Source organism: Rattus norvegicus, chromosome 18 (genome assembly GCF_021556685.1).
Source record: "Rattus norvegicus strain SHRSP/BbbUtx chromosome 18, alternate assembly SHRSP_T2T, whole genome shotgun sequence".
NCBI lineage: Eukaryota > Metazoa > Chordata > Mammalia > Rodentia > Muridae > Rattus > Rattus norvegicus.
The window spans coordinates 47493325-47565413 of record NC_141551.1 but is presented as its reverse complement, the minus strand read 5'-3'; the positions used below and the strand labels follow the sequence as shown (position 1 = coordinate 47565413).

Below are 72089 nucleotides of genomic sequence, written 5' to 3'. Positions count from 1 at the left end.
AGATCTGACCCATAATTCTTCCTGTCTGGAAGAAATGCAGGTTTGGAAATGGAGAAGAACCTGAGGAAAGGAAGGTCCAGCGAAAGGCACAAAGTAGGATTCAGCTCAAGGGGAGGCTCCAAGACCTGACACCATTACTGAGGCTATGGGGCATTCACAAAGAAGGACCCATTGTGACTGCCCTCCGAAAGACCCAACAAGCAGCTGAAAGAGTCAGATGCAGATATGTGCAGTCAACCAATGAACAGAAGCTGCTGATCCCTCTGGTTGAATTAGGAAAAAGCTGTAGGAAGCTGAGGAGGAAGGTGACTCTGTAGGAGGACCAGTATTCTCAATTGACCTGGAACCCTGAGATCTCTTAGATGCTGAATCACCAATCAGGCAGCATACAACAGCTGTTATGAAGCCCCCAACACATATACAGCAGAGGACTCTGGGGTCTGGGTTCAGTTAGAGAAGGTATGCCTCACCTTCAAGAGACTGGAGGCCCCAGGGAATTTAGAGGTCTGGTGGGGTGGGTGGGGTAGGGACAATGTAATGGAGACTGTGGGTGTGGGGGAAAGTTTTGGGATGCGGAACAGGGGGAGGTGGCCCAGGAGGGGAATAAAATCTGGAGTGTAGGGGAAAAGGCAACGCAGACCCTCCTGGTTGCCGCCCTCATGGAGAGCTCAAATGCAGCCCCCCAAGAGCAACTTGAGCCTCGGGACCACAGGTAAGACCAACTTTTCTGCTCCAAGCGACCTGCCTGGTAGACTCAGGACACACAGGGGCAAAATTCCTCTGGGACTGGACACTTCCAGTTTTTAGCTGGAGCCCCAACCTTGGTGATCCCGGCCCACAGCTCACTGTTCCCAAACCCCTTGGGAGAGAGAACTCACCGCCTGGACAGGTGGGCATGCCTGAGACTGCAGAGCAGAAGAGACCACCGATACTGCCCACCCCCACATCCCTGGCCCAAGAGGAAATTGTATACAGCCTCTGGAAACTGGAAGATAGGGGCACTTGAACAGCAGATTCCCCCCACAGTCCAGACACCGACCGGACCTCAAGGGAACCGGTCAACCTTTCTCTGTGCCCAAATCCCGTGGGAGGGAGAGCTAAACCTTCAGAGGGGCAGACACGCCTGGGAAGCCAGAGGAGACTCTCCCCTCATTTCTGAGTCCAGAGGAAAACACATAATGCCATCAGGGACCCTGGTGCAAGGGGGCCCCAGGAAAAGGCAGCCCAGGCCCTCCTGGTTGCCGTCATCACGGAGAGCTCACAAGTAGTTCCCATGAGCAACTTGAGCCGCAGGACCACAGGTAAGACCAACTTTTCTGCTCAAAGCCACCTGCCTGGTGGACACAAGACACAGGCCCACAGGAACAGCTGAAGACCAGTACACAGGAAAAACTACACGCCTGAAAGCAGAACACTCTGTTCCCATAACTGGCTGAAAGAAAACAGGAAAAAGGGTCTACAGCACTCCTGACACACAAGCCTATAGTACGGTCTAGCCACTGTCAGAAATAGCAGAACAAGGTAACACCAGAGACAACCTGATGGCGAGTAACAAGGGCAGGAACCCAAACAACAGAAACCAAGACTACATGACATCATCGGAGCCCAATTCTCCCACCAAAGCAAACACTGAATATCCAAACTCACCAGAAAAGTAAGATCTAGATTTAAAATCACATTTGATCATGATGCTGGAGGACTTCAAGAAACACATGAAGAACTCCCTTAGAGAAACGCAGGAAAACATAAACAAGAAGAAGTCTATAGAGAGGAATCACAAAAATCCCTGAAAGAATTACAGGAAAACACAATCAAACAGGTGAAAGAATTAAAAATGAAAATAGAACAATAAAGAAAGGACACAGGGAAACAACACTGGATATAGAAAACCAAAGGAAGAGACAAGGAGCCATAGACACAAGCATCACAAACAGAATACAAGAGATAGAAGAGAGAATCTCAGAAGCAGAAGATTCCATAGAAATCATCCACACAACGGTCAAAGAAAATGTAAAATTGAAAAAGCTACTAGTCCAAAACATACAGGAATCCAGGACTCAATGAGAAGATCAAACCTAAGGATAATAGGTATAGAAGAGAGTGAAGACTCCCAGCTCAAAGGACCAGCAAATATCTTCAACAAAATCATAGAAGAAAACTTCCCTAACCTAAAGAAAGAGATGCCCCTAAACATACAAGAAGCCTACAGAACTGCAAATAGATTGGACCAGAAAAGAAACACCTCCTGTCACATAACAGTCAAAACACCAAATGCACAAAATAAAGAAAGAATATTAAAAGCAGTAAGGGAAAAAGGTCAAGTAACATATAAAGGCAGACCTATCAGAATCACACCAGACTTTTCGCCAGAGACTATGAAAGCCAGAAGATCCTGGACTGATGTCATACAGACCCTAAGAGAACACAAATGCCAGCCCAGGTTACTTTATCTTGCAAAACTCTCAATTAACATAGATGGAGAAACCAAGATATTCCATGACAAAACCAAATTTACACAATATCTTTCTACAAATCCAGGGCTACAAAGGATAATAAATGGTAAAGGCCAACATAAGGAGGCAAGCTACAACCTAGAAAAAGCAAGAAACTAATCGTCTTGGCAACAAAACAAAGAGAACAAAAGCACAAAAACATAATCTGACATACAAATATGAATATAACAGGAAGCAATAATCACTATTTCTTAATATCTCTCAACATCAATGGTCTCAACTCTCCAATAAAAAGACATAGATTAACAAACTGGATAAGCAAGGAGGACCCTACATTCTGCTGCCTACAGGAAACACACCTCAGAGACAAAGACAAACACTACCTCAGAGTGAAAAGCTGGAAAACAACTTTCCAAGCAAATGGTCTGAAGAAGCAAGGTGGAGTAGCCATTCGAATACTGAATAAAATTGATTTTCAACTAAAACTCATCAAATAAATAAGGAAGGACACTTCATATTCATCAAAGGAAAAATCCACAAGGATAAACTCTCAATCCTAAATGTCTGTGCTCCAAATATAAGGGCACCTACATACATAAAAGAAACCTTACTAAAGCTCAAAGCACATATTGCACCTCACACAATAATAGTAGGAGATTACAACACCCCATTCTCATCAATGGACAGATCATGAAAACAGAAATTAAACAGAGACATAGACAGACTAAGAGAAGTCATGAACCAAATGGACTTAACAGATATTTATAGAACATTCTATCCTAAAACAAAAGGATATATATTCTTCTCACCACCTCATGGTACTTTCTCCAAAATTGACCTTATAATCAGTCCTCAAAAAGGCCTCAACAGATACAGAAAGATAGAAAAAAATCCCATGCGTCCTATCAGAACACCATGGGCTAAAGCTGGTCTTCAATAACAATAAGGGAAGAACGCCCACACATACATGGAAGTTGAACAATGCTCTACTCAATGATAGCCTGGTCAAGGAAGAAATAAAGAAAGAAATTAAAGACTTCTTAGAATTTAATTAAAATGAAGGTACAACATACCAAAACTTATGGGACACAATGAAAGTTGTGCTAAGAGGAAAACTCATAGCTCTGAGTGCCTGCAGAAAGAAAAAGGAGAGAGCATATGTCACCAGCTTTTCAGCACACCTAAAAGCTCTAGAACAAAAAGAAGCAAATACACCCAGGGGGAGTAGAAAACAGGAAATAATCAAAGTGAGAGCTGAAATTAACCAAGTAGAAACAAAAAGGACCATAGAAAGAATCACCAGAACCAAAAGTTGGTTCTTTGAGAAAGTCAACAAGATAGATAAACCATTAGCCAGACTAACGAGAGGACACAGAGAGTGTGTCCAAATTAACAAAGTCAGAAATGAAAAGGGATACATAACTACAGCACCAGAGGAAATTCAAAAAATCATCAGAACCTACTACTAAAGCCTATATTCAACAAAACTTGAAAATCTGCAGGAAATGGACAGTTTCCTAGACAGATACCAGGTACTGAAGTTAAATCAGGAACAGATAAACCATTTAAACAACCCCATAACTCCCAACGAAATTGAAGCAGTCATTAAATGTCTCCCAACCAAAAAGAGTCCAGGTCCAGACAGGTTCAATGCAGAATTCTATCAGACCTTCATAGAAGACCTCATACCAATACTATCCAAACTATTCCACAAAATTTAAACAGGTGAAGTGCTACCCAATTCCTTCTTTGAAGCCACAATTACTCTTATACCTAAACTACACAAAGACCCAACAAAGAAAGAGAACTTAGACCAATTTCTCTTATGAATATCGATGCAAAAATATTCAATAAAATTCTGGCAAACCGAATCTAAGAGCACATCAAAACTATCATCCACCATGATCAAGCAGGCTTCAACCCAGGCATGCAGGGATGGTTTAATATATGGAAAACCATCAACGTAATCCATTATATAAACAAACTGAAAGATCAAAACCACATGATCATTTCATTAGATGCTGAGAAAACATTTGACAAAATTCAACATCCCTTCATAATAAAAGTTCTGGAAAGAATAGGAATTCAAGGCCCATACCTAAACATAGTAAAAGTCATGTACAGAAACCAGTAGATATTATTGAACTAAATGGAGAGAAACTTGAAGCAATCCCACTAAAATCAGGGACTAGACAAGGCTACCCACTCTCTCCCTACTTATTCAATATAGTTCTTGAAGTTCTAGCCAGAGCTATGAGACAACAAAGGAGATCAATGGGATACAGATTGGAAAAGAAGTCAAAACATCACTATTTGCAGATGATATGATAGTATATTTAAGTTCCACCAGAGAACTACTAAACCTGGTAAACACCTTCAGCAAAGTGCCTGGACATATAATTAACTCAAATAAATCAGTAGCCTTCCTCTACACAAAAGAGAAACAAGCCAAGAAAAAATTAGGGAAATGACACCCTTCATAATAGTCCCAAATAATATAAAATACCTTGGTGTGACTTTAACCAAGCAAGTAAAAGATCTATATGATAAGAACTTCAAGCCTCTGAAGAAAGAAATTGAAGAAGTACTCAGAAGATGGAAAGATCTCCCATGCTCATGGATTGGCAGGATTAACACAGTAAAAATGGTCATTTTACCAAACGCAATCTACACATTCAATGCAATCCTCATCAAAATACCAATCCAATTCTTCAAAGAGTTAGACAGAACAATTTGCAAATTCATCTGGAATAACAAAAAACCCAGGATAGCTAAAACTATCCTCAACAATAAAAGGACTTCAGGGGGAATCACTATCCCTGAACTCAAGCAGTATTACAGAGCAATAGTGATAAAAACTGCATGGTATTGGTACAGAGACAGACAGATAGACCAATGGAATAGAATTGAAGACCCAGAAATGAACCCACACACCTATGGTCACTTGATTTTTGACAAAGGAGCCAAAACCATCCAATGGAAAAAAGGATAGCATTTTCAGTAAATGGTGCTGGTTTAACTGGAGGTCAACATGTAGAAGAATGCAGATCAATCCATGCTTATCACCCTGTACAAAGCTTAAGTCATGTCGATCAAGGACCTCCACATCAAACCACATACACTCAAACTAATAGAAGAAAATGTGGGGAAGCATCTTGAACACATGGGCACTGGAGAAAATTTCCTGAACAAAACACCAATGGATCATGCTCTAAGATCAAGAATCGACAAATGGGATCTCATAAAACTGCAAAGCTTCTGTAAGGCAAAGGAAACTGTGGTTAGGACAAAACGGCAACAGATTGGGAAAATTTCTTTACCAATCCTACAACAGATAGAGGCCTTATATCCAAAATATACAAAGAACTCAAGAAGGTAGACTGCAGGGAGACAAATAACCCTATTAAAAATGGGGTTCAGAGCTAAACAAAGAATTCACAGCTGAGGAATGCCGAATGGCTGAGAAACACCTAAAGAAATGTTCAACATCTTTAGTCATAAGGGAAATGCAAATCAAAACAATCCTGAAATTTCACCTCACACCAGTGAGAATGGCTAAGATCAAAAACTCAGTTGACAGCAAATGCTGGCGTGGGTGTGGAGAAAGAGGAACACTCCTCCATTGTTGATGGGATTGCAGACTGGTACAACCATTCTGGAAATCAGTCTGTAGGTTCTTCAGAAAATTGGACATTGAACTACCTGAGGACCCAGGTATACCTCTCTTGGGCATATACCCAAAAGATGCCCCAACCTATAACAAAAACAGCTGCTTCACTATGTTCATAGCAGCCTTATTTATAATAGCCAGAAGCAGGAAAGAACCCAGATGCCCTTCAACAGAGGAATGGATACAGAAAATGTGGTACATCTACACAATGGAATATTACTCAGCTATCAAATCAATGACTTTATGAAATTCTTAGGCAAATGGAGGGAACTGGAAAACAGCATCCTGAGTGAGGTAACCCAATCACAGTAAAACACACATGGTATGCATTCATTGATAAGTGGCTATTAGCCCAAATGTTTGAATTACCCTAGATGCATAGAACACTTGAAATTCAAGAAGGATGACCAAAATGCTAATGCTTCACTCCTTTTTTAAAAGAGGAACATGAATACCCTTGGCAGGGAATAGGGAGACAAAGTTTAGAACAGAGGCAGAAGGAACACCCATTCAGAGCCTGCCCGACATGTGGCCCATACATATACAACCACCCAATTAGATAAGATGGATGAAGCAAAGAAGTGCAGACCGACAGGAGCCGGATGTAGATCGCTCCTGAGAGACACAGCCAGAATACAGCAAATACAGAGGCGAATGCCAGCAGCAAACCACTGAACTGAGAACAGGACCCCCGTTGAAGGAATCACAGAAAGGACTGGAAGAGCTTGAAGGGGCTCGAGACCCCATATGAACAACAATGCCAAGCAACCAGAGCGTCCAGGGACTAAGCCACTACCTAAAGACTATACATGGACTGACCCTGGACTCTGACCTCATAGGTAGCAATGAATATCCTAGTAAGAGCACCAGTGGAAGGGGAAGCCCTTGTTCCTGCCAAGACTGAACCCCCAGTGAATGTGATTGTTGGGGGGAGGGTGGAAATGTGGGGAGGATGGGGAAGGGAAATTCATATAGAAGGGGAGAGGAAGGGGTTAGAGGGATGTTGGCCCGGAAACCGGGAAGGGGAATAACAATTGACATGTAAATAAGAAATATTCAAGTTAATAAAGATAAAAAAGAAAAAGAACACAAAAAAATCTGGAGTGTAAAAATAAATAAATGATAAATAAATAATATTAAAAAAGTAAATTGGTGTGTAAATCAGAGTAAGGGTCAGCAAGCCAGTGGAGCTTGTCTATAGGCCCAAGATACTATCTAGTGACAATCTTACCTTTGGGTTGGTAGAATCTAGTGGTCTTTGTAGGTAATAGAGTTTAAAGGCTTTTATCTATTATCACAAGATTTTAGAACCAGCACAGAGGCAGATAAGTAATTATCCTCTGGATCTTCAACATTCCAATCTCTCTCAAGTACTTACATTTTAATTAGCCAGACAATCAGATTGATTGTCTCTGCAGACACTGCTTCTTTAAGGAGTTTTTATTCCCAGGTCTAAGTACAATATAATGATATTGAACAGAGTATTTTAGGAAAGGATCACATACACATTATACATTATACATTTGTATAATATATGTAAACACTAATTTATAATATGTATTAAAATATGTAATATAATATGTATATATAATAACATAAACTTACTCTTGTGTGGATCAATTATGGACATGCATGTATATATAAACATACAGACAAACACATATACATATATATATATCCATATATATATATACACACATATATATATGTAAAAGAGGTCATGAGTTTGAGGGAGAGAAAGAGAGGAAAGGTTCATTTGAAGGGTTAGAAAGAGGAATGGAAAAGGAAAATTTGCATAATTATATTTTAGCTTCAATAAAATAATTAATGAAACTACACTCTATTGTATAGGTTATTGATTTTAGGGAGCTGATAGTGGAAAGGTTAGTTGTGAACTATTGTATTTAGTAGCTAGGAATACTGCTTCTTTCCTCAATTGATGAGGCAGAGATTGTGATAGACACAATAAGGGATCTTAGATTTCTGTGTCCCTAGTTCATCATTGCCAAGTGTCATTTAAATGTGCTTGCGGGCATTGTAGAGGAGGAATAATTTAGTAACAAATATTAATAATTTAGTTTTGGAAAATTTCAGACTGAAGTACATATAAGATATTATAGGAGATATCTCAATGAGTCATCTCATTAAAAATAAGTAACTAGAACTCAGGCATTGTGTATACATTGGAATTTAGTGGTTGGAAGTAACTGGCTTACTTGTGGTGTGAGAACTATGAGAAACCTTGCTATCAATTTCAAATAGATAAGCATAATCCTAATCTGAGGGGGTTGGGGGAGAGACAAAGAGAGAGAGAGAGAGAGAGAGAGAGAGAGAGAGAGAGAGGAAGAGAGAGAATGTTTTACTTTTTAATTTTATAAAATGGCTTTCTATATGACTTTTCCAAACGTAATTAATGCTAATTATCCTTTCCCACACATCCTCTACTTCTGTCTGACCCATCTATCCTTCACTTTGCCACAATCTGCACAGAGAGAGATCCTGGAAACCTAACTAGGAATGGGGAGAGAATGAAGTAATAACAGACACACAGACACAGGTACAGCATAACTGGTCATTCTGATGGAGTATTATTCAATTCTCCTCTCCCTGGAACCTCAAGGCATTTACCATATATGGCACAGGGAAGATGACTTAGGTAGTCTCTATACGTAGTTTTGGTAGGCGAACAGTCTCAGGCTGTAAACATCTGGGAAGAGGAACCTGAGGTTGGTAATTTCTTTACACACCTGTCAATCTTTTCTAAAAGCTCCTACTTGTATTCACTGTCAACATTTTCACTTGGACTACAGAATGGTTTTTCCACTCATCTGAAACGTTCATAAGTGCCGAGTGGAGGGTATGCTGTTCCCATTGGCCTGACATATTGGTACAGGACATAACAATGCCCATGTTACAAAATACACATTCACTCAGGGGATCCTCAGCTACTTTCTCGTTCCATATCATCTTTATTCTACCATTCCTTCCCTTGATCTCTTTTCTCCCTTCTAGGTGGCCATTTTCTAGCCTCCTGGCTTCTGTAGGTGCTCTAAGTTAAGGACTCAAATTTAAAGATTCAGACATAGGATTCCCATATGGGAGAACATATGTGGCTTTTCCTTTGGGTATATGCCAAATTGCAGTATAACTAGATCATATGGTAGATCTATTTTAATTTTTGAGGTCATTAAAAGAAAAAGGAAAGACATAAAGTAAGGAGAAGTTTAGGGGACCAGGATCTGGAAAGAATTGGTGGAGGGAGTATAGGGTGAATACAATCTAAATTCATTGTACACTTGTATAAAATTTTAAAATAATTCTTTTAGTTTTATTTTTATAATTTAAAGCAATTTTAAATTTAAATATATTTTGATCCTAATATTTCCCTCCTCTAAGCCCCTCCTAAACTCTTCCCCATCCCCACCTGTTCAATTTAATTTTGTCAATAAAAAAAAAAAGCTGGATCCAATTTTCTGAGAAATAGCTAGACTGCTTTCCAGAGTGGTTGTACCAGCTTGCAATTCGACCAGCAATGGAGGAGTGTTCCTTTTCCTCCCCATCCTCACCAGCATCTGTTGTCACCTCAGTTTTTCATCTGAGCCATTCAACAGGTATGAGATGGAATCTCAGGGTTGTTTTGATTTGCATTTCCCTGATGACCAAGAATGTTGAACATTTCTTTAGGTGCTCCTCAGCCATTTGGTATTCCTCAGTTGAGAATTTTTGTTTAGCTCTGTATCACATTTTTAATTAATAGATTTATTTATTTTTACACTCCAGATTTTATTCCCCTCCTGGTGCACCCTCCCACTGTTTCAAATCCCATACCTCTTCCCTGTCCCTGTCCCTGACCCGCACAGTCTCCATGAGGATGTCCCCACCCCACCAGACCTCTAAGCTTCCTGGAGCTTCCAGTCTCTTCAGAATTAGGTGCATCTACACTGACTGAACCCAGACCTACTGTATATGTGTTAGGGGCCTCATATCAGCTGATGTATGCTGCCTGGTTGGTGATCCAGTGTCTGAGAGATCTCAGGGGTCCAGGTTTATTGAGACTGCTGGTCCTCCTACAGGGTTGCCCTCTTCAGCTTCCTACAGTCTTTCCCCAATTCAACCAGAAGTGTTAGCAGATTCTCTTCATTGGTTGGGTGCACATATCTGCATCTGCATCTGACTCTTTCAGCTGCTTGTTGGCTCTTTCAGAGGGCAGTCACAATAGGTCCCTCCTTGTGAATGCCCCATAGCCTCAGTAATGGTGTCAGGTCTTGGGTCCTCCCCTAGTGCTGAATCCCACTTTGGGCTTGTCACTGGACCTTCTTTTCCCTAGGCTCTTCTCCATTTCTATTCCTGCATTTCTTTTTAAAAAAAAATGCCCTGTCTTTCTGCTGGAGGTGGATTCAGTAAGTTCCTTTTCCCAACTGTAGGGCCTTTCATCTAGCCAATCACACCCCTTTTGAGTCCTGGGAGTCTCTCACTTCCCAGGTCTTTGGTACATTCAAGAGGGTCTTCCCCACCTCCTTCCTCCCAAGGTCACCTGTTTCCATTTTTTTTCTGCTGGTCTTCAGGGTTTCAGTCCTTTTCTCCCACCCAATCCCAGATCATGTTCCCCCTTTCCCCTAGCTCCATCCCTTCCCCACCTTGTGGCCCCTCACTCCCCCCTTGTGGTTGCTTTCTTCTCCCTCTCAAGTGGGACTGAAGTGTCCTCACTTGGGTCCTTCAGCTTGTTGACCTTTTTGAGTTCTGTGGACTTTATCTTGAGTATTCTGTACTTTTTATCCACTTATTACTGAGTACATACCATGCATGCTCTTTTGGGTCTGAGTTACCTCACTCAGGATGACATTTGCCTGAAAAATTCCGGATGTCCTTGTACTTAAGAGCTGAGTAGTATGCCATTGTGTAAATGAAATAGATTTTCTGTCTCCATTCTTCTGTGGTGGGACATCTGGGCTGTTTCCAGCTTCTGGTTATCACAAATAAAGCTACTATACATAGTGGAATGTATGCCCCTGTGACTGGGGGTCATCATTGGGGTATATTACCAAGAGTGGTACTTCTGGACCTTTAATAGCTCTATTTCTAATTTTCTGAAGAACCTCCAAATTGATTTTCAGAGTGGTTGTATCAGTTTGCGATCCCACCAGCAATGGAGGAGTGTTCATCTTTCTATACGTCTTTGCCAACATGTGTTGTCACCTGAGGTTTTGGTCTTAGCCATTCTGATTGGTGTAAGGTGGAATCTCAGGAATCTCAGGGTCGTTTTGATTTGTATTTCTCTGATCACGAGGGACTCTGAACATTTCTTTAGGTGCTTCTCAGCCATTCGAGATTCCTCTGTTGTGAATTGTCTATTTAGTTCCCCCATTTTTTTTTGATTGGGTTGTTTGGTTTTGGCAGTTAACTTCTTGAGTTCTTTGTATATTTGGATATTAGCCCTCTATTGGATGTGGGGTTAGTGAAGTTTTTCCCAATCTGTAGGTTGCCAATTTGTCTTATTGACTACGTCCTTTGCCTTACAGAAGCTTTCCAGTTTCAAGAGGTCCTATTTATCAATTCTTGATCTTAGAGTCTGAGCCATTGGAGTTCTGTTTATGAAGTTTGCCCTGTGCTGATGAGTTTAATGCTCTTTCCCACTTTCTCTTCTATTAGATTGAGTGTATCTGGTTTTATGTTGAGGTTCTTAATCTATTTGGACTTGAGCTTTGTGCATGGTGACAAATATGGATCTATTTTTTCTATATATAGGCATCCAGTTCAATCAGCACCATTTATTGAAAATACTTTCTTTTTTTCTTGTATATTTTTGGTTTCTTTGCCAAAGATCAAGTGTGCATGCATACATGTTTTTTTATTTCTGGGTCTTCAATTCTAATCCATTGATCAACCTGTCTGTTTCTGTACCAATACCATGCAGTTTTTATCATTGTTGATTTGTAGTAGAGTTTGAGGTCAGAAATGGTGATTCCCCCAGCCATTCTTTTATTGTTAAGAATTGTTTTTGGTATTCTGCATTTTTTGCCTTTCCAGATAAATTTGAGAATTGCTCTTGCCATGTCTTTGAAGAATTGTGTTGGAATTTTGATGGGGATTGCACTGAATCTGTAGATTGCCTTTGGAAGGATGGCCATTTTTACTCTGTTTATTCTGCCAATCCATGGGCATGGAGATCTCTTCATTTTCTGAGATCTTCTTCGATTTCTTCCTTGAGAGACTTGACATTCTTATCATAAAGGTATCTCACTTGTTTGATTAGAGTTACCCCAAGATATTTTATGCTGTTACTATTGTGAAGGAAATTGTTTCCTTAATTTCTTCCTCAGCCTATTTATCATTTGTATAAAGGAAGGGTACTGATTTATTTGAGTTCATTTTATATCTGGCCACTTTGCTGAAGTTGTTTATCAGCTGGAGAAGTTCTCTGGTAGAATTTTTGGGGTTGCTTATGTATACTATCATATCATCTGCAAATAGTGAAACCTTTAATTCTTCTTTGCCAATTCGTATTCACTTGATCTCTTTTTGTTGCCTTAGTGTTCTAGCTAACACTTCAATTATTATATTGAATAGATATGAGGAGAGTGAGCAAACTTGTCCCAGATTTTAGTGGGGTTGCTTCAAGTATCTCTCCATTTAATTTGATATTGGGAGTTGGTTTGCAGTAAATTGCTTTTATTATATTTAGTTTTGGACTTTGAATTCCTGATCTCTCTAATATTTTCAAGGTGAATGGGTGTTATATTTTTGTCAAAAGCTTTTTCTGCATCAAAGGAGATTATCATGTGATTTTTTTCCTTTGAGTTTGTTTATATGGTTGACTACATTGACAGAATTTTGTATATTGAACCAACCTTGCAACTCTGGGATGAAGCCTACTTGATCATGGTGAATGATGGTTTTGATGTGTTCTTGGATTCAATTTGTGAGAATTTATTGAGTAATTTTTCATGAATATTCATAGGCGAGATTGGTCTGAAGTTCTCTTTTTTGGTAGGGTTCTTGTGTGGTTTAGCTATCAGAATAATTGTGGCTTTATAGAATGAATTGGGTAGTGTTCCTTCTGTTTCTATTTTATGGAATAGTTTGAGGAATATTAGTATCAGATCTTCTATGAAGGTCTGGTAGAATTCTGAACCAAATCCATCTGGCCTTGGGCCTTTTTTGATTGGGAGGTTTGTAATGACTTCTATTTTCTTATAGGATATAGGACTGTTTTAAAAGTTTACCTGCTTTTGATTTAATTTTGGTATGTTGTATCTGTCTAGAAAACCATCTATTTCATCTTTATTTTCCAATTTTGTTGAGTATAGACTTTTGTAGTAGGATCTGATGATATTTTGAATTTTCTCCATTTCTGTTGTTATGTTCCCCTTTTCATTTCTGATTGTGTTAATTTCATTACTGCCTCTGGGCCCTTTAGTTGCCTCTGGGCCCTTTGGTTGGTTTGTCTAGGGATTTATCTGTCTTGTTGATTCTCTCAAAGGACCAGCTTTTGGTTGTGCTGCTTATTTGTATTGTTCTTTTTGTTTCTATTTGTTTGATTTCAGCCCTGAGTTTGACTATTTCCTGCCTTCTACTCATCTTGAGTGAGTTTGCTTCTTTTGTTCTAGAACTCACAGGTGTGCTTTTAAGTTGATAGTGTAAGATCTCTCCAGTTTCATTACCAGTGTACTAGCTGCTGTGAATTTTCCTCTTAGCACTGCTTTCTTTGTGTCCCCTAGGTTTGGTTATGATGTGACAACATTTTCTTTAATAACAGAAAGTCTTTAATTTCTTTCTTTATTTCATCCTTCACCAAATTATCATTGAGTAGAGAGTTGTTCAGTTTGCACAAAGGGTTATTTGGTTCTCTGGAGTCTAACTTCTTGAGTTCATTGTATGTATTGGATATAGCCCTCTATTGGATGTAGGACTGGTAAATGACCCTTCTGTAATTTTGTCCTATTGACAGTGTGCTTTGCCTTACAGAAGTTGTGCAATGTTATGAGGTCTCCTTTATCTATTGTTGATTTTAGAGCATGAGCCATTGGTGTTCTGTTCAAGAAATTTTCCCTTGTGTCCATGTGTTCAAGGTTCTTCCCCACTTTGTCTTCTATTAGTTTGAGTATATCTGGTTTTATGTGGAGATCCTTGATCAACTTGGACTTGAGCTTTAACCAAGGAGATAAAAACCGATCTATTTGCTTTCTTTTGTATGAATGCTGACCTCCAGTTGAACCAGTACCATTTGTTAAAAATGCTATCTTTTTTCCACTGGGTGTTTTTCCCTCCTTTGTCAAAGATCAAGTGACTATAGGTGTGTGGTTTCAGTTCATTCCTGGGTTTTCAATTCTATTTCACTGATACAGCTACCTATCTCTGTACCAATGCCATGCAGTTCTTATTACTATTGCTTTGTAGTACAGCCTGAGGTCAGGGATGGTGGTTCTCCCAGAAGTTCTTTTATTCTTGAGAATAGTTTTCTATATCGTGTTTCTTTGTTGTTATTATTACAAATGAATTTGCAAATTGCTTCTTCTAACTCTATGAAGAACTGAGTTGAATTTTAAGTGGGGCTGCATCGCATCTGTAGATTGTTTTCAGTAAAATGGCCATTTTTACTATATTAATCCTGCCAACCCATGAGCATAGGAAATCTTACCTATTCTGAGATCTTCTTCAATTTCTTTCTTCAGGGAGTTAGACTTCTTGTCATACAGATCTTTCACTTGCTTGGTCAGAGTCACACCAAGGTATTTTATATTATTTGTGACTACTAGGAAGGGTGTCATTTCTTTCTCAGCCTGTTCATCCTTTGAATAAAGGAAAGCTACTGACTTGTTTGAGTTAATTTTATATCCAGGCACTTTGCTGAAGTTTTTTTTATCAGGTTTAGGAGTTCTCTAGTTGAATCTTTGGGGTCACTTATGTATACTATCACATCACCTGCAAAGAGTGATATTTTGACTTATTCCTTTCCAATTTGTATCCCTTACCTCCTTTTGTTGTCTAATTGCTCTGGCTAGTACATTGAGGACTAGGGTTGTTTGGTTCTCTGGAGTTGAACTTCTTGAGTATTTTTATATATTGGATATAGCCCCCATCAACAACATTCACCAAAACCAGGTTAGAAAATCTCACCTTCAATGCATACCACACTGTAGCCAAATATAAGCAAATAGAACAACCTATAGAATCTATTATATAATGCTAAACTACTCCTGAACATCAGACCTGTCCTGGACATACCCAGTGCCACTCTACTGGGGAAAATTTACTTTAATTCTCCCTCCTAAAAGGTATAAGGGAAAGTTCACTTGTTAACTTTACCCTAATGGCTTGGTTCCTTTCCTTTTTCTTTATTTTTGTTAGTTTGTTTCATTCTTTCATTAACAAAATAAAATATAAGATAAAACAAAACCTATCATATTGAAATTGGAAAAGACAGACCATCAAAAGGAAAGGAGTCCAGGAGAAGACACAAGAATCACAGACACACTCATTCACACACTCAGGAATCCCATAAAAACACTAAACAGGAGGCCATGATATACATGCAGGAACTGTACAGACTTGTGCAGACCATGTGCATGCTGCTCCAGTCCTTGTGAGTTTATGAGAACTTTGTTCAGTTTGATTTAAAGGCCCTTATTCTCCCATTGTCCACCATACTCTCTGGATCCTATATTTTATTCTGCCTCCTCTTCCATGGGATTCCTTAAGCTCCAAAAGGAGGGATTTGATGAAGATATCCCATTTAGGGCTGACTGTTCTCAGTCTGTATAATGCCTGGCTGAAGGTCTCTCTATATATTTGTTCTCACCTGCTGTAGGAGAAAGTTTTTGAAGATACTTGAACAAGGCACTGATTTGTGAGTATCATTAGGAGTCATTTTAGGACTATATTTTTTTCCTTTCTCTTTTCAGACATTATTTTTTTAACCTAGGTTCCTGAGCTGTCAAGTCTTAGCTTCTTGGTTACCCAAGCAGTTTCATGTATGGACTACTCCTCGGGAGTGGGTCTTATGTCAAGTCAGTTATTGGTTTGTTTTGAACCAACATCACCCTAAAATGCTTTCCACAGAATACCATTTAAAAATGGTGATTATTTTAAGTAGCTGGGAAAATAAAAATCAAATGCCTGGGAAATATATGGGATTAATAAAAAGTTATTCAAAATCCAGGTCTGTAGACACTCTATAATTTATTGACTGTAGAAGATTAGAAGATTTAGAGATATATTATTTTTTCCTTTTACAAAAGCTTTATTGAATTTATTTTAAATCAAGTTTACAGACAGGCCAAAGTATTTGATCATCAAAGAACATGTATACATCATTTTTAATTAAGAAACAGCAAAGTTCTGAAATTTAGTGTATACAAAAATAATACATTCATCTCTAAATTACTGAAAGATATAATGGTGACATTTATAGAGAAATTCTCCCATGTAGAGTTAAATCCCCTACACCAAGCTCTTATTCAACAAAGCTTTTTTAATTACTTAAATTTTTCCTGTAGTTGATCTCAGGCATGTCATGTTTTAGAATATTTGCTTTGGAGTAATAAAAGCAGAGCCTTCTACAGCAGACATTAGTTGTATTTCCACCTTAAGAAAAATTTCTCTTTTATATATTTGATTTGCATTTATGCTGTTGTTATTAAAACTAAGTCTTTATGTATGCTAGGTATGTGCTCTACCATGAGGCTCTGCCTCATTACACGTGTAATTTTGAAGACACATTTTGCTTTTAATCATGTGCATGTGTGAGTACGGATATGGTACCTAAATATATTAATTTTACAATTTTTTAAAAAGAGACAGGTTTCACAGAATTTCAATTTTGTCATAAGAGGAGGCAGATAATGTATCAAAACTTGTATTTCTTGTCAAGACTAGAGGTTAACTGTAACAGAGCTTTGAAAGTCTTGAAGGTCTGAATAAAAATACTCTTCATTAGCTCATATATTTGAGTATCATATATTTGATAGAACTCTTTGGTAATAATTAAGAGGCATGGTTTTGTTGGAGAAGGTGTGTCACTGGGGGTGGGCTTTGGTTTCAAAGGAACACATCATTCCTAGTTAGCTCTTCTGCTTCTTGCAAGAAATAAGCGTCCATCCATTGCTCCAGTGCCAAACCTTACACGGCTGATGTCGAGTTCCTGCAATGAGGGTCATAATCCTCTGAAAGTTGAATAACCAAATAAATGCTGTCGTTTATAAATTGCTTTGGCTATAATGTCCTGTAATAGCCAAAGGAAAATATCTAAGAAAATGGTATATAGTCCAATACTGCCGAACTACTGCCCATATTGTGGGACTGCATTCTGAATCCTTAGAATCTTCAGTGATCTTTAAATAATGACAGAATTGAATTGTATTGTAAACATTCTGTTGATATTTGAGAATTGATGGCTGTTGCTGGAAAATTCTACAAGTTATCCCACAGGTGGGGTGTGCCTACATGACCATGAGAGACACATCCCTATCTCGGTATTGAGCAGATGCTGGGTTTTCTGAGGTTAAGCTGAATTATTGGTTATGCTTCTATAATGGATGCAAAGTGTGCCCTGCAAGTCTAACTGCAGGTGGGAGGGATGCCCGCACCTGAGGTCTGGGATACTTTGAACTGTAATATTCTTCTCTTCTTGTTGTAGTTTAGTGAAGCTCTTCCCCAGGTATAAAGTGTTTTTGCCCTATAACTCTCCCCAGTAATTGAAAAGTTGGGTGGTTAATGCATAATTAATGCAGATCTTTAAAGCATTCTTCTTTCTCATTCTTAAATCATTTCAGTAGCTAGTAGTGGAAGGTAGAAATATATTTAAACATCCATTCTAGGAGGAACATAATCTTAGTAGATACTATTTTTTAATTAGTGACACAGGAAAGAATATTCACTGACTAACACTTTGTACATTCCATACCATAATTATTTCAATAACAAAACAAAACCTTTGGTAGTCTACAAATTCTCATTATTTTGAGTCAGAAAAGAGATGTGTTACATTCATTCATTTCCCTATACAAGTATGAAATGTTTATTTTATTAGTCACTTCAGGATCTTTGTGACTACACATAATTTTATTGCAATAAATATAGGTGAAAATCTGAGTCTTAAACAAGTTGTAAGTAATATCAATGTGCATGAATTTTTAATAAAATGAAGTATTAACACAATAGAATTCAAATAGATCATGATAACCATGTAAAAGCAGCAGCAGTGAGTAAGTGCTTAATTAGCTCATCATAAAGATAACATTGACTATTGCAGTATTAATCAGTGATGACTTGGCAGGTACTGTAAAGAGAAAGAAAATCCTATTCATATAGTTAATTGACAAAGGCTTGCTTTCAATTCTTTTTCTTTCAAAAGAGCTGTCTCATTCAAGTTTGGAAGGCTCCTGACCCGGCAGTCTGTGCATGGCAGATAAATCCAAGCAATCACCTTGCAATATGAAATTTAGTATTTTCAGACACTCTGTGGGCATCTTCTACTTTTGACAGACATCCATCCTCCCTCACGAACACCCCCACACAATGAAGAGTGAAGTGGCAGCCCTAGACTACTATTGGCAGGGGGAGTAAGAGACTAAAAAATGTAACACTTATTTGAAAGATGGGAAAAAACACTCTCTTCCCTACCATTAGAGTCTTTTCTCAAGAATAGTTACTATTTACCTAAGTCTGCCTTTCAAGATGGTATTTTGGATATAATTTTTCAAGTTATAGACTACCTATTAAATAGGATTCCAATTATTTGCATAGCTTGTTTTTCCTGATGTCAATATGCATATCAGGCTCTTTGATTGCAGAAACTGCCAATAGCTAAGGTTATATTTTTAACATTAGAAAATATTGCCGGGACCAGAATATTGAGCTCAGGAAAGCAGGAACTGGATATTTTCTCCACCGTCAAGTGTATGTGACAGAATCCAAAGTTGTCAGTCAGTTTCACTAAAAATGATCAATATCAAATGGTCAGCACTGAAAATATAGATATGTATGTAAACTTATACAAACTGAACAGGTTATAGTAAGGACAAAAGAGGCCGTTAACATGAAAGGGAGGAAGAAGGGGCCACTGGAGGGCTTGGATGGGGGGAAAGGGAAGGAGAAGTGATGTAATTAAATCATAATCTAAACAATTAAAGGAATAATTTTTAAAGTAATGTGTCAAGTGACCATGGCTTTTACTGCTAGTGCCTGTATCAGCAGCTTGACCTTATTGCTGGACCAAACCCTGGCAAAATGGAACCCATGACAGGCAGGTTCATTTGATTCCGTGGTTTAAGAGACAAGGAACAGACTGACACGGTGAAGAGACTGCTCCACCCCATCTTGGTAGAGGCAAAGGGAAGAAACTGGTGGGCTTTTTTACTTCTTTCTTTTGTTCAGTATAGAACTACAATCTACGGAATGGCACTGTGAACATTCAAGGTGAGTATTCTTTTCTCACAAATATGTGGGACAGATGCAGGTTCTTTCTATGTGCATGCCTACTGCATACTTTTGCAATTACAAAATATCAGACTCTCACTCAAAGCTAACTGAGATGCAAATTTGCTAAAATATAGCTACAGAATGAAGGAGGCATTTGGTGACTTAAACTTTCAGGCTTTATTTTTCAGACAAAGTAAATAAATCTGACAAAGCCATGTTCAGCCTGACTGGTATAGTATAACCCTAGATTCCTAGTTCTCTATAAAATAAATATTTGGTTATTATTTAAATATTGGCTAAAACGTATACTGAAAAACAATTTTTGTACTTAATGCCACATGTTTTGGTAAGTTATAATTGTATCAATTTCTAATACGTGTGCTTGTATAAATCTTGGGGTTGTCTACATTATTCAAGGTTGCTTTTGATATTTCTTTCTCTTGACTGTATTAAGGGATCGATTTAAGAATGTACATTTAGTATGAATGTACTTTCATATTAATATCATATATTTGTAATTCATAAAATCCTAAATCCATATCACATGGATATATTGTTAAAACTCATCATGAAACTCTGCTGACAATATTCCTGCAGCAATCTGTCACAACATGCTTTGCACTGGGCGCCGAGCATATACTAGTCCTGGTTAAGCACAGTTAAAGAAATTCCTTTTTCTAGCTGTCTTTCTTATTCATTACTTTTTTTAGATGCTTAGCTGAATTCTTTTCAAAATGGTTCATGTGTGTGTGTGTGTGCATGCGTGTGTGTGTGTGTTTGCACGCACGTGTGTTCATACATGCTTGTATATTAAATGTGTCACAGTAAATTTGAAGACATTAGCAGTAAATTTGCAGGATTTAATTCTCTCTTTTTCTCATATTCATCTTGGGAATTATACTAAAGTCTTTATACTTAGCAACAAGTCCCTTTTTCCACTGAGCCATCTTGCCAGCCCAGATAATTAGTTAGACGGGAGAAAGAAAACTTACATGTTTACAAACATTATTCCCACCTTGTTCCTTGGTAATCATCATCTTCGCAGTCTTAACTTCATTTAATCAGCAAGATTGTATGTTCTTATTATTACTATTGTTCTCATTTTGTGTGACTAAATACTCACAGTGTTTGTGACTATACAGTTTTTATATTTATTACTTGAGAGAGCACTCCCAGTAATTGGTTTTGTGACAAATGCATGTGATAACCACAGCATTTCCCAGAAACAAGATGCCACTTCAAAGAAACATGTATTAAATTAAAAAAATATCATTTTATGCATGTACTGAAAACTGAGGCTGTGCTTGCAATAAAACAAGCAGCTTTATTAAACTTTGAAGAATATGTGGTTTTTTATCTATATTAAAATTGTCTAATTCTTTGCAATTAATCCCTAATTCCACTTAATTTAAAGATGCTTTTTCAATTAAATTAAAACTCTGCTGTTGTAGTGTTAGCCTTGCAATGCTCTGTTTGCCCTCTAAACTGAGTTCTTTGTTGTTTCATATGTTTGTTTCACAAAAAAGCTTAAAAATAATCTGTACCATTGATGATAACCTTTAGTATTGCTTCTTTTTATAAAATTTTACATTTGAAAATGTAGGATTTCCCAAGGCAAGGCAGTAATTATATTTACATTTATTCACCTACTCTTGAGGAAACAGCGATCATTGAATAACTGGTTAATTGACAGATCCTTCCTTAAACTAATATTATTTGTGCACAGTTATATTATTAAGCATTGATCAGAAAATAGAACCTGATATGGTGGCACAAATCTATAGGGCCAGTAATGTGGAGGCAAAGGCAGGATGAAAATGAGCTTGGAATCTCTTAAAATGAAGAAGTCTGGAGATGAGGCTCAATGGGAGAGACCCTGCCAACATGTCCAAGACCCCGGGAGAGAAGAGCCATGGACAAAACCAGGTAGAAGATTTCTTTTAATTAAAAACAAATTGCATGGCTTTAAGAAACTATTACTTAGGATATCATACTTAAGAAGGTAGAACCAAGTCTGAGTCTGTGTGTGTTGTTAGAAAATCAAAGAAAAAAAAATCAAAAAAAAAAATTTTTCCCAAAGAGAGATGTGTTGATTGTGTCGATTTAAAATAGCCTCAGAGGCATCAAAAATGCATCAGGGTCACATTAGGGTAAGAAATGGAAATGCTTCCTCTTGAAATACTTTGACTAAGAATGAGCCCAAGTGTGAATTCTCCACTTCTCTTCTGGTGTCTTCTACCTGTCTGTAGCTCATGGTTTTTTAGCGCATTTGTAATCTGTTGTTTAATTCTCACTCTGTTTCTACCTGAATGCTCTCCATCTTGCAAGTCTGTCCATAACAAAGGGCTTTGGTTTCTTTTCTATTGAACAGCACACGAGCTAGTACATGTTTTTTATTGAAAAGTACCACATGAGCATTACTTTACAGAAACTTTTAATAGAGTTTTATAAGGCAATATGTTATTAACTCCAACTGGCCCCAAAGCACTACAATCAAACATTCACTTATCAAATAATATCCATCCCCTACTTCCTGCAATAAAGGGGGATATTTATTAGCTAAGATTTGCTTCCAATATATTTTCTTTTCTCAGCATTTAACACACACATATACACATGCATTCCCCATGAGTAATGCAGGGTAGAGTACATAACTTAAGATTAAAACTGTGTATTAGTTTAGGTTTTATAAGTTCATTTCGTGAGACATCAGAGGCACGTAAGCTTGCTAGTGCTGTTGTTCTCTTAAAGGCATGTTCAACAAATAGACTGAGCACACCTGAAAACATTAGCCTTAAGTCTTAAGTGACCCCAAAGTGCATTATTAACTCAGCAGTAAGGTACAGCAAAAGCACCAGTCTCTTTGAATGTAAGATGTATTTTCAGAATATTGTACTGGTGTAGACAGAAATAGAAGAAAAGTTTCAGAAATCCACTACAGAAGTGAAAGGATGCCAGAACAAAAATAGCAGGAAAAAAAGACACAAGGGGAAAAAAGGCAGAAGGGGAGGCCCATCACCTTCTATGCTGGTCACTAGTAAGGAAGAGAACTTGGAAGTTCCTTCCAAAAGATAAGGAAGAAGAGTCAGGTGATCCTTTAAAGATTTACTTATTTGTTTTATGTAAGCACACTGTCATTGTCTTAATGATATACCAGAAGAGTATGTCAAATTCCATTACAGATGGTTATGAGCCACCATGTGCTTGCTGGGAATTGAATTGAGGACCTCTGGAAGAGCAGTCAGTGCTCTTAACCATTGAGCCATCCCTCCAGCCCAAGTGATCCTACACTAAGGACAAGACCTTAGTTCTCACCAACATTCTAAAGAGTCAGGGTTTGGTTGACTCTTGCAGTGGAAGGTTCAGCAGAGGGAGATAATCTGATGTTGTCAAGCTATGTGAATTAGAGGATGGTAGTCCGCTGCCGTGTTGAAAGAGAATCTATTAGGAAAACTTGAGTTATACTGAGGGCCTGAAGTCATGGGAGCAAAAGAAAGAGAGAATCAAAATTAAGAGCATTAGAGAAAAAATATTGAGGTTGTTATAGAATCCATGAAATATAGAGAATCATTAGGGAATATTTTGAAAACGTATATTCCCCCAAACCTGAAATGCCTAGAGAAAATGGATAAATTCCTTTAACATATGACCTACAAAGTTAAAGATAGGAACTTCGTAATTGTTCGCAATAATGAGATTGAATTAGTAATACAAAGCTTTGCAACAACAAAAAGCTCAAGGATCACTGTGATTACTTCTGAATTCTGCCACACTTTACAGAAAACAAACTCAGAAACAAACAAAAACAAAACCACCACCAACAAATACCTTACTACAGTGTTTCTCAATCTGTCCCATGACACAGAAATTAAAGGGTCACTGTCAAACACACTGCATAAACCCACCATTACCTCATTGTACAAACATGGTAAGAATGCAAAAAGAAACAAAGCTGGAATAGTTTCTGTAGTACAATTTAGGCTTATCCCTGACTAGCTTGCAAATAGATGAGACTCAGACTATGGTTTACTTGGCTTTGACAATTACTGTGTCTCTTAGAATTGCTGACCTGGCTACCTGTCCAGCAGTGTTCCCCAGATACTTGCTCTTTCTCCTGACCAAAAGTTCATGCTCCATTTCGCCTCATGGCAGTTTCTTCCTCTACCTTCTTTCTTCCTCCTTTTTTCCTCCTTTTTCTTCTTCTTTTGTTCTCCCTTTCTTCTTCAACCCCAACAGATAACTCAAAACCCACCTCTAATCCCTCCAGTAATTGACTATTGGCAATTTTATTTAACCAATAGTTATAAAATAAGTAAATATTTGAATAACAAAAGCTTGTGCATGTGAGAATTCACTCATAGGGCTACACCTTTTGGTACAGAATTTAGCATTACAATATATAACATCAGACCAAACATTTTCCTTGATAAAGAAAGATGTCAAAACTATCAATAATTTTAATGCAAACTCAATGCCAGAGTATGTCAAGATGATAACTCGTCAGATTATTTAGCTTACAGGATAAGGGGATGGTTCAGAATATGTGAATTCATAAGTATAAATCAGTGTGTATAGATTTAAGGACAGAAATCATAGGATCATTTCAATCAATGCAGAAGAGGTCTGTGTTTAAGTTCAAGATCCCATCATGGCACAACTGACTAAACAAGGAACAGAAAGAAAATGCATAAGTTTAGGAAGGCTTCATGCAGCTAACCTATAGCCTAGCACAGACTACAAGGGGGAATGAGATCACTTTCTCATTAGAAGTAGATGCCCCCTCTTTTTACTCTTATTCAGTGCAGTGGTTGCAGACTTAGCTAGATCAACCAGACAACAGAATTATTTAAAATGGAAAGCATAGAGAAGGACCAAGTCGAATCATCTCTCTTTGTAGATGATATTATTCTATACCTAAATGATCTAAGGACTTCACCATGCTGGACTACACAGTGAGTTCCATGCCATCCAGATTTACACAGTAGGACCCTGTGTCAACCAAACCATACCAAACCAAACCAAACAAACCAAACTAAACTATAACAAACCAAACAAAACTGAAAGATATAGTAATTAAAATTGCATGATACAGGGGTTGAGGATTTAGCTCAGTGGTAGAGCGCTTGCATAGCAAGCACAAGGCCCTGGGTTCGGTCCCCAGCTCCGAAAAAAAAGAAAAAAAATTGCATGATACTTGAAGGAAGCAGACATGAAATACAGTACAAAGCAGAATGCTAAGAAACAAACCCACACAATTAAAGCCACCAGTTTTTGTTTTGCTAACAAAGTTGTCAGAAAAAATACATTGGTGAAATGACAACCTCCTTGAAACACAGTTCTTGGAAAACTGGATACGTGAAACATGTTTCACTTGTACTCCCCATGTAAAAGTTGATCCAAAGGGGTTGGGGATTTAGCTCAGTGGTAGAGCTCTTGCCTAGCAAGCGCAAGGCCCTGGGTTCGGTCCCCAGCTCCGAAAAAAAAAAAAAGAAAAAAAAAAAAGAAAAGTTGATCCAAAATGGATCAAGATCTCAAGATAGGATTTAAAACAGGGAAATTGCTATAGGAAGCCATAGGCAAATCTCAAGACACTGGTGTAGGCAAGGATGTTCTGAACATGACACCAGAAGGATAGGTTAACAATTCCAAGAAATGACAAATGGAATTCATAAAATTAAAAAGCTTCTTTTTTTATGGCAAAGGAAAAAAAATCACCAGAGCTATACAGTGAAAGAACATATTTACCAGCTGCACACTTGAAATCGAAAAGGATCAACTAAAGTTCCATTCTCCAGCTGTAGAAAGAGCATGGATTGTCTGAAACATTGACTTCTAGTTGCTTGTTACCAGTGCTACCAAACAATATAATTGTGCTGTGAAGGACTCAATCCATTACTTTATTATATAATCCTAGTAGATTAGTGAAACTTTTAATATTAGAATGCTTGATATAGCAAAGAATAACATTAGGATGTGGCTTTGAGGAGGATAATGGGCATAATTTACAGAAGCATTTTGATCTGTTTACCTTAAAACATAAATCACCCTGAAAAGATGTTAGGGATGAGGTCATGGATAATGATTTCAGTGAGGACTCCAGAGAAAGCTGTGGCCTTAGAGAATACAAATATTATCTTATCCAAAGATTTGGCACTTATGAACATGGAGGATAACTTCAGGTAAATATGAGTTGAAAATAAGTTGAAAACACTGGAGGAAACATTCTGGCTGCTTTAAACTAATAATGTAGATATTTGGGTGATTTTTTTTCCTTTTACAATGATGATAAAGCTTCTAAGCAACAAATCAAGATATTTAATAAGGAGACTTGAAAAAAGTATATGGTGAGGGAAACTTAGTTTCCCACTGTCACTTATAGGAAAATGTGGAATGGTTAAGTAAAGAACATGCATTTGATAGCCCCCTGAATGTGTCATGCTACAAGTAGATTCAGCAGTGTAGCGAGACTACAGTAGGATAAGATTGTGTGTGATTTGAGGATTTTATGAACTCTCTCAACAGAAGTCAGGATAAGGTAAGATCACCCAGTAAAATTAGAGAGATTTGTAAGGTAGAGTGTAGATGCCATAAATACCAACTAAGACAGGTTCTATACCAGCAAGACAGTGTGTGAATCAAAATAAAAAGGGAGAATAGAGGAATATTGTTTCTGATCTCAAAGCCTATGGGACAGAGGATTAAACTGGCATGACCTCCTTGGGCTGAGAGTCAGGTGGTGACTAATTCTGGTGGATTAATATTGCAGAGCTCTTTTTGTTTTAGGGATAGATGACAGAATGTCAAGCCACAGAGAATTATTTTCAAACCTTGAAATCTAATCGAGTATATTTTCCGGATTATTGTCTTCACCTGAGAATTTTCTTTCCATTATTTTTAACCTCTTGAAATGGTTGTGTCTATCCTATGCCATTTCTCAACTGTGTTTTTGGGAGCAGTTATGTTTCCTTTTATGTTTTAACAGGTTTACGAGAACAGAAATTTCCCTCCAAAATGGATTGAAGTCTCACACATAAATGACTTAGATTATTTACATGATACTGGCATCTTAAAAAGTTGATACTTGCCACAGGTAGCAAGGGGCAGAGCCAGCTCTCTGGCTGTCATTCCCCCAGGGCTGGCTCATCTGATCACATGCCCATGAGGTACAGGATTCCTTTCTCACGCTGTTGGGACTGACTTACCCACTTCGCCCCTTGTTGACTGCACACTGGACAAACCAGCTGGACAAGGCAGGAGAACTGGCTCAGGTTTATGGGTGTGGGAGAAATGGCAGGCTGACCAGCTTAGATAACTCTCAAGCTTAGATCCAGGGCTTTAAGTAGGGCTACCTCAAAATCTACACCATGGATGAACTGCTGGAATATGTGAAGTGCTGGTCCTACAGATCCAAATCCAAAGGATAACTAGGACAACAACGGGATATATGAGGATAGTCCCAGTGACTATCTAGAATTGCTAGCATAGTAGAAGCCAGGGGCCTCAAACCAGATCAACAACTCATTGTAATGAATATTTGAAAGTAGAGAAATGTGAACAAAAGGATATGCTGTGGAACACACTGTGACATAAACACACCTTCCACAATAATATATGTTTTCTTCTCTTTTGGGATGAAGGTTGCGAAGGTGGAAGGCAGGTATGAGGGAATCTGGAGATGATTTGAATTTAGGGTCTGTGAAATTCACAGAGAACCAATAAAAATGTTTTTACAAAAGTTGATGGTTGAATTTTGGGATCAAATATTGATGTTCCAATCCATTAAGATTTTGGAGAAAGCTGGAACCACATATGAAAAGGATTTGGGGTGATCCTGTTAGGGATTAAATTGTGTCCTACAAAAAGGTTGTTCAAATTTTCATGTGGCCCAAAATGTGTTTGTACTTGGAACCAACATTTTTGTACTTGTAATTGCTTAAAATACATGTAAGTTATGCCAGAGTATGGAGAGTTGGCTTAGTGACTAACAATGCTTGTTACCCTACCAGAGGATCCAGAGTCTACTCTGAGCACCAACATGGACATTCAAACCCAACTGGAACTCCAGAATATATGACCCCCTCTACCGACCTCGGCAGATATCAGGCATGTGTATGGTACACAAATATACATGCAGAAGAAAACACTCATACAAATAAAAATAAGTACAACGAAGTAAAGATTGGTCTATGCTGGAACAGAGGAGATGCTTTATGCTACGGGATTGAAGATTGTATGAGAGAAAGGCATGCAAAAGCCATTCAATAATGTAGGCCAAGGACAGTGTGGTGCAGATGGAAACTCCTGGAATGGGATGAATGACAGCCACCAGAGTTTAAAAGCAAGTGTTTCCCTGGTCATGCTCCAGTTGTAGACTTAGGGACACAAGGATGGGAAAAGAGAGCACATCTGCTGTATGAATCTGCACAGACTGTGGAACTTTGCTCTGGCAATTTGTTTCTGTACAATGGTTTCAAGCTGACTAGCTCTTTTATACACAGAGCATCAGAACCTCTGTCTTTACATGTGACCTCTGTGATTCCACCAGAATAGCTCCAATCACATGGGAAGCTAAAATAAAAACCCCAAGGCTTCCAAACTCTAGAGTGGCTATAGCTATTTCTCCTATGTTTTATGGCTTGAAGTCCTCAAAGGACAAACCCAGATTCACAGAAGGGGGAATAAGTTACTGTTCTTGTAGAGAGGAATGTGAAAGCATTTTTTTTTGTCCATTTCAATCCACTCCTAATACTGGAAAACGTAGACTGACATTGTACTTTAATATGAGATGTGAATTTTTATCACCCTTTTAAAGGCGCAGGGACAATCTGCCAGCCATTTGAAACAAATACCCTTTATGCAGCTGATCTACCTCATGCCTGAGCAGCTGTTGAAATGCAATGGGACGTTTTCACAAGCCGGAAGACCTTGAACTCCAATAAAAAAAAGTCTCCACTCTCCACTCAGAAGAAGGTCAATTCAAATACAAACCACATGAGAAAGCTTACAACTGTGAGGGTAATTAAATATTTACAAAGAAAGAATAAGCCCTGAGCTCTGTGAATATAACACAAGAGACTCAAGTAGGATGATTTTCAATGATTAAAGATGACAAGTGTGAAATTATTCAAATAAAGGGAAGTAATCACCTTAAAGAGACCACAAGCAAGTATATAGTAAAACCGAACTAAGTTTTTGACTTAAAATTATAGTTAATTAATATTAAACACTTAATAGGTTCAGTGGAGGCATTAGGCCAAAGAAAGAAAAAATATTAAATTATGTAATAGAGCTAAAAATTCTGAAAGAGTTAAAGAAGAAAAATAATCTACACTGCAACATAAGTACACAGAGAGAGAGAGAGAGACATATACACACATATACACAAGACAGACACACACACAGAGACACATATACACACACATACACACACTCAGACACATACACATACAAGACAGACACACACACACAGAGACACATATACACACATTCACACACAGAGACACATACACACACAAGACAGATACACACAGAGACACATATACACACATACACACACACAGACACATACACACACAAGACAGACACACACACAAACACACACACAGAGACACATATACACACACACAGACACATACACACACAGACATACACAAACACACACACACATAATACACAAATACACAGGATGGGTGTGCAAAAAAGTAGATACTCATCAAATGGGGCAAACTGATTATTACATGAACTGATTTTTTAAAAAATTTTTCACATACATATTTAAAGGTATCAAATTTCAAATGCATGGCATTCTAGACACTTGCCAATATCCACAGAATATGTACCACAAGCAATGAACTCTACATTGTAGTCAATAATCTATCTACACTGACTAGGCAGTGGCCCAGGCACATAACCACAATACTTATGAAGACCATTGAAATTTTCTGCTCTGCCTAGTAATTCCTAGTAATTCCTAGTAATTCCTGTGACATGATAATCTTACTCAAACATAAAAGTAGTTTCCTAGTTTGGAACTGCACTGCTCTTCAAAGAATCTATGAAAAAAAGTACAGGAAAATAAATCCACCAAAACAAGGTCATTTCTTGGATAGCTAAGCATTTAGCAAGTCCAACACAACACCTTCAGGAAATGCTAAAGACATTGGGAGTCAGCTGGGTGTTATTAGATGGATGCTGATTTGTCTGCAGACTTTCCACTGTTCTGTTAGAGACAATAGGAGGCATTTTTGAAGACTGATATCTAGGGTGCTTTTAGCCATTATTGGAGACATGAGATATTTTTCTTTGCTTCTTCCATTGCTTTCAAACTATAATAAAACCTTGACATTGTCTAAGGTGGCATATTTGGGATTGGCTGATTGAAATTCGTTGTACAGTTTCTCCTTGTAAAGTTTCTCATGATCTTCTTATTGTTTTGAACACATTCAGGACATAGCGTAATATCTTCCTCTCCTGAGTTTGGGAAACGCAGGCTGATAACAGGAAGAGAGACTTCATCCTTTGGGAAATGTCTGGAACCCAGGTCTCAGCAGCATGAATTGCAGGTGAACCAAGGCTTTCCTCTCTGCAGGGAGCTGTGTGCCATGGACAAACACACCACCTGCATTCAAAGTCTGCATCCAAAGACTTGTGGTAGAATGGCTTCTACAGAAGAAAGATAAGGACAGCGATTCACATCCATAGACTGAACATCTCTCATAGTAATTCTTCTCCAGGCCGAAAACTTGGACTCTGGAGCTGAAGCTGCAACTCCTACTCTTTCTACTCTTGCAGCTGTTTTGAGGCCTGGGTCCTCTGGAGACTATCTTGAGTTTCTTAGGACCGGCTTCATTCCGGCCTCAAGAGATGTGTTAGGAATATGCCATTTTTGTTTAGAATATGCATGTCTCTGGAGTCTCAAAAAAAAACCCTTAACTTTTTTGTCATTCATACTGAGCTCCCAGAGTATTCTAGAACACATTATTAATAGGCAGTAGGGTGGAAGGCAGAGAGTTCTCTGGTATGGATTTTCTTTAGGTTTGATTTGCTAAAAAGTGAGTTGAGGGGGTTGGGGATTTAGCTCAGTGGTAGAGCGCTTACCTAGCAAGCGCAAGGCCCTGGGTTCGGTCCCCAGCTCCGAAAAAAAAAAAAGAACCAAAAAAAAAAAAAGAAGTGAGTAGAGAAGGGAACTGGTGACTTAGGATCTATTTCAATGTTTGAAGAAACATTTGATTCCATAGGTTGTACTGTGGTGGGCTCCTCAGTAAATGGAGCAGCTTAAAACCGCAAGTTGGTTTTTGTCATAAGTGACCTGGCTGGACTATGGCATTTTCAGGCAGGTTCGAGAGAAGACAAAGGCAGCAGTGGTATGGATGCCAGCAGCTCACGTTTTAAATATTATATATCATGAGTGACAATCAATAGTAATTGCATTGTGATAACCAATGTGTACAAATGTATTCAACCATCAGAATACCTTGAATACTTAAAATTTTTATGAATACCTATATTCTGTTTGTCGATTAAAATATTTTTACATAAAAAGTACCTTAGCTGGATAAATATCTCAGTGTTTGAGAGCTCTTCTTTCTTTTCTAAAGTACCCAAGTTGGTTCCCAATACCCAGGTCAGGGAGTTCATAGCGTCCTGTAATTCCAACTCCATAGAACCCAACACCCTCTTCTGTCTTTTGTGGCCAGATACTCACAGGGCACACATGCATACACATAAATAAAAATCAAATAAATATTAAAGTATTAAAATCAACTGGGAAGGGTGGTATATACCTTTAGTACCAGCACTTGCGATGTCAAGGGAGAAGAATCTATGTAACTCTGAGGCTAGCTTGTTCTACATAGAGAGCTGGAGACATATCCTGAGACCCTGTCTCAAAAGAATAAGTTAACTAAACAAATAAAATGAAAAAATTTAAAAATCAAGCAAAAATGAGTAAATTGTAAAAGCAAACTGGACAGACACCATTTGAACAGGTAATTGTCAGATTGACTGCACATTTCAAATTATGTAAGACAACTATTAAGGAATGGGAACAGTTGTATATTTAATTTCTCATTCTTTTGGTAAAGGTTTCATTATTCCATGAAAGTATGGTTTTAGAGTTTTTTCTTTTTGAGACCCCACTTGCTAGTCTAACATGAGCTTCCAGTGGGTTCTAAGTGTTTTGCTGCCTCGTTTACAGGCTCAGTACTAGTGATTGCTTACCAAACTGGATGGTTCCAGAGTCCAAACACTTGAAAAAATTTCTTCTCAATGGGAATCTTTACCCATGTAAGACATCATTCTCTTGCATGTACAGGCCAAGGAGATTTCAACAGCTTAGAGATTTGCCTTATGCTTTCAAAATGTCATGTCTGGTCAAAAGCAAAATGTAAACATTTCTTTCTAAATGCCTATATTTAACTGCACATTTCTTAAATCTTGCTTCCTTTGGATCAATATTTTATATATATTTCTTAACATTTAGAAAGACATTTGTACCGTACTTTAATTCAACCCGAAGTTGACTGCAAAGCAGAAGGTCATTAGGTTACACTGTTTTGTCTAGAACTTAATGGGGTCTCCTGCCTCCAAGACCATTAAGGAATAAACATTGAAGCCACTCCATCCATCCCATCCATAGCGAACTACTGCTCTCTATGCTAAGCACCAACTGGACAGACTCTGCCTTTCTTCTACTGCAATTGTTGTCTCGAGAGTGCTAAGTAATGAAATACTTTGGCACTGGTGCTTTCTGAAACAGACACCTGTTTTGTCAGCATGACCACCATTTTAAGATTATTTTATTTTGTCTCTTCTGTGTGGCTAAAGATGAAGACATTTTTAAGAATATAATAATATACAATTCAATTGGAAAAATTACAAATTAGAAGGATGTCACTCATGACTGACTTTAATAAGAGCATATGAAATGTATCTACTAAGGAGAGAGGCTGGCATGTTAGCAGAGTGGCACAGCGGACGCGTGCTGCGTCAATAACCCAGAGGTCAAAAGAGAGAGGCTGGCATATGTTCCAGACTATTCCAGCATTCATTCTGCTTGCAGTTTACTTAAGTGACTTTTACTGTCCTTTGACTTTAGTATGGAATTCATAGAAATTCTCCAAGCAGAATAAGAAAGAGTCCTGTACATTACAAACACAGTGACTAAACACAACCAAGGACAAAGCTCCCACTGTAGGAGAGTGGGCTGCAGAAGCAGCAGTCTAGGGAAAGAGCAAGCAGTAAATTCAATGAAGATTTCCTCCAATTTCAAAATTGATTTTTATAGTGCTTGGCTGAGAGTAGATACTCTTATGACAACACTATAGTGTCAAGTAAATATAGTTTCTTGAATCCAGGAAGCTTTTGGCCTTTAGCCTTGTTCAAATAAAAATGAAGTTACAAACAGAAGCCACTTGCTCCTATGTTCCACCTGAATTAGCAGAAGGCACATGGTTGGCCCTAGCCTGCCAGGAAAGTAGCGTCAACTTTGATAGTCAACAGAGGCCAATTTAGACAATCGCAACGTGTAGCAAGCAGTAGCATATTTCTTGCATTCATGAATATACTTTCTTAATGTATTTCAGCTATAGAAAATGGATAATATGTAGTTTAGTTATGCATATATTACTATAATTTGGAATGTGGCGAGTCTCTCAATGGCTCATCTTGAAAGCTTGGTCTCCAGCTGCTGATACCACCACTAGAGAAAACAAGATCAGGGAAGCAGTTTCAGGGATCAGTGGTTTCATCAGCAGATTACTTTCTCGGTGGATCATAAATTGATGGCACTTGGGGGAGGTGGTAGATATTGTGGTATGGTTGGAAGCAGTAGGTATAAGGAGGCATGCTTTTGAATTCATGTAGTCTTTTCCCTGGATCCTTCTGATTTGTCCTTCTCTTCTCAGAATCCACAAGGTGAGTATGTCTGCCCTATGCCACTCTTCTGTCACTTTTACCATAAAGTTTGGTTTCATCGCAGACCAGCAAATAATGAAGTTAGTATGAATTGAAATGTCCAAAATAGTGAGCTCCAAATAACTCTTACTCTTTAGAATAACTTCTCCTAGATATTAGTCCATATTATAAAATAATTATATACAATCCTGAAATTATAATATGTACATACCTCATTAAGAGCTTTAATTGATATTTCCCTAATAATGTAATGTTAAAAATATTTACCCTTGCTCAGTGTGAGTGAGCTTGGGATGGGGAGCATCCTCATAGAAGCAGGGGGAGGTGGGTGGGAGAGGTGATAGCATTTGAAGTGTAAATACATAAAATATTGAATTAAAAAGCATTAAAAATACTTCCCAAATCATGTTTGAAATTCTTCATATGCTGAATTCATGCTTAAATATTTTGCCCATATTAAAGATTTTATATTATTACTGGCTTTTGAGAGTTGTTCTTGTATATTCTACAGAGAAATTCCTTACCAGACATTTGGTTTACAAATGTTTTCCCAGTCTGCATCTTGTTTTGCATTCTTGTAGCAGTGTTTTCAATGATCCAGATGTTTTGAGTTTTGGCAAAGTTCAGTTTTAAATTGGGCTGATTTTGTCTGATTGATTTTTTCATCTCATGATGGATAATACTTTGCTCCTTTGCATGACTAATAATTTTGTATTGAATTCTAGGATTATAAGGCTTACTTATGCACACATGTGGAATTTGTTTGCATTCTAAGTCTACAAGGGCTTTTTATTAAGCTAGTTAAGAAACCCTATGGGTAATTTAGGGTCTTGGCTTTTAAACTTTGTTATTAGAGGCAAGGAACTGTTTCATCTAGAGATAACTTGACTTAGTTCTGGAGCAGACAAACATGGTTTGCTAAGGTCTGAGGAGTGTGGCACTTACAGAATTCCCCCTTGGTGCACTCTCTGAACTTCAATGTGCTTTACAAACATTATTTGTGTGTTTGTGTGTGTGTGTGGTGTGTGTGTGTGTGTTTTTGTGGTGTGTGGTGTGTGCGTGTGGTGTGTGTTTGTGTGTGTGTGTGGTGTGTGTGTGTGTTTTTGTGGTGTGTGGTGTGTGCGTGTGGTGTGTGTTTGTGTGTGTGTGGTGTGTGTGTGTTTTTGTGGTGTGTGGTGTGTGCGTGTGGTGTGTGTTTGTGTGTGTGTGTGGTGTGTGTGTATGTGTGTTTGTGTGTGTGGTGTGTGCGTGTGGTGTGTGTTTGTGTGTGTGTGTGGTGTGTGTCTGTGTGTGGTGTGTGTGTGTGTGTGTGTGTGTGTGTGTGTGTGTGTGCATGCGCATGTGCTGCGATGTGGAACAGGTTGGAACCACTACTCTAGTTATGTGCTTTCTTGTTGTTTGCATTATTTCCTGTACTGTCATGCTCAGTTTCTGAATTTCTCTGGCTCTTTTTACTTGAAAGTGTGGCTGGCTTGCTTAGAATAGAAATGCAGCCAAAGGGAAATAAAAAAATAAGGCTTTCTGTATTTTGTGAAATCTATCCCTTAAAGGAGATGTTATTGTTAGATGAAAATCCCATCACCATATCTTGATTAACAGACAAGTTTATATAGCTGTAAGGTTAATTACATGCACAATATACATCAATACCTAGCACTTATATTTTTAAACTGAACTTTGTTTTTTTAAAATAAAACTCAGGAAAATTTACTTTTACAACAGCTTTTTTTTAAATATGTAAGTAGATTCTTACAATATACTACAGCTTATGTTTTGTAGCTTTTTCCCAGCAGCAGCATCTGGCCGCCATATCCAAATGAGTGGCCACAGATATCCACATACATACTAGTTCTGCTGCATCTATCTTTCCCATGCATAAGATGTATGTACTATCACTTCCTTTATTCATGTCCACATGGGATAAGAAGTTGGAATGTTGCCTATCTATGAAAGTGTTAGAAGGAGTATCTGATCTCGCTTCATCACTTGGCAATGATGTAAGGACATTGTGAAGAGGATAAGTTCTATAGTTCAATTATTCTATTTCAGAAATGACTTCCGTAAGTGTCTAATTAGATAATCCGACTGCTCAAACAATGCAAAATACCCTTGTACTTCAAGTGACTTTAGTCACAAGGGGAAGATGTTCTTTGAGAAATCAGCACATTGTGTCAGATTTCTCTTACCAAGTAGAATTTTCCCACAGGTTTTTTTAAAGCTATCCTTTTTGCTCAGAATTTAGTCTCATTTCTCTTGTTCATTGATTGAATTTGTTCTTTGACAATTTAATACATGATAGAGTGCATCATTTTTGTTCCTCCTACCTTCCTCCTACCCCTGCTAGTCCCTCATCTTTCCTTGAGAACATTTTCCCACATCCAAGTCTCTTTGTTTGTTTTGTTTTCCTTTTGTTTTTTGTTTTGTGATGGGATTTTACTAGGGCTGAATGTGTGACCATGAGCCCATTTGATGTGTCCACAGGAATCTGGTGTGCTTAGCTGTGGGTTCAAAGTTAAAGACAGTAACTCCCCTCTCTCACAATCTGTCAGTAGCTGATAGTTCAACATTAAGGATTTGGAACCCCACAAGTCCTTCCATCATTCCTGACTGACTACTGACATGGCAATATTTTGCAGATCAATTGCAGATACCAAGAGCTGCTATGAATAAGGGCTCGCAGTGGCTGATGTGGTGCCAGGTGAAATCTCACAGCCTTACTCAGTCTTCTGCCATTCTTTCTGCCTTTCTTTTACAGTGCTCCTATAACTTAGATAGGTAGTATAAATATATCCTTTAGAACTGAACTCTCAAATATTTATTTTTCTATTTCATATACTTGAATATATATCTGTAAGGATATATATCATTATGAATCTTTGATTTTCTTCAATTTGTGATGTTTATATCTTGTGTGCATTATTAGATGAAGGCTTCTGTTTCATTGAAAAATTAAAATATTAATAAAATTATCTTCTGAATATTGTTTTTAATTTGCTCATTGAAGGTATCATTTGAGCTATATTGAACTATTGAAGTCAGTTTGAGAGTATTGATTTATCTTTTATTTTATCCCCTTCTATGTAATCTGATTCACAATTCCCTTTGAGCTATAAATAAATAGATATTGAGTTTTGTGAATTGTACTCACTTTAATTATGTGAAAAAACAATGAATATTGATAGAATAAATGTGAAAAATGACCTAACATTTTTATTCATTCCAAATGACTTTAAACTATTTAATTCAAATTAACCAGACTTACATGAATTTCAAATCTAAAGCTATAGAAAAATGAATGATTGTAAGTAACTATTTGGTCACTTTCACATTAAGAGTACGATTACGTAATAATTATCTTTGGAAGAAAAAATAATGTTTGACAATTTAAGCGAAAATATAATTTTTAAAACACTATTGCAAGGTATTTGACATAAGATGTGTCTTTAATATAAATAATAATAATAATAGTACAGTGGATAAGAAATTGAGCAAATGCTACCAAAATAGGAGCTAGAATGTAATACTGATACAGGAACAAAATAGCCTTTACCTATTAAGTCGTTAAATCCTATGTTAGTCAGTATTCTCTAGTTTAAGAGTACTGATGGGGTGCATATATATTGTAAATACAAAATGACTAGGTCTCATTATGCAGGGCCATTTGTACACTGAGTATGAAGAGGCGGAAGTATGCTAGTGTTTCAGCACAAGTCATGGCTAACTCAACAGTTTCAACGTCATTCTGAAGACCGGACATTTTTTGGAGAGGCACTTCTTTTTATTCTTCTTTTGAAAGTTGAATATTTTTTTAGTTGCTTATTCATTCCTAGAATGGGCTTTTAGTAGGTCTTTTAATTTTCTCCTGTGGCCACTTGATTGCACTCATGCTTGTATGTGTGTGCACATGTATGTCTGTATGTAAGTACATGTTCTCATATTTAAGAATTCCTTACTTTCTGGATAAATAACTTTACAGTTTAGTTGCTATATTTTGCAGCAAATCTTTGGATGATGTTTTACAGAAGCCTTTAAGTTGGAGAAGAGTGTAGAGTCTAGGTAATAGCTGTGCTCCTTCTGTGTAGGGATCATTGCTTTAAATCAGCTTGGTCAGTAAATCCCCACTGCCACATGGAGAAACCTGGCTTTCACAGTTTCCATCCATGTGTTTAATTATTCATTTCTAATTTCCATGAATAGTAGAATTGGAATTATTAATGACCATAGCCATGGGAAATCATTTTATAAACTAAGATGCATTGATTACATGGTGTCAATTCACTCTTTCTAGTTTAAGCTTATTTTTCTCATCATTCTTCCATAATTCCTTTAGGGAATTTCTTTCATATATTTATAATATAGTCGTTCATTTTGTTACAACATAGATTATTTTCTGAGATGCTTTCCCCTTCTAAATAAGTCTTAGTCTTTGCTTATATTGAACTCCAGTCTGTACTACAATGTTGGTTTCTGTATGAGTAAACCTCCTGTGGGCTCAACCAAGAAAAGGGGTCACAAATACCTTGTTTCATTCTGCAATTTTATATGAGGAGATCTTCTCTAGACTTAGAATGGGTTTTGTTTAGCGTAGGGATGAATGTGGCATGGATGCAGGTTTAGACAGCAGTAATGAGGTCAGAAAGTTCAAGGAAGAAGTTCATTGAGCTTGGTGAAGGCTCATAGACATATTTTTAAACAGACTGCTTTAACATGTTAGCCAGTGGCCCAGTAAATGCTATCAATTGTCTAGGGCTGTGAGGGAATATAAACTAAGAAGACATGTTGATGTTGACAATTTCTGAACACAGGGTAGTAGAAAGCACTTGGTTTTCAATGAAAGTATAAGACTAATTATATTTACAATTGTTTACATAAAAATTTAATCCCCTGCTGTCCTGGTTAGTGTTTCCTGTCAACATGACAAAACCAAGAGCCAGTCACCTGGGATGAGGCAAGTCCAGCTGAGGAATTGCCTTAATCAGATAAGCCTGTGGAGACATTTTTGGGACATGATCTTGATTGCTCATTGCTGTAAGAAGGCGCAGACAGTGCCAACATTAGGCAGGTGGGTTGGAGCTGAATCAGGACATTAGCTGAATGTGAGCCAGCACGCAGATTGCTCTGTGATTTCTGCTTCAGTTACTGCTTGAGCTCCTGCACTGTCTTCCCTTGATGATGGGCTGTAAGTTTTCCAGATTGCTTTGGATGGAGTGTGCTATCAGACTATTAAGGCAGACCAGAATACCTTTCCAGAATACCTAGATTATCTGTCACAGAAATGAATGCTTCCTCTGACTTCTTGCTAGTGATTACACTATTACTCCCACATAGTCATGCATCAGTCTTAAAATTCTCAGACATTTTAATACCCATATAGTAGCCAGAGAGGAGCATGGTGGTTACTAGGACCGGGAAAAAGTAAGTTCAGAGAGTTCTTAGTGAGATAGTACACAATAAAAATAAGTTTTATTTAGGTAGGTAAAACAAAATCAAGAACTCTAGTGCACAGCAAAGTGACTATAGCCAATATTAAGACACTGCATTTTTAAACACTGCTAAGATTGTAGAATTTAAAATTAGATAGTTCCACAAGTGATAATCATGTGAAGCCATTTGTTATATAAAAATGTTCCACCCATCCATTATATATGTGTGTATATATTGACCTTAACACACACACTGGTCAGTTTGTCATATGACTGAATAAATGTATTATAGCTTCCATTGTTTTTTCTTTACATTTATGCATGCATATATGCATAATTAGGCATATTTATGTGACATACTGCCATTTTAATGTATTATATATATATATGCAATTTCTTGATCAATTCAGTATGATTAACATTTCTATTAATTTATTATTATTTTTTACTTGGCTGCTTTGAGTTCCTCTCTTTTAGTTATTTAGTTACCATACAATTTAACAGATTCTTTTGAGATTGACACTCCAATGACACATATACACACACACACACATACACACACACATGCACACACATGCACATGCACACATGTATATGCACACATATATGTAAGCACATATTTACACACACATATGAACACATAGACATCGTAGCTGACTGCCACGTGATTACTTATGATACTTCCTACTATTCTTCTTTCCCTTCACCCTTTCGTCCTCTAATAATCACTATTCTGTGTGTCAATTGGCTTGTTTTAAATACTCAACACAGAATTTGTTTTGCATGCTTGTTTAACTTAATGCGCTTACCAGTGTCCTACAATTTAGAATCAACACTTGTACGTTTAGCTCATCAGTTTATTTGAGGAGGGTCTCCCATGCACATTTTAGAGTGAGAAGTAAAATGACAGCATTTTTGTTTAAGTTTTAACAGATCTATTTAAATAAAATAATGAATTTATTTTAGGCTTTGTTTACATGTCCTCTCTACTGGGAGTGCTGTAAGATAGCCCTGTGTCCAGGATAGTTAATGATATATAAAGTCTGTAGTCTGAAAATGGATCCAAACCAGTAACAATTCCTGGAATTATATTTAAAAAAAATCTACCTGATAATATTCTATAAACTCTAAATAGGTTCTGCTTAAGCAACATTGATATACAATCTCAAGTTTCAGTTTTAAAACAAAGAATGTGAGAAGGAGAATTGCAATGATAGCTTAGTGTGTATGCCATGGTTGACTAAAATGCATCTGAAACCAACTGTAACACACCAAGTGCAGGGCACTTTATAATGAACAGGAATTGATGGTCTAATGATTCTAAAGGCATGGAAGGGACAAACTCCTAGCATTGGCTTTCTCACTCTTTCCCATAGCAAAACAACAAAGTGAGAGGAAGGAACTGAAAAGAAGCCAATTACCTGTTGAATCTAATCCCTAATCCCATGATTGCAGCACTAATCCAATTTTGGGTGCAAGTCCTTATTACCCTGACACCTTCAACTAAGTCCCATTTCCATCCTTTGTCATGAGGAGTTGAGTTTCTAATGCATGGACCTTGGTGAGCATGTTTATGCCACAGCATCCCTTTTATCACTTGTTGATTCCACCCTGTTCTTGTTTTGGTCTTGCTGGAACATGAAGCAATAGTGCTGGCAGCAAGTCTGTTAAACACTTCAGAGCAGCCTGTTCTTTAGAGTTTCTCTTCAAATACAGAAGTAGAAACTTGGACTCTGTGACTATTTTTCTGCTTCAACTGCTGCTATTATTCTGCTTCCTTTCTCTCTCACCGTCAGGGCACTCTCTTCACTTTTTTTTCTTTTGAGACCATCTATGTATTACTGAGAATGAGTGTCAGTCACTTTTTTTTTTGTGGAGCGTCTACTTTATTATTTTTTCTAATGAAGGTTCGCTCAGTTCTCTGAGACTCCTCAGCTGCGTTCCTATTAAAATCTGCTTCATCTTGGATAATTTTCTTCAATTATTTTACATAATTACTTTTCAAAAAATCCCAAGTTAAATAGTATCCCTTGACCCTATTGTGGTTTTACAGAAGCAGGTGAATGATTTATCTGGACCCATGATTGTGCTTCAGATATTAATTTCGATACAAGCTTCTTCAATACATGTCTATGAAAATAAAGTAATGTTAGTGAATGCTGTCCTTTTTTTTAAATCCCCAAGACAACAGTGTTTTCAAATTTACCATAAAAAATGGGGATGAGAACAAGGATTTAGATTTTCTGTTTTGAAAGGGACAGTTTTGTAAAGGAGAGCAGGGGGAGACTAGATTTCAATTTGGGAATATTTAGAGGCAATTTCCTTTGGGTTTTAATCTTTAAACATGGTCTAGGGCTATTTGCTAGGTGCCTCGCTAGAGAGTGAAGGGTACATATGATATAAGAACAAGCAAAATGTTTTGCTCTGCGGCTTAGCTTAATCCCTACATAATTTAAATTCCTTTGTAAACACACCAAAACACTACCAGAAATATTCCTAAAATAATTGATTCAAACTACAGCAGTATCCATCTGTTTTGGTCTTGCTAAAGTATGATTGCAAATGCGAGTGTCATTAAATTTGAAAATACTTTGACAGCACACTTTTAAAATGTTGAATTTTATTGATCATTCGTTTTCTTGGACACTGATCAAAGTCTCTAGATACTAGCTTATAATCCAGATCTTGTTTCCCTTCTTGCTGATTTTCTTTTGGGTATAGAGTTCAGTTGGGGCCATTTGTGTTCTTTACGTGACTCTAAGCTTCAATTGATCAGACTTACATGCTGCTCATTTTTGAGAATAGTAAATGTTAAACCAAATAGGTGGACTAGATTTGATATGCTCCTCAACTAAAAACGCTCTCTCTGATGTAGACCAAAGATGTGGCAAATACAGGCACATCACGAACACTTGAGGCCAAACCTGTAAGTTCCAGGCACAGCTTGGTATGTGCAGATATGAGATAACTGTAAGCTTTAGCTTCAGGCATATTGGACCACTTGCAAGAAATCTAAACATATTATCTTTGGTACCTGTGGAGGAAGCCCATTTTTCTCATTCTGTTTCATGCTTCTCTGGCATCAGAGAATATTTAGGCAAAATTAACAAGGTTTTTAGAAATGAATGGCAGATGCCTGTAGACTGTGGTTTTAGGAATATAAACAAGATGCCCCTATATCTTCCATCGTATGACATACAACTTTATGACCATTTTAGTTAACTGTCTAAAATGCACACATTTTGACTAACTTAGTTTTAAACTTACCCTACATCTGGAATTTTAAACATCCTGAACATTGTTAAGCCTCACTGAGTCCATCATTGGAAGGTAATAAACGTAGTTTGGATAGTGTAGCTTTTGAGCATAATGTGAACCAACCTGTATGAAATGTTAAAGACCATTGTTAGTTCTGGCTTTTGTAAGAATTACTACCTCATAGTCATCACTGTGGTTATATCACTGCCATCACCATGATTAGGCCTTTATAAATTCTAATACCTTTGAGGGTGCTTAGTCTTCCTGAGTGACAGGGAAGAGAAAGAGAATTGTTAATGGTGCAAAAACCTGAAGCTCAAAGTAATTAATTGCAGCCAGTTAGGGGAAATGCTTTCCTATAGTCGTTGTACCTTCTGCTCCTCTAGCAATTGCTTTAGAACAAAAAGTTACATTGATACATACTTGTCTGCTGTAGTGTGTTTGTGTGTGGGGAAGTGTTGAGCATGCTGGTGTCACTGAGAGAGACATCAGTCTGTAGAGTATTGTAAACTCTTTGTATTGAAGTCTCAGCATATTTTTTTAAAGCAGTTGTAACCTCTGGCTAAGACACTGCCGTCCCATCAATCATCCACAGTCATAACTCCTTCATCTGTTATGTATCATTCCTTCCTTAATTAGTATTACCAATTATCTGTGACTTATTTCTTCAATGTGTTATTATCATAAGAATGATGTCTACATCAAGGGTAACCAGGATGTGCCTCTCCACTTTGTTCTCATAAGACTCTTCTGTTGCCCTTGACTGAATGTCAGCTTCGCTCCAAACTCATTTTACATTCGTTCATAAACCTATAAGCTGACTGAAACCCTCGCTCCATGCAGGGTAATATAGTTTTGCAGCCAAGTGTGTAAATAGTGCATCTGAAGAGTTGAAATCCCATTTCATGCCATTTTAAGAAAAACAACAGTGAAGTCAGCTTCAAAAAAAATAATTTATACTTACATTATAAATTATGAAAAGTTGGGGACAAGGAGAAATCTGTCATCTATTCCATGTTTAGAAGCTATTCTTGGTTATTTTTATAGAGAGTAGAATTTAGTGGCTAGTGTCTGGGTGTTAGATTTCGTTCTTTTGTAGCCAAAGTTTTTTTTAATTAGATTTAGATTTAGGGGATCATTCTGTCTCCAGGTTCTCCTCATGGGCAGAACATAGAAAATTATGTTTACAAATAAAGAAATGTGCTTAAGTTTAGAAACTCACATGCATATTTATATTTGATAATATTTTTCCATAAATAGTACAGTCTCACTCTCTCCTCCTTTATTATTAACTTGTCTTGCTCAAAGCACCTTGGCTTTTGTGTTCTTGATTCTGTTTATTAGGTCAGTCCCTGAATGTGCCAGTCACCTATCATGACTGTTGCGTTCTCCCCGAATCCTTTCCTCCTCAGGCTACAGCACTGACCCCAACCCCCATCTCCATTATACAGGACACCACCAACAGCGAGTACTTGTGACTCAGTCACTCCCTTTACTTCAGGTACAGGACCTCACCTGGATCAAACTTGTAATTCCTCAATTGAACTTTTGATTGCATTGATGGTTACTTACGAACACTTTCGGCTAGTGAGATGGGTCAATGAGAGGGTAAAGGTGCTTCCTCCAAATCTGATGACCTGAGCTTGATATTCTGGAAAGATAAACTACTTTCTCCAGGTTGTTCTCTAACTTCTATAGTTACAGTGGAGTGCATTTATGAGTACACACACACACACACGCACACACACACACACACACACACACACTCTCTCTCTCTCTCTCACACACACACACGCACACACACACACACACTCTCTCTCTCTCTCTCTCACACACACACACACACACACTCACACACCCACACACACACTGAAATACCCCCCAGAGATTTTTTATTTCATATTTGTTTCTTGCATCATTATTTATAACTTCTTTGAGAAACACTGCTGCAGAATTGAAGTTTAGTTCCTGCAGCAATAACTCGGTTGATTCCTGCACAGAATGGCATTGTAGTCAATTTCGTGTCATCCACATTCCTTGTTCTTTGCAAGCATTCTCAATGTGACTGATGGAGAACAATTGTATGAGTTGCTATGAAAATTATTAGTCAGTTGTCAGTATGTAAGCAGTGTGTTGTACTTTTAAAATAATTTCAATAGGTCTTTTTTTATTTTTGAGGCAGAATGAATAAATGACTCATGATGACCTTGAACTTCATCTCCCTCTGTCATTGTCTCACAAGTGTTGAGATAAAAACTGTGGACTAATATTCAAATCATAGTTTCTTTTAAAAATATTAGAAATAATTCATTAAAGTGAAAGTACTAGCTGGGCATAGTGGGGCACATGCGGAGGCAGAGGCAGAGGCAGAGGCAGAGGCAGAGGCAGAGGCAGAGGCAGAGGCAGAGGCAGAGGCAGAGGCAGAGGCAGAGGCAGAGGCAGAGGCAGAGGCAGAGGCAGAGGCAGAGGCAGAGGCAGAGGCAGAGGCAGTGATGCAGAAGATCTCTGAGTTCAATGTCAGCCAGTCTACATAATGAGTTCTAGAGCAGTCAGGTCTACACAGAGAAGCTTTCCCAAAATCACACATAAAACCCCAAACAACAACAACCAAAAGGAAGTACTTTGGAAATTCTTTAAATATATTGAGAACTCTTAATAATGTTGATAAACACTTTCTTAATTATTCTTGTAGTTAGAATTATTAATTGATATCATAATCCCTTTTCTTATCTTTTCTACAAAATTCATACAGAAAAGTTTCTGTTAACTCAGCCATGAAGCCAGGGAGGAAACTCAGGAGTGATTTGCACTGTCATAATGACTCCTCCCCTAAAATGACGTAATTTTCTCAGAGCTTAATTTAACAATATGGTATCTTAGAGTAGGCCAGTGGCTGAAGTTACTCAATTTCACTGAGTTTTCTTTGTGCTGTTAGAGGTTTTGCAAAGTCAAAATATTAACTTTCTGGGTTTGGGGTGATAATAATCTTGGAAAAAATTGGTGCACAGAGAGACACCATATTTTATCCCAACTGACCTGAATCAGTCATGTTAGAATCGTATGTGCTATACCAATCACATTTACTACTTCAGTTGGAACATCTACTGCTCCCATGTGGCCAGTAACATACATGGGGTCACACAGATTAAAAAAACTAAACAAAATAGAACAAAACAACAATAACAACAACAACAACAACAACAACAACACCCCCCCAAACTGGGTAGAACTGCATTCAGTAGAAAATAAACACTCATTAGGAAACATTCATTGATTTTGGCAGCTCTGATGCACTTTTATGGTCATTTCCACAGGTCTGGTAGAATCCACTTGTGACAGTTTTTCTTTGTGTGAAGTATTTTAGCTATGAATTAAATATCTCCAGCTACTGCCTTTGTTGTTGGATCTCTATTTCCTCTTTAGTTATTGGTAGCCTTACTTTTTTTTTCTCCATTTGATGAGCATTAACCTAAAGGCAATGACAATATCATCTTAAGGGCTTTCAGTCCTAAAATCAGAGGCTAGTCTTATTTCACATAAAATAACTATTTTTGACATCTTGTCTTCAGTATACACTAGAATCCCCAAGAAGTAGGCTCCAATGGTCTTGTGAGTAGGTTGAGGGCAAGCAGGTAAAGAGCAAGAGCTTCCTTCTTCCACATCATTATACAGGCTTCCAGCAGAAGATATGGCCCAGGTTAAAGGTGTATCTCCCTGTTTCATGATTTTGAGGAGAGGGTATTCTTATTTCAAATTTAGAAAAAAAATCTCATTAGTGTGCCCTCCATTTTTAGATTTTAGTTAATTAAGAGAAAAGCTGATAACCAGGAATAACTATCACATTTGTGTTTTTCATGTTAATATTTTGCATTTAATTATACTATCATTCATCATTTGTATTAGATTTCACATTTGTATTTATTAGGCTCTGATTTTATATTTTTAATACATTTATATTCATATTTGTTATGCTTTGGTATTGTGATCATTCCCTTATGTTTAAAAGCTCATTTTTGTTTCCTCAGTTATTTGTTTCATAATTTTCTTTATATTTACTGCTTATATTTTTCTTTTTCTTAAACTTTTAGCTTCATCTCAAGTGCTCAATGAAGTATTTCAATGAATTGTTTATACTTTCCATTGTGACATGTTCTCTGTCCTGATGATTTAATAGTAAGTGGCTTTTGTGGCATGGTATTTGGTCACATTGTGAAACCCTAGGCTATGTTATTTAGTGAAAAAAGCTGTTTCTAATTGTGGTGTGACTCAGCCCTTACATACCTTTTTTTTTTTTTTTAGCCTGAGTATTTCTTATTTACATTTCAAATGTTATTCCCTTTCCCGGTTTCCAGGTCAACATCCCCCTAGCCCCTCTCCCTCCCCTTCTTTCTGGGTGTTCCCCTCCCCACCCTCCCCCCATTGCCGCCCTCCCCCCACCAGTCTAGTTCACTGGGGGTTCAGTCTTGGCAGGACCCAGGGCTTCTCCTTCCACTGGTGCTCTTACTAGGATATTCATTGCTCCCTATGAGGTCAGAGTCCAGGGTCAGTCCATGTATAGTCTTTAGGTAGTGGCTTAGTCCCTGGAAGCTCTGGTTGCTTGGCATTGTTGTACATATGGGGTCTCGAGCCCCTTCAAGCTCTTCGAGTCCTTTCTCTGATTCCTTCAACGGGAGTCCCGTTCTCAGTTCAGTGGTTTCCTGCTGGCATTCGCCTCTGTATTCCTCACATACCTTTAATTCCAAACAATAAAAGTAAAGTTAGTTTATAGAAGAAAGCAACCATTTTAAAAGTGATGTCTAATTGAGTGTCAGGTAAAGTAACAAATCAGAGAAGGATTTTATAGAATAGGATTTGCCCAACCCTCATGAAAAGAGAAAGAAAAGGGAAGCTGCTTAGGTGCAGAGCAATGGAGGAAAGCGGCAGTTTTCCTGGGACAGTTGTAAAGAGGCAGGTTGCAGAGAGATAATAAGCTAGACATAGATAAAGGCAGAACGAGCCAGAGAATGAGAAGGAGCCAGAAGATAGAAAAGATCTCCAGGTTTTAGACCGAGCAGAACAATTCAGGAGAAGTTTGGAGAGACAGATTAAGTCAGAGCATGGAGAGGACTTTTGAGCCAGAAGATCTGAGTTGAAAAGCCAGCCGGAATTAAAAATAACTAGTAAGGGGTGAGCTTAGTAAGCAGTTAGTCTGAGATGCTGCAAATACTCAAGGCCTAGATTAGATTGTGCAGAGGCTAGAAGTTTCCAGGACTAGGCCCAGTTAGCAGAGGCAGTAAGCCTGGGAGATAACAATTACATCAGGTGACTAAAAGATCGTTTTACAGGGTTTCCGGGTTTTCAGACACACGAGAACTTGACATGTTCCTTGCCTTATTTATCTTTCTACTGAAAATCAAACATGAAAGATTTGGAGTAGAAAAATTACTTACTGGCTAAGAGTGCTTGCGTCATCTGAAGAGGACTCAGGTTCAGCTACCTGCATCCACGTGATGGCCCACAATCATCTCTAACTCCAGGTTCAGGGAGATCCAGTGTCCTCTTCTAGCTCCTCCAAGCACTAGATATTCACTTAGTAAACTTACATACATGTAGGCAAAACACTAAACCCTAATTAAAGTAGGTTTCAAAACACATTCAAACACGTTAAATAAAATTAAATAAAGCTTTAAAAATCATGGGCAAAAGTCATGCTGAGACTTTTTTTTACTTATACTCACTTTTAATGATCATATACCATAAAATATAGAATATCAGCCATCTTAAAGGAAGACTTTACTTTTGCATGGTGTCTGGCTGTGTCAATTACTGACTAAAGAACACAGCATTCAGCCATGCCTATGCTGAGACATTTTAAGTTTTATATAGTTCACAGTTTCTACATTTTAAAACTCTCCATGCTTACAAATAAAATTGGCACTACGTAGTGTCCTTCATCAGGCACAATGAATTCTAGCGAATACTGTGCACACTTTCATGGAAAAGGCCTTCTGTGAATGCCTGTGTTTTGCCCACATGGGAAGTCTTTTGGTGGCATTTCCCTTCCTCGACTTTCTTTTCCTGTGTTTTACCAAACCATAAAGGTAATCCATAAAATAATTCTAAGAAAAGATGTACAAAACAACAAAAGAATCCATAATTCACTTCTATGTTTTCATTTGTACTTTACACTACTCCCAAATGCTTCCTCTACTAGGAGAAATAAATTTGAGTGACTATAAAACTGTTATGCCAAAAGGCTGCATTTACAACAATAGTAATGTCTTGTAGTCACACAGGTTCATTACTAAAAATATTGGATGAGAAGTCACAGTAAAACTGCCACAGGAACCTTAATACCATTCTGACAGGTTTTAGTAGAGAAAGGCTCTGGAATTATAGCAAAGTAGAGATTTTTAAAATAAAATAATGAACACGAAGAGTCTTGCATTCTCATCATATCCCGGGTATAAAACATCATAAATTCCTTTTTATATTATTTTAGTCATTTGAATCAGAAAGTTCAAGAAAATATTGCTAGGTAGAAGTTCTGCTTGAGGTATAATCAATTTCTTTCTTGAATTATCCTTATTTTTTCTAGTGAGCATCACCACGTGCCATTTTTATACACAAGCTTTGTGAGAGCATTTATCTAATTAATCATAATTCACAAGGAGAAGACCACTCTATTTGCACTTTTATTGTGTTTTATATTTTGTACACACACACACACACACACACACACACACATTCATTTTATAATTTGATGCTTGTCCCGTACTGTATATCTAGTGTGCTGACTCTATACCACTATACCAGGCACATACTACTGAAGCTGTCCCTGCCTTGGACTTGTGTTTGATTTTTATTGTTGTGTTTAAGTTTTTGTTGTTACTGCTGTTGTCTATTTTCTGATTGATAAGAACTGGACGTAAGTCTGTCCTTCCAACACTGTGTTGTGCTATACCTGTCATGAAAGTGAAAAGGTGTTAAAAAAATTAAGTCCTTGGCTTTGTTAGTTTCTATGACCATAGAGAGCTGTAATTCTCTAATTGATTAGGCTCTAAACGGAGTCAGTTTTTTTAGTGCTAACATCACATGGTCTTTTCATAGTTGCCAGGGTGTCATTGTTCTTCCTGAAATTCCTTGAGGATGAAGTCATTGGAATGGGTCTCATTGTCTGTTTGCATGTAGACCAACGTAAGATCTATTTCAAACGTAAAGAAACACTTAATACTCTTTGCAACATCGTTAGACAACTGTGTAGTAAGTGCAATTAGAAGAGTTATAGAAAGGACATTGAAAGCTTTCTAGAGCAAGCTCTGATAGTTCTCTGATCTAAGTAATATGCGAGTCTCAATTATTTGGTCAGGAGCTCATAATGTAGTTCAGTGCATAAAGCCACTTGCAACCAAGATTGACATGACAGCTTGAGTTAGATCCCAGAATGTAATTAGGTAGAAGAATAGAATCTACTCCCTAACTTCTCCATTACACTACACATGTCACACCATCATCCAGACCTATACAAAATACACAAATAATTTTCAAAATGTTAATAAAACTGTAGAAAGATTGAATTGTCTTTTTAGCTTAGACATAGATTAATTGAGGCAACAGCCTGAAATGTTGGCCAAGCAGACATATTCCCTGGTAGACCAATAGATGCTTGGAGGTTTTCCTGCATCATATACTTTGGCTAAGATCTATAAACTTACTAGCTTGAAAAGCTTGAAGCTTGTAACTTATAAATTGATGGTCATATTAACTATACAGACCCAAATGAGGAACACATTTTTAACTGCTCCCTTGAACTTTCTAATGATAACCGATAGGATTATCACGCTCAGGAATGATATATAAGTTATTATTTATTTGTTAGAGAAAAATTTTATCTCTTCAAACTATAAAGAGATAAACCCTAACAAAGATGTTAGAAATCAAACATAAGAGATGCATTGATTTTTAGGTAATTTGTGGGTCTCTTGTTTCTGGATGTTGATACAAATAATTACTGTTATGTATTACCACATTTCTCTCTCCCTCCCAGAAATGTTGACATTTCCTGAATTTTAACCACCACTGCTTAGTTTAGTAGAAAAGTCCTTTATTTCACCTGTTAAATTGGCTATGTTGACAATAATGTTCAAGGTAAAATTATAATTATTAAGCTGCAACTCTGGAGAGGCGCGCAGCAGGCGCACGGCGATTGGCTCCCTCGGTGGCGGTGCCACAGGACCCGCGAACTGCATGAGTGGAGTGGGCCCTTAAGGATCCCGTGGCTCCACAGAAATACTAAAGCCGGCCCAGGAGCGGCAGGACCCCTGCCAGAGACTCCGCCGGAACCTGAAGGAAACAGACCGGATAAACAGTTCTCTGCACCCAAATCCCGTGGGAGGGAGAGCTAAACCTTCAGAGAGGCAGACAAGCCTGAGAAACCAGAAGAGACTGCTCTCTGTACATACATCTCGGACGCCAGAGGAAAACACCAAAGGCCATCTGGAACCCCGGTGCACTGAAGTTCCCAGAAGGGGCGGCACAGGTATTCCTGGTTGCTGCCGCCGCAGAGAGCCCATAGGCAGCACCCCACGAGCAAACTTGAGCCTCGGGACCACAGGTAAGACCAACTTTTCTGCTGCAAGAAAGCTGCCTGGTGAACTCAAGACACAGGCCCACAGGAACAGCTGAATACCTGTAGAGAGGAAAAACTACACGTCCGAAAGCAGAACACTCTGTCCCCATAACTGACTGAAAGAGAGGAAAACAGGTCTACAGCACTCCTGACACACAGGCTTATAGGACAGTCTAGCCACTGTCAGAAATAGCAGAACAAAGTAACACTAGAGATAATCTGATGGCGAGAGGCAAGCGCAGGAACCCAAGCAACAGAAACCAAGAATACTTGGCATCATCGGAGCCCAATTCTCCCACCAAAACAAACATGGAATATCCAAACACACCAGAAAAGCAAGATCTAGTTTCAAAATCATATTTGATCATGATGCTGGAGGACTTCAAGAAAGACGTGAAGAACTCCCTTAGGGAAACACAGGAAAACATTAATAAACAAGTAGAAGCCTACAGAGAGGAATCGCAAAAATCCCTGAAAGAATTCCAGGAAAACACAATCAAACAGTTGAAGGAATTAAAAATGGAAATAGAAGCAATCAAGAAAGAACACATGGAAACAACCCTGGATATAGAAAACCAAAAGAAGAGACAAGGAGCTGTAGATACAAGCTTCACCAACAGAATACAAGAGATGGAAGAGAGAATCTCAGGAGCAGAAGATTCCATAGAAATCATTGACTCAACTGTCAAAGATAATGTAAAGCGGAAAAAGCTACTGGTCCAAAACATACAGGAAATCCAGGACTCAATGAGAAGATCAAACCTAAGGATAATAGGTATAGAAGAGAGTGAAGACTCCCAGCTCAAAGGACCAGTAAATATCTTCAACAAAATCATAGAAGAAAACTTCCCTAATCTAAAAAAAGAGATACCCATAGGCATACAAGAAGCCTACAGAACTCCAAATAGATTGGACCAGAAAAGAAACACCTCCCGTCACATAATAGTCAAAACACCAAACGCACAAAATAAAGAAAGAATATTAAAAGCAGTAAGGGAAAAAGGTCAAGTAACATATAAAGGCAGACCTATCAGAATCACACCAGACTTCTGGCCAGAAACTATGAAGGCCCGAAGATCCTGGACTGATGTCATACAGACCCTAAGAGAACACAAATGCCAGCCCAGGTTACTGTATCCTGCAAAACCCTCAATTAACATAGATGGAGAAACCAAGATATTCCATGACAAAACCAAATTTACACAATATCTTTCTACAAATCCAGCACTACAAAGGATAATAAATGGTAAAGCCCAACATAAGGAGGCAAGGTATAACCTAGAAGAAGCAAGAAACTAATCGTCTTGGCAACAAAACAAAGAGAATGAAAGCACACAAACATAACCTCACATCCAAATATGAATATAACGGGAAGCAATAATCACTATTCCTTAATATCTCTCAACATCAGTGGCCTCAACTCCCCAATAAAAAGACATAGATTAACAAACTGGATACGCAACGAGGACCCTGCATTCTGCTGCCTACAGGAAACACACCTCAGAGACAAAGACAGACATTACCTCAGAGTGAAAGGCTGGAAAACAATTTTCCAAGCAAATGGTCAGAAGAAGCAAGCTGGAGTAGCCATTCTAATATCAAATAAAATCAATTTTCAATTAAAAGTCATCAAAAAAGATAAGGAAGGACACTTCATATTCATCAAAGGAAAAATCCATCAAGATGAACTCTCAATCCTAAATATCTATGCCCCAAATACAAGGGCACCTATATATGTAAAAGAAACCTTACTAAAGCTCAAAACACACATTGCACCTCACACAATAATAGTGGGAGTTTTCAACACCCCACTCTCATCAATGGACAGATCATGGAAACAGAAATTAAACAGAGATGTAGACAGACTAAGAGAAGTCATGAGCCAAATGGACTTAACAGATATTTATAGAACATTCTATCCTAAAGCAAAAGGATATACCTTCTTCTCACCTCCTCATGGTGCTTTCTCCAAAATTGACCATATAATTGGTCAAAAAACGGGCCTCAACAGGTACAGAAAGATAGAAATAATCCCATGCGTGCTATCGGACCACCACGGCCTAAAACTGGTCTTCAATAACAATCAAGGAAGAATGCCCACATATACTTGGAAATTGAACAATGCTCTACTCAATGATAACCTGGTCAAAGAAGAAATAAAGAAAGAAATTAAAAACTTTTTAGAATTTAATGAAAATAAAGGTACAACATACCCAAACTTATGGGACACAATGAAAGCTGTGCTAAGAGGAAAACTCATAGCGCTGAGTGCCTGCAGAAAGAAACAGGAAAGAGGATATGTCAGCAGCTTGACAGCACACCTAAAAGCTCTAGAACAAAAAGAAGCAAATACACCCAGGAGGAGTAGAAGGCAGGAAATAATCAAACTCAGAGCTGAAATCAACCAAGTAGAAACAAAAAGGAACATAGAAAGAATCAACAGAACCAAAAGTTGGTTCTTTGAGAAAATCAACAAGATAGATAAACCCTTAGCCACACTAATGAGAGGACACAGAGAGTGCGTCAAAATTAACAAAATCAGAAATGAAAAGGGAGACATAACAACAGATTCAGAGGAAATTAAAAAAGTCATCAGATCTTACTATAAAAACCTATATTCAACAAAACTTGAAAATCTTCAGGAAATGGACAATTTCCTAGACAGATACCAGGTACCGAAGTTAAATCAGGAACAGATAAACCAGTTAAACAACCCCATAACTCCTAAGGAAATAGAAGCAGTCATTAAAGGTCTCCCAACCAAAAAGAGCCCAGGTCCAGATGGGTTTAGTGCAGAATTCTACCAAACCTTCAGAGAAGACCTCATACCAATATTATCCAAACTATTCCACAAAATTGAAACAGATGGATCACTACCGAATACCTTCTACGAAGCTACAATTACTCTTATACCTAAACCACACAAAGACACAACAAAGAAAGAGAACTTCAGACCAATTTCCCTTATGAATATTGACGCAAAAATACTCAACAAAATTCTGGCAAACCGAATCCAAGAGCACATAAAAACAATCATCCACCATGACCAAGTAGGCTTCATCCCAGGCATGTAGGGATGGTTTAATATACGGAAAACCATCAACGTGATCCATTATATAAACAAACTGAAAGAACAAAACCACATGATCATTTCATTAGACGCTGAGAAAGCATTTGACAAAATTCAACACCCCTTCATGATAAAAGTCCTGGAAAGAATAGGAATTCAAAGCCCATACCTGAACATAGTAAAAGCCATATACAGCAAACCAGTTGCTAACATTAAACTAAATGGAGAGAAACTCGAAGCAATCCCCCTAAAATCAGGGACTAGACAAGGCTGCCCACTCTCTCCCTACTTATTCAATATAGTTCTTGAAGTTCTAGCCAGAGCAATCAGACAACAAAAGGAGGTAAAGGGGATACAGATTGGAAAAGAAGAAGTCAAAATATCACTGTTTGCAGATGATATGATAGTATATTTAAGTGATCCCAAAAGTTCCACCAGAGAACTACTAAAGCTGATAAACAACTTCAGCAAAGTGGCTGGGTATAAAATTAACTCAAATAAATCAGTAGCCTTCCTCTACACAAAAGAGAAACAAGCCGAGAAAGAAATTTGGGAAACGATACCCTTCATAATAGACCCAAATAATATAAAGTACCTCGGTGTGACTTTAACCAAGCAAGTAAAAGATCTGTACAATAAGAACTTCAAGACACTGAAGAAGGAAATTGAAGAAGACCTCAGAAGACGGAAAGATCTCCCATGCTCATGGATTGGCAGGATTAATATAGTAAAAATGGCCATTTTACCAAAAGCAATCTACAGATTCAATGCAATTCCCATCAAAATACCAATCCAATTCTTCAAAGAGTTAGACAGAACAATTTGCAAATTCATCTGGAATAACAAAAAACCCAGGATAGCTAAAGCTATCCTCAACAATAAAAGGACTTCCGGGGGAATCACTATCTCTGAACTCAAGCAGTATTACAGAGCAATAGTGATAAAAACTGCATGGTATTGGTACAGAGACAGACAGATAGACCAATGGAATAGAATTGAAGACCCAGAAATGAACCACACACCTATGGTCACTTGATTTTTGACAAAGGAGCCAAAACCATCCAATGGAAAAAAGATAGCATTTTCAGCAAATGGTGCTGGTTCAACTGGAGGGCAACATGTAGAAGAATGCAGATCGATCCATCCTTATCACCCTGTACAAAGCTTAAGTCCAAGTGGATCAAGGACCTCCACATCAAACCAGACACACTCAAACTAATAGAAGAAAAACTAGGGAAGCATCTGGAACACATGGGCACTGGAAAAAATTTCCTGAACAAAACACCAATGGCTTATGCTCTAAGATCAAGAATCGACAAATGGGATCTCATAAAACTGCAAAGCTTCTGTAAGGCAAAGGACACTGTGGTTAGGACAAAATGGCAACCAATAGATTGGGAAAAGATCTTTACCAATCCTACAACAGATAGAGGCCTTATATCTAAAATATACAAAGAACTCAAGAAGTTAGACCGCAGGGAAACAAATAACCGTATTAAAAAATGGGGTTCAGAGCTAAACAAAGAATTCACAGCTGAGGAATGCCGAATGGCTGAGAAACACCTAAAGAAATGTTCAACATCTTTAGTCATAAGGGAAATGCAAATCAAAACAACCCTGAGATTTCACCTCACACCAGTGAGAATGGCTAAGATCAAAAACTCAGGTGACAGCAGATGCTGGCGAGGATGTGGAGAAAGAGGAACACTCCTCCATTGTTGGTGGGATTGCAGACTGGTAAAACCATTCTGGAAATCAGTCTGGAGGTTCCTCAGAAAATTGGACATTGAATTGCCTGAGGATCCAGCTATACCTCTCTTGGGCATATACCCAAAAGATGCCTCAACATATAAAAGAGACACGTGCTCCACTATGTTCATCACAGCCTTATTTATAATAGCCAGAAACTGGAAAGAACACAGATGCCCTTCAACCGAGGAATGGATACAGAAAATGTGGTACATCTACACAATGGAATATTACTCAGCTATCAAAAACAACGAGTTTATGAAATTCGTAGGCAAATGGTTGGAACTGGAAAATATCATCCTGAGTGAGCTAACCCAATCACAGAAAGACATACATGGTATGCACTCATTGATAAGTGGCTATTAGCCCAAATGCTTGAATTACCCTAGATCCCTAGAACAAACGAAACTCAAGACAGATGATCAAAATGTGAATGTTTCACTCCTTCTTTAAATGAGGAAAAAGAATACCCTCGGCAGGGAAGGGAGACGCAAAGATTAAAACAGAGACTTAAAGAACACCCATTCAGAGCCTGCCCCACATGTGGCCCATACATATACAGCCACCCAATTAGACTAGATGGATGAAGCAAAGAAGTGCAGACCGACAGGAGCCGGATGTAGATCGCTCCTGAGAGACACAGCCAGAATACAGCAAATACAGAGGCGAATGCCAGCAGCAAACCACTGAACTGAGAATAGGTCCCCCGTTGAAGGAATCAGAGAAAGAACTGGAAGAGCTTGAAGGGGCTCGAGACCCCAAAAGTACAACAATGTCAAGCAACCAGAGCTTCCAGGGACTAAGCCACTACCTAAAGACTATACATGGACTGACCCTGGACTCTGACCCCATAGGTAGCAATGAATATCCTAGTAAGAGCACCAGTGGAAGGGGAAGCCCTGGGTCCTGCTAAGACTGAACCCCCAGTGAACTAGACTATGGGGGGAGGGCGGCAATGGGGGGAGGATTTGGAGGGGAACACCTCTAAGGAAGGGGAGGGGGGAGGGGGATGTTTGCCCGGAAACCGGGAAAGGGAATAACACTTGAAATGTATATAAGAAATACTCAAGTTAATAATAATAAAAAAAAGAAATACTAAAGCCTATTCCTATGGATGATTGCCTTGTTGACTCTCACTTTACCTTTGTAAAAGAAAATAGCCCAATTAAAACATATCATGGAGCCGTGTCTTTTTATTGTCTTAAATCTCATAAGAAATGCAGATGTGGCCTTTCGTTCTTGTATTTCTTTTTTTAATATGATTTTAATTAAAATATATTTACATCACATTTCCCCCCCCCAAAAAAGCTGCAACTCTGATTCTTCTGTGACACTAAACACATGTTCTTCAAGAAATACTAGTAAACTAGTGAACCTCTGTCAATAATGACTATGATAGTATAGACATTATGTCGGTGGGATATGCACATTAATATTACATAAAGGAAACCAATAATAAAATTACATTAATATTTTCTATTGTGATAAAATACCCTGGGAAATTCACTCTCAGAAGTACGGTTTATTTGACTCACAACTTTTGGCTATAGTCCATCATCATGTGTAAGCAGAGGCAGCAACGATTTAAAACAGGTAAACATGCTGGTACAGGGTTAGGGTTAGGGTTAGGGTTAGGGTTAGGGTTAGGGTTAGGGTTAGGGTTAGGGTTAGGGTTAGGGTTAGGGTTAGGGTTAGGGTTAGGGTTAGGGTTAGGGTTAATGTTAGGGTTGCCTAGAGCAGAGAGAACAATGAATTAATTCATATTTCCTTGAAACTTTCCCTCTCCTATCTCTGTCTCATTTATTCAGCCCAAGGCCCAGAAGATAAAATTTTGCCACCCCAGTTAGTCTAATTAAACAATCCCTGACCAGTGTAAGCTAGAATTATATATAGATATACAATTATCTATTGAGATTTCCTTGTCTGTGATTCCAAAGTCAATTGTTATGTGGACAATTAGCATCAACAATCACACATGGATTTCTTGCTATTCTCATAAAAGCACCTTTTGTGATAAAGTGCTAAGCTGTCTAGGATCATAACAAAATGACCTGATCCTGATAAGGAATATTTATGAATAGTCTCCATCTTATCATAGTTGCTGAATGATGACAAATGTGTTCCCTGTATTATCAGCAAAAGGATCATAATTCACAAAGACTTTTATTCAGACTTCACTGAAATATTTTGACTTGGAAATCAATGTAAAGACAAGTTAATTATAAAGTTTGCCAATGATTTCAGAGGGCCCTTTTTATAGAATAACATATACAAATGGCCAAAGAAATGACATACTGATCAACACTGTGGGTTATCAGAAAAGTACAAGTCAAAACTGTTGTAAAGTAACATCTTGTCTTTTGCAGTTTTCCCCCTTTTTTGTAAAGTTTTCAAAGTTTATTGAAGTGATAACATTATTACTGTGGGCAAATCCTGCTAATTAAGGCCATTCTCTACCATAACTGGATTGCTCCTCTGAGAGCAGTGCAAAGTAGAGGACTCCCTTTAGTAGCAGGGTTTCCCCTTCTCTGAATTTGTCTGGCAATCCAGACTCCTCCCATCCTCTACCCAGGGAAGGTTGAGTAATGCTTGGCAAACCTACAAATCCCTTCACAAACTCCCCATAAGAACCGTCCAGCACGTACCTGTGCTTCCTGGAATACATATCTATACAAATGAGGCATTCACAGAACTTGAAATTCTAGCCAATCATTTTCATTTACTCTGAAAACTACTTCCACTCTCCAAGGTCCATATATACTCCTGGTCTACCTTGAATAAAGTGTATGCATACAAGCTCACCCAAAATAAAGGTATGCACAGACCCTCAGATCATCTAAGAGAGCTGCTTCATTGAAGACCATCTGCTAAAAAAGCTACAACACTAAAATGCTCGGAGAAGGCCTATCCCAACAACCCCCAAGGAATGCTGCAGAACCCCACCTGTTCTAGACTCTGCTTCATCCCTCCAGCCCTGGATACCCTCAGAGAGAGAAAGCAGAGGACATAAAACCACAGCTGGACTACAACACACATACCACATATCAGAACTTCATATTTCAGTATTTTTCAAAGAGTATCTTTCTACGGTATGTATGTTGGGCTGTCAGATGGTGGACATGTAAACCATTTACAAATTTTGTCTTCACAGATAATGTTGTGCATCTATAAACATGCATGTGTAGATTTGGGGGGTGCACATATACTCATTTGTCTTGTGTATATTCTTAGGAATAGAATTGGGGAGTCTGTCCAAGACTTGGAGGAATTGTGCTACTGTTTTACAAATTCTCTACATCATTTTACACACTTACTACCAACATCTGAGAATATCCAAATTAGCAGTATCTTTGACCACTTGTGTTTGCTTTTTAATTTTTAATATTCTAGTATGTATATGCCTTATGTTTCTAGTAACATTTTTTGTCAAAATATCTATTTCTGACCTAGTATAAGAATTTCAAATTTGCTTTGGGTATTGTTTCTATGACACACATATGCTATTATTTGTCCCCGACCTACCTTAGTCTTCCTTTCTTTTTTTACTTCCTCCTCCTCCTCTTTTTTCTCTCCTTTCCCATATCTTATAGATATCATCACAGCTTATTAACTCTGGTAAACTCTATCTTTAATGTTTGTGTTCACACATCTATGCATTCACTCTGGTAATCTAGCCCAGGACTTTGGACATGCTAGGCAAGCATTCTAATACTGAACCATATTCTTAACTTTTAAGTTTTATTTTCCTTTGAGTTAAGATTCCTCTATATGACTTTTATTTTAATGACATTTATTAAACTTTTAATATATGAATTAAAATTATATAAGTGAAGAGTTTTGCATTATTATTCCTTCAAATTCTATTTTTTCCCATTTCATATCATTGTTCTTTTGGGACATATATTATACAATTTCCTTGCTGATACCACACATATCTTTAAAGCTTGATGTTTTTCATTGTTCTTTTCTCCTGAGGGTATATATATCATTTTACTAACATGCCATCAAATTTAATTTTTGCACAATCCATTCCCTTGTTGACTGCCTCTAGTTAATTTATTATTAATTTATGTTTTCTAAGTCCAAAGATACTTATATAACTGATATTTGATAAATCATCATTTCCATACTATATTTTTATTAAGTGCAATTTTTCTCATTAAAATATTTGTAATCGCTTTCTTAAAATCCTTGTAAGATAAGCATGGTGGAGCATACCACATAATCACAATTATTTAGAAGGCTGAGATGAGCAGGCTGTGAGTTCAAGCCCAACCTGGGAAACATAGTGAGATCTTGCATATTTTCCAATTATTGAGAGAATATTACTTCCTTTAATCAAACCCATACAGCATATAATAAAGGCCTTACATGTTTAATACATTGTGTAAATTAATGAGTATTCTTTTCTAGGTTGCTTGGTTATCTGATCAGAGACTAATAACATCTAGAACAAGCATCAAGTGTGTGTGTGTGTGTGTGTGTGTGTGTGTGTGTGTGGTGTGTGTGTGTGTGTGTGTGTGTGTGAGAGAGAGAGAGAGAGAGAGAGAGAGAGAGAGAGAGAGAGAGAGAGAGAGTGTGTCATGGTACAGTTCTAAGATAAATTCTTAATGCTGGAGAGTGCAGTCCTCATGGCAGTACTTGAATGTTGCTCCAGGTTTTTCTCCAGAGTACTTGAAGGATGGCATGGCCTAGAGGCATACACAGTCAAAGGATTTTCTTTTCTTTCGTCAGCAGGATATTTCCTTTTCAGCACTCATTCTTCACAGCACCATATGAGAACATTAGAAAACAAACAAAATCCACAACCATTGGGTTTATGAAAGGACGACAAGGTGGAGGCAAGCATCGCTCAGTCTCACCAGCACTCCTGCAGACGTCTGTGTTTCAGTACTGAGCTATCTGAGCAAGTGCCAAGGAGTTCTTCAAAGCCTTGGATCTCATTCAGACTGCACATCATTTTAATAGAAGTCGTAGCCAGGCATGGCTCACTTGGGAATATTCAAAGATATTGAACACCCATGCAGAATCATCTTCCCACTACTGTAATTTGACTGTTCAGCCCAAGCACCATGAAACAGAACACTGCCATAAATAAAATAAGGCCCATCTAAGCAGAAACAGCTATCATCAGTTCATGTCCAAACAGAAAATGGCCCATCTCCATGGCAATTTAAAGAATTACTTCTCCCTCTGTATCAGCATTTCATGTTTCATGTTTTTGTTGTTGAAAATTACATATTTGTTATTCAAAATGAATTTGCAAATTGCTCCTTCTAGCTCTATAAAGAATTGAGTAAGAATTTTAATGGGGATTGCATTGAATCTGTAGATAGTTTTTGGCAAAATAGCCATCTTTACTATATTAATCCTGCCAACCCATGAGCATCTTTCTATCTTCTGAGATCTTCCTCAATTTCTTTCTTCAGAGATTTGAAGTTCTTGTCATACAGATCTTTCACTTGCTTGGTTAAAGTCACACCAAGATACTTTATGTTATTTGGGACTATTGTGAAGGGTGTCATTTCCTTAATTTCTTTCTCAGCCTGTTAATCCTTTGAGTAGAGGAAGGCTACTGATTTGTTTGAGTTAATTTTATACCCCAACACTTTGCTGAAGTTGTTTATCAGGTTAAATAGTTCTCTGGTGGAACTTTTGGGGTTGTTTAAGTACAGTATCGTATCATCTGTAAATACTGATATTTTGATTTCTCCCCTCCAATTTGTATCCCTTTGACCTCCTTTCACTGTCTGATTGCTCTGGCTAGAACTTCAAGTACTATATTGAATAGGTAGGGAGAGAGTGGACAGCCTTGTCTCATCCCTGATTTTAGTGGGATTGCTTCAAGTTTCTCTCCATTTAGTTTGATGTTAGCTACTGGTTTGCTGTATATTGCTTTTACTATGTTTAGATACTGGCCTTGAATTCCTGATCTTTCCAGAACTTTTATCATGAAGGGGTGTTAAATTTTGTCCAATGCTTTCTCAGCATCTAATGAAATGACCATGTGGTTCTTATCTTTGAGTTTGTTTATATAGTGGATTACATTTATGGATTTTCATATATTAAACCATCCCTGAATCCCTGGGATGAAGCCTACTTGATTATGATGGATGATCGTTTTGATGTGTTCTTGGATTTGGTTTGAAAGAATTTAATTCGTAAGGGAAAATGGTCTGAAGTTCTTTTTCTTTGTTGGGTCTTTATGTGGTTTAGGTATAAGAGTAATTGTGGCTTCATAGAAGGAATTTGGTAGTGCTCCGTCTATTTCAACTTTGTTGAATAGTTTGGACAGTATTGGTATGAGGTCCCAGGATAGTGAAAACTATACTCAACAATAAAAGAACTTCTGGGGGAATTACCATTCCTGACTTCAAACAGTATTACAGAGCAATAGTCCTAAAAACTGTATGGTATTGGTACAGAGACAGGCAGGTATATCAGTGGAAAAGAATTGAAGGCCCAGAAATGAACCCACACACCTATAGCTACTTGATCTTTGACAAAGGAGCTAAAACCATCCAATGGAAGAAAGACAGTATTTTCAACAAATTGTGCTGGTTCAACTGGAGGTCAGCATGTAGAAGAATGCAAATAGATCCATTCCTATCACCACGTACAAAGCTTAAGTCCAAGTGGATACAAAAAAAAAAAGCACCACATCAAAGCAGATACACTCAAAGTAATAGAAGAAAAAGTGGGGAAAAGTCTCGAACACATGGGCACTGGGGAAAATTTCCTGAACAAAACACCAATGGCTTATGCTCTAAGACCAAGAATTGACAAATGGGACCTCATAAAACTGCAAAGCTTCTGTAAGGCAAAGGACACTGTTGTTAGGACAAAATGGCAACCAACAGATTGGGAAAAGTTCTTTACCAATCCTACACCTTATAGAGGGCTAATATCCAAAATATACAAAGAACTCAAGAAGTTAGACTCCAGAGAGCCAAATCATCCTATTAAAAATGGGGTACAGAGCTAAACAAAACTTTCTCAGCTGAGGATTATCAAATGGCCAAAAAGCACCTAAAGAAATGTTCAACGTCCTTAGTTATCAGGGAAATGCAAATCAAAACAACCCTGAGATTCCACCACAGACCAGTCAAAATGGCTATGATAAAAGACTCAAGTTACAGCAGATGCTGGCGAAGATGTGGGAAAAGAGGAACACTCCTCCATTGTTAGTGGTATTGCAAACTTGTACAACCACTCTGGAAATCAGTCTGGAGGTTCCTCAAATAATTGAACATTACACTACCTCAGGACACAGCTATATCTCTCTTGGGCATATACTCAAAAGATGCTCCAACATACAACAAAGACACATGCTCCACTATGTTCATACAGCCTTATTTATAATAGCCAGAAGCTGGAAAGAACCCAGATGCCCTTCAACAGAGGAATGGATTAAAAAAATGTGGTACATCTGCACAATGGAATATTACTCAGTTATCAAAAACAATGAGTTCATGAAATTCATAACAAATTCATAACAGACAAGTAGAATGTACTAGAAAATATCATCCTGAATGAGGTTACTCATTCACAGAAAAACATACTTGGTATGCACTCATTGATAAGTGGATATTAGCCAAAAAGTTCAAATTACCCACGATGTAAACTACAGACCACAGGAAGCTCAAGAAGAAGGATGACCAAAATGCAGATGCTCCCACTCCTTCTTAAAAGAGGGAAAATATTGATAGGAAGGGATATGGAAGCAAAGTTTAGAGCAGTGAGGAATGGGGGCTTATGGATAGAAAACCAGGAAGGGGAATAACATTTGAAATGTAAGTAGAGAAATATATAATAAAAAATAAAAAAAAGAAAATGACATATTTGGTATGTCATGGCTTGTCTTAAATGTCTTGCAATAACTCATGGGTAGGAGTCTTGGTCCCCTACCCTATGGTGTTTGAAAGGTAAGTCTTGTCAGAGGTGATTGGATAGTGAAGGTTCTTATATCATGAATGAATGAATGAATGAATGAATGAATGAATGAAATAATTAGTTTAGGGGCACACAGGTTAATGATCTTTGGGAAGACAGTAGAAATTTAGGGAATTTTCCTTAATTGGAGGGCATAGTTGTTCTGGGTTCAGAACATGCCTTTGAAGGGTTTGTTTTGACACAGTACTGTCACTCTTCTCTCGCTCTCTTCACCCACTCTATGCCTCTCTATTCCTCCCTCCCTCTCTCTCTCTCTCTCTCTCAGTTGCCCTCCCTTTTTCCATTTTCTTCTGCTCCCCTCTCTTCTGCTGGGTTTTGTCAAGTTTACCGATGAGAAAGATAAAAACAGACTTGGTCACCGATCTTGCCTTATTGAGTTTCAGCAATGTCTTTGGAACTGATTATTTGCTGTATGCGGCTTTGGTTAACTCTGGCCTGCATATTTGCCACTTTAGAATAAGAGCAACTTTACTGAGGGCATCACTGCAATTCCTAGAGAACTATTCTCTTGAAGAGACATCTTTTAGGAGTACTGTGACATTTACTCCAAGAACTCTGCTTTTCAAAATCAACATTAGAATGTAAGTCATAATAATTAAGACCTGAACTCACTTTAACTAACATTCATCCAGAGTTTTTCTTCAGCAAGAAATCAGAAATATCACAAGTCCTGTTTGTCATCTATGCACCTGGCCTCTTAAATGATAAAGAGAAAAGTATATTATAAAGATAAACTCTCGGACAGGCTACTATCTTCACTGACATAAATTATGTGAATAATGCCATTTGTGTATTAAAATTAAAATATTATTTTTCCTACTAATGAAATTAGAGAAGTTAGAAATTAAAACTATTCTTCAGTGAAGTTTCGTTGTGCTACTATTAATTAAGGCATTATGAAGAAAATCAAAATAGTAGCATACTGGTTAAGATATGAAATGGAGTACTTGAAAATAAGTAGGCTTTAGGGACATGATATTGTTGAATTAGATTTCTTTTGTCTGTTTCTTAGAAACTTTTATACAGAGAGAATCAATGATGATACTGATATTATATAATTCTTTTCAAAATTGATAGCATACACTTGTCTTATGAGTCTGTTTCTAGTTCAGCATTTAAATTTAAGCATGCTTCAATAAAACATTCACGTGCTAACTGGGGAAAATTTAGTGAAGATTTGGAGTGACATGATTGAAGCAAATTGAGAACTGCCTTTCATGCCACGGTGAGAAGTGTTCAATATGTACATTCTGTCATGAAATGAGGAACGGGATGAAGGCTTTCATACGCTAATACTAGACAAATGAATAGTGCCTAAAATATGTCAAATAGAGTAGTAAAAACGATGGGAATGAATTAAAAGCATTTTAAAGCATGGGGTGATCTCCGGTTGCCTGCTATAACTATGCTCAGTGCAGTACATGACCGCTGAACAACTGTGTCAAGCAAAAAGTATGATTCCTGTAGTCCAACAAACGGCCAGGGAGAAATCCAGACTCATCGCCAGGAAGCTTATCCCCGCTGCCCCCAGAGTCATCGCTCTGGTTGCCTATTCTCTTTTCAAATTTACCTTGAGCACTTTCTTTTATTTTTAGCCATCATTTATTATTTATTTAGATTTTCTTATTGGTTAGCATACAAAGTGGTAGGCTCCATTATGGCATTTTCACATATACTTTCTTTTATCCCGTCCCCTCCCCAAGTGCGGTCCCTCCTCTTCCTGTCTCTTTCCGCTTACTTATATCTCAAGCTTCTGATCTCATGTCACGTGTTTTCCATTTCTTTCTCGTTTTATTTCACTTCACATTTAACATGTCTTCTTTCCCCATCCCATGGCCCTTTGGAACTGTCAAGACCTAAAGGCAACTTGTATTTAAATATAACCACATGAGTTTTTTAAAAATAAATATAGGTATAAATTAAAATCTAGATCTGTACCTGAGAAAAAAATATGTAGCGTTTGCCATTCTGAGTCTTGCTTATTTTGCTTAACATGATGATTTCCAGTCCTGTTTATTCAATATCATAATTTTTATCTTTGTTTATATTTTAATAAAATTATATTGAATGTATATGTACTATGTTATTAATCCATCTATCTTGATGGACTGATAGCTATCGAGACTGTTTCCAGTTTTCTGGCTTTTGTGGAGAGTATAGTAATAAAAAGGATGTGCAAATGTCTCCATGTTAGGAGTCTCTCTACCACAACAGCTGTAGCCAGTAGCACCTCAGACAAGCATGGTCCTTCGTGCCCCTCTCTTTTAGAGATGCTGTGGTTTTAGCTGGCTTGATCTTGTGCATGTGCATGTAGTCAAAGACTTCGTGACCTCATGTAAAATGGTACTGAAATGTCCAACAAATGTGCTGTAGCCAGCCATTACCTGTAGCTCTTACAGTCTCTCTTCTGTGATTCTCTGAAGACATGGTATAAATGCCCCACTGAAAGCACTTAAGAACCGCTTATGCTCTGTATGTTGACCAGAATAGGCCTCTGTCTTACTAGGCATTCACTTCAAAGTGAACATTCTGTGATGATATTTGAGAGATGTGCTAACAAATGGGCATAGCAATAAGCATTCAGGGGCAGTCTATTACTCTGTCCACTTAACAAAACAACAGTACTCGATGCTGTCTTTGTACTACTATCTGCAGGCAGAAGGACAAAGAACAGCGTTAATGATTTAAATTGGAAAGGTGTTTCTTTGTGGAATAAATTTGTTCACAGTTCTCTGGTCTGGAGCCTTTGGTTGATCAGTTACAACTCTGTTTCTGATGTTTGGTAGATCTCTCTGTCTCTGTCTTTTCTCTCTCATTCTCGGTGTCTGGGTGTGCAAGCATGTGTGTAGAGGTGGTGTGCAAAGCTGACCTGTCTGTCTCTACCTCAGGCACTAGGTAGCCACACCCTTGTCCCACAAGTGCTTTAAGCCTGAGCTATTACCCCCATCCCCATCCCCATGTCGTTTTTCACTCTTATTTTGTATGGCAGAAATTTCCATCACAGCTACATATTATTTCTACATGGAAAAAGTGTGAAATCCTGTTTTAAATCCTGATTTTTCTTAATTCATGCCTATCTCTCTCCTATTTCCTCAAGAGTGAAATAGCTCACTAAGGCATGGAATCCGTTTCTTCATGATTGGGGCGTCCCTTTACCTTGTGGCTCTCTTTGACCTATAAAATGCTGGAGAAGTGATAATGTGCCAGCCTGAGCCTCCCTTCAAAAACAGTATGAAAATGAATCGGGACTAGCACTACTTGCTTCAGATTGCTGACTTCAGGAATAAGATGCTAATAAATTATTGTTCTTTGAATCCAGAAAATATATTAAAGTAATGTAATAAAAATGTATACTGACATAGAAAAAATTTAAAAGTTAACTTTTGATTCTAGACATTTCCCTCTAAGGACTAAGTGCCATAATTTAGTTAAATGGCTTTTTCTGCATACATTAGACTATGTGTTTTCTCTTTGCTAACAGAAATAAAAATCATGTATATCATGTCCCTCTTTCTATACCTCTGTGTGTTGTGCTAGATTATGTATTTGAAGAAATAAAATATATTCTGTACTCTCCTAATTCAAATTTAATAGTAAATCAAATGTAACTAAATGAAGACAATCACCATTGCTCTCTTTAAAGTTGTTAATTTAATTATGCTACTTGGGTTTTCTACTAAGGAAATTGTAGTCAACTGAATTGCCAGTCTGAGCAGATGGGACTTGCCACAGCAAGATGGCAGTTTATTGTGTAAAGCTGTCAGAAAACAACATAACGTGTTTTACTGGGAATTAACCTTAAAGAAATAATACTTAGGCGTCTCACATCCTGAGATTGTACTTATTGCATTAGTTTTCTTCTTCCTTTTAATCCAAAATAGATTCTTCTCTCATTCAATCTATTGTAACTACAGTTTTCCCTCCTCCCCCTCCTCCCCCTCCTTCTCCTCCTTCCCTACCTTTCCCTACCTTTTCCTCCTTCCCCTCCTGCCACTCCTCCCACCTCCTATCCTCTCCCCCAGATCCACTCGGTCTCCATTTGAATTTAAAGTTCAACCTTCTTGGAAATTCTGTTGCTTTGGGGACTTTTGGTTCCAAAAGAATAGACATTCTTTTGGAGAACAGATGTTGCATTAATAAAATTTGTTTTCACTTTCTAGATTTCTGAGCACATTTGTTAAGCTGTTCATATCCAGCATGACATTTGACCTAATTCTAGTTTACAGAAGCTAAGTGGGTTTAATGCTACCATTACCCACTCTTACCTAATTGTATCAGATGAAGTGTAACCTTTCATCAGGACTGACACTCAGGGAAATCTGCATCTTTTTGCCCCATGTAGTACTTAAAGACATAAAACAGGACAGTGCTTGCTGAAGTTCTATTGCTCAGATTTCCTCACAAAATATACAGTTGATATAAATACCTTTAATAATCTTAGCAGAGTACATAATTGCACATATTCACTGCTTGGAAAATAGGCCTTCATAAATTTATAAATCTTTTGTGTGTGTGTGTGTTCGTGTGTGTGTGTGTGTGTGTGTGTGCACGTGTGTATGTGTGTGTGTGTGTCTGTGTGTCTGTCTGTCTGTCTATTTGTTATATGTTCACAATTAACATTGCGTTCAACTTTTCCAATTTGGACTGTATCAATACTCAAGTCGTTTAAACACATTTCTCCTGGAACTTTAATTTGTGTGCAAGTAAAGTATTTGATATTTAAAGATGTTTTTTAAACTGAGTGATTTCATAGTCTGGTTGCTATTTCTGTCAGGAAAGCTTTCTAAAAGATACCAGATGTGAATTAAATTCTCCAAGGGAAATCAGCTCTGTTTTTTGGTTTGTCACAGCATCAAATGCCAAAGAAAAAAATGATAAGAAAACAAATTGCCCAAGATGATAAATTTGACATGATGGAAGTTTAAGGCTTTATCTACACAAACAGATTATATCAACTTGAAGCTTAAAATTCTGATTTAATTTGTCCTGCCTCCTATGGCTTGGGCAGACTGATGTGAATTCTAATTCTCAATGTCCTATAAAATGGATGACACAAAGCTTCTCCTTTGTACTTTGTCTCCAAGGTATGATCAATAATCTTCCTTTAGTTTTCTCTGACTTTCAGAATAGAATATTAATTTGGCTTTCTGCTATAGTTTATGCCTCGTTTTGAAAAAAAAGAAAGGAAAATATTTAGTCAAATGAAATGTTAAAGCTGTTTATTTCCGAAGAAACTTTATCTATCAGAATTAGCTTTTGCTCCTCATTGAATGGTTGTATCATGAGCTCATCTAAAGAACAGTGAGAAATCTTTGTTGTTTCTGTGGCTACAGAGTAGACACCATGTACAAAAAAGCAAGGTTTTTGAGGACTCTAAGTTCAAGTTAATATTTTGAAAGGAAGATGACTATGTAAAGTAATAGAGTTCAACTGAGAGCTTGTTCATGGAATCTGGCTGGTGGCTAAACACAAATGATAAATAATGTATCCATGAAGCCTATAGTTTAAATCAGAAAGGACTATGTCACATACCAAGAATTCTTTTGAGAAGTTCATAAGAATATGAATGTAACATAAATAAGTTTACAATTTATTAACACATATGAAGACTTTAAGCTGATTTAAAATATCACCCTTGTTTTTATGTGTCATACTTCATTCTTCTTCTCCCAGGTTTTAATCTTAAATTAATAGACCAAAGTTAAATACAGTATTATATAATTATATGAGAATTATACTTAGTAACAGTCAATTTTCTTTAAACCCTTAAACATATTTTGAATAAAAAATTGCTTGTTATAAGGGCCACTTGAAATGCATTGTTTTCTTCATCGTGTCAAGAGAAAAATAAAGGACTTGAGAAATTACAAAATTTATACAGAATAAATCTGATTTTATATTGAAAAGTTAACATCTTTTCTGACATAAAGATAGCTATTTTTTCTCGAATCTATGTATAGCAAGGAAAAACAGGAGATTTGGAAGGCTAGGCTTTATGGATACTATTTACATATTTTGTGGTGCTGGAATTGAACCCAAGACCTTGCTTCCAAGGTAACATCCTCGCGCTGAGCTACATTCTCAGTCTCTAGAATATCTGACAAAGCAACCAATGCCTAATGTCCTTAGGATTGTCCTAAGAGTCCATATATACCAAAATTCTGAGATACACAAGTATTTGAGATGGCATGATATGATCCCCAGTATATATTTTTCAGTATACTTCACATAATTGCTAGAACAAATATCACACACAGTGAAGTCTAAATGTCATAATTTTAATGTTATATTTTTACAGCAACAAGAATGTTTAAAAGTTCTACACAGTTATATATTGTTTTCAATTATCTCCTATGCATATGGATTTATTAACTATAGGCTACCTTTAAAAGGAATAAACTGTTAATTTAATAACTGCATATAAAATCAAGGAGATATAAACTACTCTGCCTGTTTTTTCCATCCCTTTAAATTAGTTTTAATGTTTCTGAAAGCATCAGGTTAAATCTATATTGCAATTTTCTCCTGCTTTTAATTTTATTTTGAAGTTTTTCATACTAAACACACAGTATTTTGGCCTTGACATTTAAGTGAATGCTATTATGCTGTACGTTGTGATATTATATTGTGATGTTGTGCCATGTTGTTTATTTAACTAATCCTCCAGACTCACCTCACAAGTGCAGAGACTACTGGTATATTCCACTATGTCTAAATAAGAAGGTTTTTAATTTAAAAATCTAAGCACATTGGTACGTGACTTGTACATGTAGGGTCATGTTTTTCACTATAATATTAAATATCTGACATTAAACATAGGTGTATTTATAGGAGCAAATCAGATGAAAATAGCATCATGATCTCTAGCTTTCTTCTAGATCTAGTTCTAAGCTCTACTGCAAACTATGATGGCAGAAATATGGCACTTTGTAAAAGTACTATTACTTTAAATTTGTGCAAAGAACTTTATACAAAGGAAAGGACAGAAGAAAACAACCTAGAGAGGTGGCAACAGAGGAGAAAGAAAGCTGAGCAGCCCCATCTGAAATGACAAAGGCTGAGAGAGTCCAGAGGGCAGAGCAGAAAGACCCAAGTGCAAGATCCCTCAGTTGTTATAGTAAAATCTTAAACTCAAACCTGGGTTTCTAGTCCATCTTTGATCATTCAGTTCCCAGATAAAAAAAGCACACAACCTTTATATTTATAACAAGCACTTGAAGACTAGATCTGGGCAGATATCTGCCCTCTATGCTATTATCTACTTCCCTATCACTAACCCCCAGCTATAACTTGCTGTGTTCTAGCTGGCTTGCTCTTCTTTCCAATTGGCCAGCCCTCACGGCAATGTTTTCATAAATCTCCTACCCCATGGCAACTCTCCTCTCTCCACCTTCTTCTTTCCTCTCTTGTGGTCTTCCTCAACCCCCAAGCCTGGGAACACAAACTCTGCCTATCTCTCTTCTGTCCAGTTATAATGAGCTTCCCCTTCGAAAGGCCATATTAGTTTGATGATACTGGAATGACAAAGTCCTACACTTAGAGCCTTACACGACAGAAATGCATCTCTCTCATCTTTAGAGCCCAGACATGTTCAGAATAAACATGTTGGCAGGGTCTTTTGAGTCTTCCATTCTTGATATGTAAACAGGCATCTCTACACATGCTCTTCATGTGCTTACCAGCCTGTGTCCTAATTCCCATCCATATGAACACATTTTAATTACTTCTCATTTTAAAGACCCATCTTCAAGTTCAGTCACATGTAAAAGTATTAAATGGGAGTGTAAAATTTTAGAACCTCACCTGCGAGGCAGACCTGTTTCAGTGACCTTTTGACCTTTCTGGAATCACTTTTGTACCTCAGTCATTTTCTACTTGATGAAATTCCTTCCAGGCCATTATTGCTTGTGATTTATATACCATCCATTGTGATGCTGCCTCCTCTTTACTTAAAGTCAAATTGGGTCACCTTCTATCATGACTCTCATGACTTCAGATGACACTCCCTGTTGCTGCTGTTGCTGCTGTTGCTGCTGTTGCTGCTGCTGCTGCTGCTGCCATTCTGTGGACAGAAACGAAGGATTTCAGTAACATTGTTCTGCATAAGAAGAATGACATCCACAGTAAGAGAAGTTAAAAAACTACGCACCTACAAAGCAAGTAGGGGTGAGACAATGAAAGACCCCTATGAGCTTTCCTGGCTCCGAAAGAGTCTCATCCTTCCCCTTGAGAAGGGATTGATTTTTAGAAACGTACAAACTTGTTTCTTTTTTATAAATTTATATTTGCTTGTAATTTTGACTGTTAGCATGCAATACCTAGTACCCCTCAATACATATTCAAACTGTATAATCCAGGGATATTAATCTTTTAAAGTATAGTGGAAAAATATTTCATACCAAGGATAGTCTCTCTCATTGACAACAGGTAACAGGGCAGCTGTAACCTGGGGCAGCTGACACAAGTCACAGAGTTTGACTCATGACTCCAAAATGTTTCTGAATTCTTAGATGCAGCATTTAAGAGAGAATTTTGCATCAAGTTATCACATATATTTGTAGTTGGTTAGAAC

General features: G+C 37.6%; 1 non-coding gene and 1 pseudogene across 1 annotated transcript; both read right to left on the bottom strand.

Moving 5' to 3' along the window:
- Nucleotides 1-29890: 29890 nt before the first annotated feature.
- Nucleotides 29891-30520, bottom strand: Dppa2l-ps2 (developmental pluripotency-associated 2 like, pseudogene 2; annotated as a pseudogene).
- A 17322-nt stretch (nt 30521-47842) lies between these two features.
- Nucleotides 47843-47972, bottom strand: LOC120098361 (small nucleolar RNA SNORA15). The gene has a single exon (XR_015643178.1). It is a non-coding gene; the product is annotated as a small nucleolar RNA SNORA15 (small nucleolar RNA).
- Nucleotides 47973-72089: the final 24117 nt, after the last annotated feature.